The sequence below is a fragment of the Phyllobates terribilis genome, unplaced genomic scaffold, assembly GCF_046119375.1.
Source record: "Phyllobates terribilis strain yellow unplaced genomic scaffold, ASM4611937v1 Scaffold_8__6_contigs__length_399053987, whole genome shotgun sequence".
Lineage (NCBI taxonomy): Eukaryota > Metazoa > Chordata > Amphibia > Anura > Dendrobatidae > Phyllobates > Phyllobates terribilis.
In genome coordinates this window covers 232652967-232725055 of record NW_027362768.1, presented here as the reverse complement: position 1 = coordinate 232725055, position 72089 = coordinate 232652967, and positions in this window count along the sequence as shown.

Genomic DNA, 72089 nt, shown 5'->3' with positions numbered 1-72089 from the left:
AACATAAATACAATTTAATAAAGCATAGTTTAAAACAACATAAATACAATTTAATAAAGCATAGGATAAAACCACAGAAATACAATTTAATAAAGCATAGGATAAAACAACATAAATACAATTTAATAAAGCATAGGACAAAACAACATAAATACAATTTAATAAAGCATAGGATAAAACAACATAAATACAATTTAATGAAACATAGGATAAACAACATAAATACAATTTAATAAAGCATAGGACAAAACAACATAAATACAATTTAATAAAGCATAGGATAAAACAACATAAATACAATTTAATGAAACATAGGTTAAACAAAATAAATACAATTTAATAAAGCATAGGACAAAACAACATAAATGCAATTTAATAAAGCATATGTTAAAACAACATGAATACAATTTAATAAAGCATAAGATAAAACAACATGAATATAATTTAGTAAAGCATAAGATAAAACAACATGAATACAATTTAATAAAGCATAGGTTAAAACAACATAAATACAATTTAAGAAAGCATAGGATAAAACTACATAAATACATTTTAATAAAGCATAGGATAAAACAACATAAATACAATTTAATAAAGCATAGGATAAAACAACATAAATACAATTTAATAAAGCATAGGACAAAACAACATAAATACAATTTAATAAAGCATAGGATAAAACAACATAAATACAATTTATAATCATAGGATAAAACAACATAAATACAATTTAATAAAGCATAGGATAAAACAACATAAATACAATTTAATAAAGCATAGGATAAAACAACATAAATACAATTTAATAAAGCATAGGCTAAAACAAAATAAATACACTTTAATAAAGCATAGGATAAAACAAATTAAATACAATTTAATAAAGCATAGGATAAAACAACATAAATTCAATTTAATAAAGCATAGGATAAAACAACATAAATAAAATTTAATAAAGAATAGGATAAAACAACATAAATACAATTTAATAAAGCATAGGATAAAACAACATAAATACAATTTATAAAGCATAGGATAAAACAACATAAATACAATTTAATAAAGCATAGGATAAAACAACATAAATACAATTTAATAAAGCATAGGATAAAACAACATAAATACAATTTAATAAAGCATAGGCTAAAACAACATAAATACACTTTAATAAAGCATAGGATAAAACAAATTAAATACAATTTAATAAAGCATAGGATAAAACAACATAAATTCAATTTAATAAAGCATAGGATAAAACAACATAAATAAAATTTAATAAAGAATAGGATAAAACAACATAAATACAATTTAATAAAACATAGGCAAAAACAACATAAATACACTTTAATAAAGCATAGGTTAAAACAACATAAATACAATTTAATAAAGCATAGGACAAAACAACATAAATACAATTTAATAAAGCATATGTTAAAACAACATAAATACAATTTAATAAAGCATAGTTTAATACAACATAAATACAATTTAATAAAGCATAGTTTAAAACAACATAAACACAATTTAATAAAGCATAGTTTAAAACAACATAAATACAATTGAATAAAGCATAGTTTAAAACAACATAAATACAATTTAATAAAGCATAGTTTAAAACAACATAAATACAATTTAATAAAGCATTAGATAAAACAACATGAATATAATTTAGTAAAGCATAAGATAAAACAACATGAATACAATTTAATAAAGCATAGGATAAAACAACATAAATAAAATTTAATAAAGCATAGGTTAAAACAACATAAATACAATTTAATAAAGCATAGTTTAAAACAACATAAATACAATTTAATAAAGCATAGGATAAAACCACAGAAATACAATTTAATAAAGCATAGGATAAAACAACATAAATACAATTTAATAAAGCATAGGACAAAACAACATAAATCCAATTTAATAAAGCATAGGATAAAACAACATAAATACAATTTAATGAAACATAGGATAAACAACATAAATACAATTTAATAAAGCATAGGACAAAACAACATAAATACAATTTAATAAAGCATAGGATAAAACAACATAAATACAATTTAATGAAACATAGGTTAAACAAAATAAATACAATTTAATAAAGCATAGGACAAAACAACATAAATGCAATTTAATAAAGCATAGGATAAAACAACATAAATACAATTTAATAAAGCATAGGATAAAACAACATAAATACAATTTAATAAAGCATAGTTTAAAACAACATAAATACAATTTAATAAAGCATAGTTTAAAACAACATAAATACAATTTAATAAAGCATAGTTTAAAACAACATAAATACAATTTAATAAAGCATAGTTTAAAACAGCATAAATACAATTTAATAAAGCATTAGATAAAACAACATGAATATAATTTAGTAAAGCATAAGATAAAACAACATAAATACAATTTAATAAAGCATAGGATAAAACCACATAAATACAATTTAATAAAGCATAGGATAAAACAACTAAAATACAATTTAATAAAATATAGGATAAAACAACATAAATACAATTTAATGAAACATAGGATATACAACATAAATACAATTTAATAAAGCATAGGGCAAAACAACATAAATACAGTTTAATAAAGCATATGTTAAAACAACATAAATACAATTTAATAAAGCATAAGATAAAACAACATGAATATAATTTAGTAAAGCATAAGATAAAACAACATGAATACAATTTAATAAAGCATAGGTTAAAACAACATAAATACAATTCAAGAAAGCATAGGATAAAACTACATAAATACATTTTAATAAAGCATAGGATAAAACAACATAAATACAATTTAATAAAGCATAGGTTAAAACAACATAAATACAATTTAATAAAGCATAGGACAAAACAACATAAATACAATTTAATAAAGCATAGGATAAAACAACATAAATACAATTTATAAAGCATAGGATAAAACAACATAAATACAATTTAATAAAGCATAGGATAAAACAACATAAATACAATTTAATAAAGCATAGGATAAAACAACATAAATACAATTTAATCAAGCATAGGCTAAAACAACATAAATACACTTTAATAAAGCATAGGATAAAACAAATTAAATACAATTTAATAAAGCATAGGATAAAACAACATAAATACAATTTAATAAAGCATAGGATAAAACAACATAAATACAATTTAATAAAGCATAAGATAAAACAACATGAATACAATTTAATAAAGCATAGGATAAAACAACGTAAATACAATTTAATAAAGCATAGGATAAAACAACGTAAATACAATTTAATAAATCATAGGAAAAACAACATAAATACAATTTAATAAAGCATAGGTTAAAACAACATGAATACAATTTAATAAAGCATAGGATAAAAAAATGTAAATACTTTTTAATAAAGCATAGGATAAAACCATATAAATACAATTTAATAAAGCATAGGATAAAACAACATAAATAAAATTTAATAAAGCATAGGTTAAAACAGCATAAATACAATTTAATAAAGCATAGTTTAATACAACATAAATACAATTTAATAAAGCATAGTTTAAAACAACATAAATACAATTTAATAAAGCATAGTTTAAAACAACATAAATACAATTGAATAAAGCATAGTTTAAAACAACATAAATACAATTTAATAACGCATAGGATAAAACAACATAAATACAATTTAATGAAACATAGGATAAACAACATAAATACAATTTAATAAAGCATAGGACAAAACAACATAAATACAATTTAATAAAGCATATGTTAAAACAACATAAATACAATTTAATAAAGCATAGTTTAATACAACATAAATACAATTTAATAAAGCATAGTTTAAAACAACATAAATACAATTTAATAAAGCATAGTTTAAAACAACATAAATACAATTGAATAAAGCATAGTTTAAAACAACATAAATACAATTTAATAAAGCATAGTTTAAAACAACATAAATACAATTTAATAAAGCATTAGATAAAACAACATGAATATAATTTAGTAAAGCATAAGATAAAACAACATGAATACAATTTAATAAAGCATAGGATAAAACAACATAAATAAAATTTAATAAAGCATAGGTTAAAACAACATAAATACAATTTAATAAAGCATAGTTTAAAACAACATAAATACAATTTAATAAAGCATAGTTTAAAACAACATAAATACAATTTAATAAAGCATTAGATAAAACAACATGAATATAATTTAGTAAAGCATAAGATAAAACAACATGAATACAATTTAATAAAGCATAGGACAAAACAACATAAATACAATTTAATAAAGCATAGGATAAAACAACATAAATACAATTTAATGAAACATAGGATAAACAACATAAATACAATTTAATAAAGCATAGGACAAAACAACATAAATACAATTTAATAAAGCATAGGATAAAACAACATAAATACAATTTAATGAAACATAGGTTAAACAAAATAAATACAATTTAATAAAGCATAGGACAAAACAACATAAATGCAATTTAATAAAGCATATGTTAAAACAACATGAATACAATTTAATAAAGCATAAGATAAAACAACATGAATATAATTTAGTAAAGCATAAGATAAAACAACATGAATACAATTTAATAAAGCATAGGTTAAAACAACATAAATACAATTTAAGAAAGCATAGGATAAAACTACATAAATACATTTTAATAAAGCATAGGATAAAACAACATAAATACAATTTAATAAAGCATAGGATAAAACAACATAAATACAATTTAATAAAGCATAGGACAAAACAACATAAATACAATTTAATAAAGCATAGGATAAAACAACATAAATACAATTTATAAAGCATAGGATAAAACAACATAAATACAATTTAATAAAGCATAGGATAAAACAACATAAATACAATTTAATAAAGCATAGGATAAAACAACATAAATACAATTTAATAAAGCATAGGCTAAAACAAAATAAATACACTTTAATAAAGCATAGGATAAAACAAATTAAATACAATTTAATAAAGCATAGGATAAAACAACATAAATTCAATTTAATAAAGCATAGGATAAAACAACATAAATAAAATTTAATAAAGAATAGGATAAAACAACATAAATACAATTTAATAAAGCATAGGATAAAACAACATAAATACAATTTATAAAGCATAGGATAAAACAACATAAATACAATTTAATAAAGCATAGGATAAAACAACATAAATACAATTTAATAAAGCATAGGATAAAACAACATAAATACAATTTAATAAAGCATAGGCTAAAACAACATAAATACACTTTAATAAAGCATAGGATAAAACAAATTAAATACAATTTAATAAAGCATAGGATAAAACAACATAAATTCAATTTAATAAAGCATAGGATAAAACAACATAAATACAATTTAATGAAACATAGGATAAACAACATAAATACAATTTAATAAAGCATAGGACAAAACAACATAAATACAATTTAATAAAGCATAGGATAAAACAACATAAATACAATTTAATGAAACATAGGTTAAACAAAATAAATACAATTTAATAAAGCATAGGACAAAACAACATAAATGCAATTTAATAAAGCATATGTTAAAACAACATGAATACAATTTAATAAAGCATAAGATAAAACAACATGAATATAATTTAGTAAAGCATAAGATAAAACAACATGAATACAATTTAATAAAGCATAGGTTAAAACAACATAAATACAATTTAAGAAAGCATAGGATAAAACTACATAAATACATTTTAATAAAGCATAGGATAAAACAACATAAATACAATTTAATAAAGCATAGGATAAAACAACATAAATACAATTTAATAAAGCATAGGACAAAACAACATAAATACAATTTAATAAAGCATAGGATAAAACAACATAAATACAATTTATAAAGCATAGGATAAAACAACATAAATACAATTTAATAAAGCATAGGATAAAACAACATAAATACAATTTAATAAAGCATAAGATAAAACAACATAAATACAATTTAATAAAGCATAGGCTAAAACAAAATAAATACACTTTAATAAAGCATAGGATAAAACAAATTAAATACAATTTAATAAAGCATAGGATAAAACAACATAAATTCAATTTAATAAAGCATAGGATAAAACAACATAAATAAAATTTAATAAAGAATAGGATAAAACAACATAAATACAATTTAATAAAGCATAGGATAAAACAACATAAATACAATTTATAAAGCATAGGATAAAACAACATAAATACAATTTAATAAAGCATAGGATAAAACAACATAAATACAATTTAATAAAGCATAGGATAAAACAACATAAATACAATTTAATAAAGCATAGGCTAAAACAACATAAATACACTTTAATAAAGCATAGGATAAAACAAATTAAATACAATTTAATAAAGCATAGGATAAAACAACATAAATTCAATTTAATAAAGCATAGGATAAAACAACATAAATAAAATTTAATAAAGAATAGGATAAAACAACATAAATACAATTTAATAAAGCACAGGATAAAACAACATAAATAAAATTTAATAAAGCATAGGATAAAACAACATAAATACAATTTAATAAAGCATAGGATAAAACACCATAAATACAATTTAATAAAGCATAGGTTAAAACAACATAAATGCAATTTAATAAAGCATAGGATAAAACAACATAAATACAATTTAATAAAGCATAGGATAAAACAACATAAATACAATTTAATAAAGCATAGGATAAAACAACATAAATACAATTTAATAAAGCATAGGATAAAACAACATAAATACAATTTAATAAAGCATAGGATAAAACAACATAAATAAAATTTAATAAATCATAGGTTAAAACAACATAAATACAATTTAATAAAGCATAGGATAAAACCACAGAAATACAATTTAATAAAGCATAGTTTAATACAACATAAATACAATTTAATAAAGCATAGTTTAAAACAACATAAATACAATTTAATAAAGCATAGTTTAAAACAACATAAATACAATTTAATAAAGCGTAGTTTAAAACAACATAAATACAATTTAATAAAGCATAGTTTAAAACAACATAAATACAATTTAATAAAGCATTAGATAAAACAACATGAATATAATTTAGTAAAGCATAAGATAAAACAACATGAATACAATTTAATAAAGCATAGGATAAAACAACATAAATACAATTTAATGAAACATAGGATAAACAACATAAATACAATTTAATAAAGCATAGGACAAAACAACATAAATACAATTTAATAAAGCATATGTTAAAACAACATAAATACAATTTAATAAAGCATAGTTTAAAACAACATAAATACAATTTAATAAAGCATAGTTTAAAACAACATAAATACAATTTAATAAAGCATAGTTTAAAACAACATAAATACAATTTAATAAAGCATAGTTTAAAACAACATAAATACAATTTAATAAAGCATAAGATAAAACAACATGAATATAATTTAGTAAAGCATAAGATAAAACAACATGAATACAATTTAATAAAGCATAGGTTAAAACAACATAAATACAATTTAAGAAAGCATAGGATAAAACTACATAAATACAATTTAATAAAGCATAGGTTAAAACAACAGAAATACAATTTAATAAAGCATAGGATAAAACAACATAAATACAATTTAATAAAGCATAGGACAAAACAACATAAATACAATTTAATAACGCATAGGATAAAACAACATAAATACAATTTAATGAAACATAGGATAAACAACATAAATACAATTTAATAAAGCATAGGACAAAACAACATAAATACAATTTAATAAAGCATATGTTAAAACAACATAAATACAATTTAATAAAGCATAGTTTAAAACAACATAAATACAATTTAATAAAGCATAGTTTAAAACAACATAAATACAATTTAATAAAGCATAGTTTAAAACAACATAAATACAATTTAATAAAGCATAGTTTAAAACAACATAAATACAATTTAATAAAGCATTAGATAAAACAACATGAATATAATTTAGTAAAGCATAAGATAAAACAACATGAATACAATTTAATAAAGCATAGGCTAAAACAACATAAATAAAATTTAATAAAGCATAGGTTAAAACAACATAAATACAATTTAATAAAGCATAGGATAAAACCACAGAAATACAATTTAATAAAGCATAGGATAAAACAACATAAATACAATTTAATAAAGCATAGGACAAAACAACATAAATGCAATTTAATAACGCATAGGATAAAACAACATAAATACAATTTAATGAAACATAGGATAAACAACATAAATACAATTTAATAAAGCATAGGACAAAACAACATAAATACAATTTAATAAAGCATATGTTAAAACAACATAAATACAATTTAATAAAGCATAGTTTAATACAACATAAATACAATTTAATAAAGCATAGTTTAAAACAACATAAATACAATTTAATAAAGCATAGTTTAAAACAACATAAATACAATTGAATAAAGCATAGTTTAAAACAACATAAATACAATTTAATAAAGCATAGTTTAAAACAACATAAATACAATTAATAAAGCATTAGATAAAACAACATGAATATAATTTAGTAAAGCATAAGATAAAACAACATGAATACAATTTAATAAAGCATAGGATAAAACAACATAAATAAAATTTAATAAAGCATAGGATAAAACAACGTAAATACAATTTAATAAAGCATAGGATAAAACAACATAAATACAATTTAATAAAGCATAGGATAAAACAACATAAATAAAATTTAATAAAGCATATAATAAAACAACATAAATAAAATTTAATAAAGCATAGGATAAAACAACGTAAATACAATTTAATAAAGCATAGGATAAAACAACATAAATAAAATATAATAAAGCATAGAATAAAACAACATAAATACAATTTAATAAAGCATAGGATAAAACAACATAAATACAATTTAATAAAGCATAGGTTAAAACAACATAAATGCAATTTAATAAAGCATAGGATAAAACAACATAAATACAATTTAATAAAGCATAGGATAAAACAACATAAATACAATTTAATAAAGCATAGGATAAAACAACATAAATACAATTTAATAAAGCATAGGATAAAACAACATAAATACAATTTAATAAAGCATAGGATAAAACAACATAAATACAATTTAATAAAGCATAGGTTAAAACAACATACATACAATTTAATAAAGCATAGGACAAAACAACATAAATACAATTTAATAGAGCATAGTTTAAAACAACATAAATACAATTTAATAAAGCATAGGATAAAACCACAGAAATACAATTTAATAAAGCATAGGATAAAACAACATAAAAACAATTTAATAAAGCATAGGACAAAACAACATAAATACAATTTAATAACGCATAGGATAAAACAACATAAATACAATTTAATGAAACATAGGATAAACAACATAAATACAATTTAATAAAGCATAGGACAAAACAACATAAATACAATTTAATAAAGCATATGTTAAAACAACATAAATACAATTTAATAAAGCATAGTTTAAAACAACATAAATACAATTTAATAAAGCATAGTTTAAAACAACATAAATACAATTTAATAAAGCATAGTTTAAAGCAACATAAATACAATTTAATAAAGCATAGTTAAAACAACATAAATACAATTTAATAAAGCATAGTTTAAAACAACAGAAATACAATTTAATAAAGCATTAGATAAAACAACATGAATATAATTTAGTAAAGCATAAGATAAAACAACATGAATACAATTTAATAAAGCATAGGATAAAACATCATAAATAAAATTTAATAAAGCATAGGTTAAAACAACATAAATACAATTTAATAAAGCATAGGAAAAAACCACAGAAATACAATTTAATAAAGCATAGGATAAAACAACATAAATACAATTTAATAAAGCATAGGATAAAACAACATAAATACAATTTAATAAAGCATAAGATAAAACAACATGAATACAATTTAATAAAGCATAGGATAAAACAACATAAATAAAATTTAATAAAGAATAGGATAAAACAACATAAATACAATTTAATAAAGCATAGGATAAAACAACATAAATACAATTTATAAAGCATAGGATAAAACAACATAAATACAATTTAATGAAACATAGGATAAACAACATAAATACAATTTAATAAAGCATAGGACAAAACAACATAAATACAATTTAATAAAGCATATGTTAAAACAACATAAATACAATTTAATAAAGCATAGTTTAAAACAACATAAATACAATTTAATAAAGCATAGTTTAAAACAACATAAATACAATTTAATAAAGCATAGTTTAAAGCAACATAAATACAATTTAATAAAGCATAGTTTAAAACAACATAAATACAATTTAATAAAGCATAGTTTAAAACAACAGAAATACAATTTAATAAAGCATTAGATAAAACAACATGAATATAATTTAGTAAAGCATAAGATAAAACAACATGAATACAATTTAATAAAGCATAGGATAAAACATCATAAATAAAATTTAATAAAGCATAGGTTAAAACAACATAAATACAATTTAATAATGCATAGGAAAAAACCACAGAAATACAATTTAATAAAGCATAGGATAAAACAACATAAATACAATTTAATAAAGCATAGGATAAAACAACATAAATACAATTTAATAAAGCATAAGATAAAACAACATGAATACAATTTAATAAAGCATAGGATAAAACAACGTAAATACTTTTTAATAAAGCATAGGATAAAACCACATAAATACAATTTAATAAAGCATAGGATAAAACAACATAAATACAATTTAATAAAGCATAGGACAAAACAACATAAATACAATTTAATAAAGCATAGGATAAAACAACATAAATACAATTTAATGAAACATAGGATAAACAACATAAATACAATTTAATAAAGCATAGGACAAAACAACATAAATACAATTTAATAAAGCATAGGATAAAACAACATAAATACAATTTAATGAAACATAGGTTAAACAAAATAAATACAATTTAATAAAGCATAGGACAAAACAACATAAATGCAATTTAATAAAGCATATGTTAAAACAACATGAATACAATTTAATAAAGCATAAGATAAAACAACATGAATATAATTTAGTAAAGCATAAGATAAAACAACATGAATACAATTTAATAAAGCATAGGTTAAAACAACATAAATACAATTTAAGAAAGCATAGGATAAAACTACATAAATACATTTTAATAAAGCATAGGATAAAACAACATAAATACAATTTAATAAAGCATAGGATAAAACAACATAAATACAATTTAATAAAGCATAGGACAAAACAACATAAATACAATTTAATAAAGCATAGGATAAAACAACATAAATACAATTTATAAAGCATAGGATAAAACAACATAAATACAATTTAATAAAGCATAGGATAAAACAACATAAATACAATTTAATAAAGCATAGGATAAAACAACATAAATACAATTTAATAAAGCATAGGCTAAAACAAAATAAATACACTTTAATAAAGCATAGGATAAAACAAATTAAATACAATTTAATAAAGCATAGGATAAAACAACATAAATTCAATTTAATAAAGCATAGGATAAAACAACATAAATAAAATTTAATAAAGAATAGGATAAAACAACATAAATACAATTTAATAAAGCATAGGATAAAACAACATAAATACAATTTATAAAGCATAGGATAAAACAACATAAATACAATTTAATAAAGCATAGGATAAAACAACATAAATACAATTTAATAAAGCATAGGATAAAACAACATAAATACAATTTAATAAAGCATAGGCTAAAACAACATAAATACACTTTAATAAAGCATAGGATAAAACAAATTAAATACAATTTAATAAAACATAGGATAAAACAACATAAATTCAATTTAATAAAGCATAGGATAAAACAACATAAATAAAATTTAATAAAGAATAGGATAAAACAACATAAATACAATTTAATAAAACATAGGCAAAAACAACATAAATACACTTTAATAAAGCATAGGTTAAAACAACATAAATACAATTTATTAAAGCATAGGATAAAACAACGTAAATACAATTTAATAAAGCACAGGATAAAACAACATAAATAAAATTTAATAAAGCATAGGATAAAACAACATAAATACAATTTAATAAAGCATAGGATAAAACACCATAAATACAATTTAATAAAGCATAGGTTAAAACAACATAAATGCAATTTAATAAAGCATAGGATAAAACAACATAAATACAATTTAATAAAGCATAGGATAAAACAACATAAATACAATTTAATAAAGCATAGGATAAAACAACATAAATACAATTTAATAAAGCATAGGATAAAACAACATAAATACAATTTAATAAAGCATAGGATAAAACAACATAAATAAAATTTAATAAATCATAGGTTAAAACAACATAAATACAATTTAATAAAGCATAGGATAAAACCACAGAAATACAATTTAATAAAGCATAGTTTAATACAACATAAATACAATTTAATAAAGCATAGTTTAAAACAACATAAATACAATTTAATAAAGCATAGTTTAAAACAACATAAATACAATTTAATAAAGCATAGTTTAAAACAACATAAATACAATTTAATAAAGCATAGTTTAAAACAACATAAATACAATTTAATAAAGCATTAGATAAAACAACATGAATATAATTTAGTAAAGCATAAGATAAAACAACATGAATACAATTTAATAAAGCATAGGATAAAACAACATAAATACAATTTAATGAAACATAGGATAAACAACATAAATACAATTTAATAAAGCATAGGACAAAACAACATAAATACAATTTAATAAAGCATATGTTAAAACAACATAAATACAATTTAATAAAGCATAGTTTAAAACAACATAAATACAATTTAATAAAGCATAGTTTAAAACAACATAAATACAATTTAATAAAGCATAGTTTAAAACAACATAAATACAATTTAATAAAGCATAAGATAAAACAACATGAATATAATTTAGTAAAGCATAAGATAAAACAACATGAATACAATTTAATAAAGCATAGGTTAAAACAACATAAATACAATTTAAGAAAGCATAGGATAAAACTACATAAATACATTTTAATAAAGCATAGGATAAAACAACATAAATACAATTTAATAAAGCATAGGTTAAAACAACAGAAATACAATTTAATAAAGCATAGGATAAAACAACATAAATACAATTTAATAAAGCATAGGACAAAACAACATAAATACAATTTAATAACGCATAGGATAAAACAACATAAATACAATTTAATGAAACATAGGATAAACAACATAAATACAATTTAATAAAGCATAGGACAAAACAACATAAATACAATTTAATAAAGCATATGTTAAAACAACATAAATACAATTTAATAAAGCATAGTTTAAAACAACATAAATACAATTTAATAAAGCATAGTTTAAAACAACATAAATACAATTTAATAAAGCATAGTTTAAAACAACATAAATACAATTTAATAAAGCATAGTTTAAAACAACATAAATACAATTTAATAAAGCATTAGATAAAACAACATGAATATAATTTAGTAAAGCATAAGATAAAACAACATGAATACAATTTAATAAAGCATAGGATAAAACAACATAAATAAAATTTAATAAAGAATAGGATAAAACAACATAAATACAATTTAATAAAGCATAGGCTAAAACAACATAAATACACTTTAATAAAGCATAGGTTAAAACAACATAAATACAATTTAATAAAGCATAGGATAAAACAACGTAAATATAATTTAATAAAGCATAGGATAAAACAACATAAATAAAATTTAATAAAGCATAGGATAAAACAACATAAATACAATTTAATAAAGCATAGGATAAAACACCATAAATACAATTTAATAAAGCATAGGTTAAAACAACATAAATGCAATTTAATAAAGCATAGGATAAATAATATAAATACAATTTAATAAAGCATAGGATAAAACAACATAAATAAAATTTAATAAAGCATAGGATAAAACAACATAAATACAATTTAATAAAGCATAGGCTAAAACAACATAAATACACTTTAATAAAGCATAGGTTAAAACAAAATAAATACAATTTAATAAAGCATAGGATAAAACAACGTAAATACAATTTAATAAAGCATAGGATAAAACAACATAAATACAATTTAATAAAGCATAGGATAAAACAACATAAATACAATTTAATAAAGCATAGGATAAAACACCATAAATACAATTTAATAAAGCATAGGTTAAAACAACATAAATGCAATTTAATAAAGCATAGGATAAAACAACATAAATACAATTTAATAAAGCATAGGATAAAACAACATAAATAAAATTTAATAAAGCATAGGATAAAACAACATAAATGCAATTTAATAAAGCATAGGATAAAACAACATAAATACAATTTAATAAAGCATAGGATAAAACAACATAAATACAATTTATTAAAGCATAGGATAAAACAACATAAATACAATTTAATAAAGCATAGGATAAAACAACATAAATAAAATTTAATAAAGCATAGGTTTAAACAACATAAATACAATTTAATAAAGCATAGGACAAAACAACATAAATACAATTTAATAAAGCATAGTTTAAAACAACATAAATACAATTTAATAAAGCATAGGATAAAACCACAGAAATACAATTTAATAAAGCATAGGATAAAACAACATAAATACAATTTAATAAAGCATAGGACAAAACAACATAAATACAATTTAATAACGCATAGGATAAAACAACATAAATACAATTTAATGAAACATAGGATAAACAACATAAATACAATTTAATAAAGCATAGGAAAAAACAACATAAATACAATTTAATAAAGCATATGTTAAATCAACATAAATACAATTTAATAAAGCATAGTTTAAAACAACATAAATACAATTTAATAAAGCATAATTTAAAACAACATAAATACAATTTAATAAAGCATAGTTTAAAACAACATAAATACAATTTAATAAAGCATAAGATAAAAAAACATGAATATAATTTAGTAAAGCATAAGATAAAACAACATGAATACAATTTTAATAAAGCATAGGTTAAAACAACATAAATACAATTTAAGAAATCATAGGATAAAACTACATAAATACATTTTAATAAAGCATAGGATAAAACAACATAAATACAATTTAATAAAGCATAGGTTAAAACAACAGAAATACAATTTAATAAAGCATAGGATAAAACAACATAAATACAATTTAATAAAGCATAGGACAAAACAACATAAATACAATTTAATAACGCATAGGATAAAACAACATAAATACAATTTAATGAAACATAGGATAAACAACATAAATACAATTTAATAAAGCATAGGACAAAACAACATAAATACAATTTAATAAAGCATAGGTTAAAACAACATAAATACAATTTAATAAAGCATAGTTTAAAACAACATAAATACAATTTAATAAAGCATAGTTTAAAACAACATAAATACAATTTAATAAAGCATAGTTTAAAACAACATAAATACAATTTAATAAAGCATTAGATAAAACAACATGAATATAATTTAGTAAAGCATAAGATAAAACAACATGAATACAATTTAATAAAGCATAGGATAAAACAACATAAATAAAATTTAATAAAGCATAGGTTAAAACAACATTAATCCAATTTAATAAAGCATAGTCTAAAACAACATAAAAACAATTTAATAAAGCATAGTTTAAAACAACATAAATACAATTTAATAAAGCATAGGATAAAACCACAGAAATACAATTTAATAAAGCATAGGACAAAACAACATAAATACAATTTAATAAAGCATAGGATAAAACAACATAAATACAATTTAATGAAACATAGGTTAAACAAAATAAATACAATTAATAAAGCATAGGACAAAACAACATAAATACAATTTAATAAAGCATATGTTAAAACAACATGAATACAATTTAATAAAGCTTAGGATAAAACCACAGAAATACAATTTAATAAAGCATAGGACAAAACAACATAAATACATTTTAATAAAGCATAGGATAAAACAACATAAATACAATTTATTAAAGCATAGGATAAAACAACATAAATAAAATTTAATAAAGAATAGGATAAAACAACATAAATACAATTTAATAAAGCATAGGCTAAAACAACATAAATACACTTTAATAAAGCATAGGTTAAAACAACATAAATACAATTTAATAAAGCATAGGATAAAACAACGTAAATACAATTTAATAAAGCATAGGATAAAACAACATAAATAAAATTTAATAAAGCATAGGATAAAACAACATAAATACAATTTAATAAAGCATAGGATAAAACACCATAAATACAATTTAATAAAGCATAGGTTAAAACAACATAAATGCAGTTTAATAAAGCATAGGATAAAACAACATAAATACAATTTAATAAAGCATAGTTTAAAACAACATAAATACAATTTAATAAAGCATAGGATAAAACCACAGAAATACAATTTAATAAAGCATAGGATAAAACAACATAAATACAATTTAATAAAGCATAGGACAAAACAACATAAATACAATTTAATAAAGCATAGGATAAAACAACATAAATAAAATTTAATGAAACATAGGATAAACAACATAAATACAATTTAATAAAGCATAGGACAAAACGACATAAATACAATTTAATAAAGGATAGGATAAAACAACATAAATACAATTTAATGAAACATAGGATAAACAAAATAAATACAATTTAATAAAGCATAGTTTAAAACAACATAAATACAATTTAATAAAGCACATGTTAAAACAACATGAATACAATTTAATAAAGCATAAGATAAAACAACATGAATATAATTTAGTAAATCATAAGATAAAACAACATGAATACAATTTAATAAAGCATAGGTTAAAACAACATAAATACAATTTAAGAAAGCATAGGATAAAACTACATGAATACATTTTAATAAAGCATAGGATAAAACAACATAAATACAATTTAATAAAGCATAGGTTAAAACAACATAAATACAATTTAATAAAGCATAGGACAAAACAACATAAATACAATTTAATAAAGCATAGGATAAAACAACATAAATACAATTTATAAAGCATAGGATAAAACAACATAAATGCAATTTAATAAAGCATAGGATAAAACAACATAAATACAATTTAATAAAGCATAAGATAAAACAACATGAATACAATTTAATAAAGCATAGTTTAAAACAACAGAAATACAATTTAATAAAGCATTAGATAAAACAACATGAATATAATTTAGTAAAGCATAAGATAAAACAACATGAATACAATTTAATAAAGCATAGGATAAAATAACATAAATACAATTTAATAAAGCATAGGATAAAACAACATAAATACAATTTAATAAAGCATAGGATAAAACAACATAAATACAATTTAATAAAGCATAGGATAAAACAACATAAATACAAATTAATAAAGCATAAGATAAAACAACATGAATACAATTTAATAAAGCATAGGATAAAACAACATAAATACAATTTAATAAAGCATAGGTTAAAACAACATAAATAGAATTTAATAAAGCATAGCATAAAACAACATAAATACAATTTAATAAAGCATAAGATAAAACAACATGAATACAATTTAATAAAGCATAGGATAAAACAACATAAATACTTTTTAATAAAGCATAGTATAAAACCACATAAATACAATTTAATAAAGCATAGGATAAAACAACATAAATAAAATTTAATAAAGCATAGGTTAAAACAACATAAATACAATTTAATAAAGCATAGGATAAAACAACATAAATACAATTTAATAAATCATAGGATAAAACAACATAAATACAATTTAATAAAGCACAGGATAAAACAACATAAATAAAATTTAATAAAGCATATAATAAAACAACATAAATAAAATTTAATAAAGCATAGGATAAAACAACGTAAATACAATTTAATAAAGCATAGGATAAAACAACATAAATAAAATTTAATAAAGCATAGGATAAAACAACATAAATACAATTTAATAAAGCATAGGATAAAACAACATAAATTCAATTTAATAAAGCATAGGTGAAAACAACATAAATGCAATTTAATAAAGCATAGCATAAAACAACGTAAATACAATTTATTAAAGCATAGGATAAAACAACATAAATAAAATTTAATAAAGCATAGGATAAAACAACATAAATAAAATTTAATAAAGCATAGGATAAAACAACGTAAATACAATTTAATAAAGCATAGGATAAAACAACATAAATACAATTTAATAAAGCATAGGATAAAACAACATAAATAAAATTTAATAAAGCATATAATAAAACAACATAAATAAAATTTAATAAAGCATAGGATAAAACAACGTAAATACAATTTAATAAAGCATAGGATAAAACAACATAAATAAAATATAATAAAGCATAGAATAAAACAACATAAATACAATTTAATAAAGCATAGGATAAAACAACATAAATACAATTTAATAAAGCATAGGTTAAAACAACATAAATGCAATTTAATAAAGCATAGGATAAAACAACATAAATACAATTTAATAAAGCATAGGATAAAACAACATAAATACAATTTAATAAAGCATAGGATAAAACAACATAAATACAATTTAATAAAGCATAGGATAAAACAACATAAATACAATTTAATAAAGCATAGGATAAAACAACATAAATACAATTTAATAAAGCATAGGTTAAAACAACATACATACAATTTAATAAAGCATAGGACAAAACAACATAAATACAATTTAATAGAGCATAGTTTAAAACAACATAAATACAATTTAATAAAGCATAGGATAAAACCACAGAAATACAATTTAATAAAGCATAGGATAAAACAACATAAAAACAATTTAATAAAGCATAGGACAAAACAACATAAATACAATTTAATAACGCATAGGATAAAACAACATAAATACAATTTAATGAAACATAGGATAAACAACATAAATACAATTTAATAAAGCATAGGACAAAACAACATAAATACAATTTAATAAAGCATATGTTAAAACAACATAAATACAATTTAATAAAGCATAGTTTAAAACAACATAAATACAATTTAATAAAGCATAGTTTAAAACAACATAAATACAATTTAATAAAGCATAGTTTAAAGCAACATAAATACAATTTAATAAATCATAGTTTAAAACAACATAAATACAATTTAATAAAGCATAGTTTAAAACAACAAAAATACAATTTAATAAAGCATTAGATAAAACAACATGAATATAATTTAGTAAAGCATAAGATAAAACAACATGAATACAATTTAATAAAGCATAGGATAAAACATCATAAATAAAATTTAATAAAGCATAGGTTAAAACAACATAAATACAATTTAATAAAGCATAGGAAAAAACCACAGAAATACAATTTAATAAAGCATAGGATAAAACAACATAAATACAATTTAATAAAGCATAGGATAAAACAACATAAATACAATTTAATAAAGCATAAGATAAAACAACATGAATACAATTTAATAAAGCATAGGATAAAACAACGTAAATACTTTTTAATAAAGCATAGGATAAAACCACATAAATACAATTTAATAAAGCATAGGATAAAACAACATAAATAAAATTTAATAAAGCATAGGTTAAAACAACATAAATACAATTTAATAAAGCATAGGATAAAACAACATAAATACAATTTAATAAATCATAGCATAAAACAACATAAATACAATTTAATAAAGCACAGGATAAAACAACATAAATAAAATTTAATAAAGCATATAATAAAACAACATAAATAAAATTTAATAAAGCATAGGATAAAACAACATAAATACAATTTAATAAAGCATAGGATAAAACAACATAAATAAAATTTAATAAAGCATAGGATAAAACAACATAAATACAATTTAATAAAGCATAGGATAAAACAACATTAATTCAATTTAATAAAGCATAGGTTAAAACAACATAAATACAATTTAATAAAGCATAGGATAAAACAACATAAATAAAATTTAATAAAGCATAGGATAAAACAACATAAATACAATTTAATGAAGCATAGGATAAAACAACATAAATACAATTTAATAAAGCATAGGATAAAACAACATAAATACAATTTAATAAAGCATAGGATAAAACAACATAAATACTATTTAATAAAGCATAGGATAAAACAACATAAATACAATTTAATAAAGCATAGGATAAAACAACATAAATACAATTTAATAAAGCATAGGATAAAACAACATAAATACAATTTAATGAAGCATAGGATAAAACAACATAAATAAAATTTAATAAAGCATAGGTTAAAACAACATAAATACAATTTAATAAAGCATAGGACAAAACAACATAAATACAATTTAATAAAGCATAGTTTAAAACAACATAAATACAATTTAATAAAGCATAGGATAAAACCACAGAAATACAATTTAATAAAGCATAGGATAAAACAACATAAAAACAATTTAATAAAGCATAGGACAAAACAACATAAATACAATTTAATAACGCATAGGATAAAACAACATAAATACAATTTAATGAAACATAGGATAAACAACATAAATTCAATTTAATAAAGCATAGGACAAAACAACATAAATACAATTTAATAAAGCATAGGTTAAAACAACATAAATACAATTTATTAAAGCATAGGATAAAACAACATAAATACAATTTAATAAATCATAGGATAAAACAACATAAATACAATTTAATAAAGCACAGGATAAAACAACATAAATAAAATTTAATAAAGCATATAATAAAACAACATAAATAAAATTTAATAAAGCATAGGATAAAACAACATAAATAAAATTTAATAAAGCATAAGATAAAACAACATAAATATAATTTAATAAAGCATAGGATAAAACAACATAAATAAAATTTAATAAAGCATAGGATAAAACAACATAAATACAATTTAATAAAGCACAGGATAAAACAACATAAATAAAATTCAATAAAGCATAGGTTAAAACAACATAAATAAAATTTAATAAAGCATAGGATAAAACAACGTAAATACAATTTAATAAAGCATAGGATAAAACAACATAAATACAATTTAATAAAGCATAGGATAAAACAACATAAATAAAATTTAATAAAGCATATAATAAAACAACATCAATAAAATTTAATAAAGCATAGGATAAAACAACGTAAATACAATTTAATAAAGCATAGGATAAAACAACATAAATAAAATATAATAAAGCATAGGATAAAACAACATAAATACAATTTAATAAAGCATAGGATAAAACAACATAAATACAATTTAATAAAGCATAGGTTAAAACAACATAAATGCAATTTAATAAAGCATAGGATAAAACAACATAAATACAATTTAATAAAGCATAGGATAAAACAACATAAATAAAATTTAATAAAGCATAGGATAAAACAACATAAATACAATTTAATAAAGCATAGGATAAAACAACATAAATAAAATATAATAAAGCATAGGATAAAACAACATAAATACAATTTAATAAAGCATAGGATAAAACAACATAAATACAATTTAATAAAGCATAGGTTAAAACAACATAAATGCAATTTAATAAAGCATAGGATAAAACAACATAAATACAATTTATTAAAGCATAGGATAAAACAACATAAATAAAATTTAATAAAGCATAGGATAAAACAACATAAATACAATTTAATAAAGCATAGGATAAAACAACATAAATACAATTTAATAAAGCATAGGATAAAACAACATAAATACAATTTAATAAAGCATAGGATAAAACAACATAAATACAATTTAATAAAGCATAGGATAAAACAACATAAATACAATTTAATAAAGCATAGGATAAAACAACATAAATAAAATTTAATAAAGCATAGGTTAAAACAACATAAATACAATTTAATAAAGCATAGGATAAAACCACAGAAATACAATTTAATAAAGCATAGGATAAAACAACATAAAAACAATTTAATAAAGCATAGGACAAAAACACATAAATACAATTTAATAACGCATAGGATAAAACAACATAAATACAATTTAATGAAACATAGGATAAACAACATAAATACAATTTAATAAAGCATAGGACAAAACAACATAAATGCAATTTAATAAAGCATATGTTAAAACAACATAAATACAATTTAATAAAGCATAGTTTAAAACAACATAAATACAATTTAATAAAGCATAGTTTAAAACAACATAAATACAATTTAATAAAGCATAGTTTAAAACAACATAAATACAATTTAATAAAGCATAGTTCAAAACAACATAAATACAATTTAATAAAGCATAGTTTAAAACAACAGAAATACAATTTAATAAAGCATTAGATAAAACAACATGAATATAATTTAGTAAAGCATAAGATAAAACAACATGAATACAATTTAATAAAGCATAGGATAAAACAACATAAATAAAATTTAATAAAGCATAGGTTAAAACAACATAAATACAATTTAATAAAGCATAGGATAAAACCACAGAAATACAATTTAATAAAGCATAGGATAAAACAACATAAAAACAATTTAATAAAGCATAGGACAAAACAACATAAATACAATTTAATAACGCATAGGATAAAACAACATAAATACAATTTAATGAAACATAGGATAAACAACATAAATACAATTTAATAAAGCATAGGACAAAACAACATAAATACAATTTAATAAAGCATATGTTAAAACAACATAAATACAATTTAATAAAGCATAGTTTAAAACAACATAAATACAATTTAATAAAGCATAGTTTAAAACAACATAAATACAATTTAATAAAGCATAGTTTAAAGCAACATAAATACAATTTAATAAATCATAGTTTAAAACAACATAAATACAATTTAATAAAGCATAGTTTAAAACAACAAAAATACAATTTAATAAAGCATTAGATAAAACAACATGAATATAATTTAGTAAAGCATAAGATAAAACAACATGAATACAATTTAATAAAGCATAGGATAAAACATCATAAATAAAATTTAATAAAGCATAGGTTAAAACAACATAAATACAATTTAATAAAGCATAGGAAAAAACCACAGAAATACAATTTAATAAAGCATAGGATAAAACAACATAAATACAATTTAATAAAGCATAGGATAAAACAACATAAATACAATTTAATAAAGCATAAGATAAAACAACATGAATACAATTTAATAAAGCATAGGATAAAACAACGTAAATACTTTTTAATAAAGCATAGGATAAAACCACATAAATACAATTTAATAAAGCATAGGATAAAACAACATAAATAAAATTTAATAAAGCATAGGTTAAAACAACATAAATACAATTTAATAAAGCATAGGATAAAACAACATAAATACAATTTAATAAATCATAGCATAAAACAACATAAATACAATTTAATAAAGCACAGGATAAAACAACATAAATAAAATTTAATAAAGCATATAATAAAACAACATAAATAAAATTTAATAAAGCATAGGATAAAACAACATAAATACAATTTAATAAAGCATAGGATAAAACAACATAAATAAAATTTAATAAAGCATAGGATAAAACAACATAAATACAATTTAATAAAGCATAGGATAAAACAACATTAATTCAATTTAATAAAGCATAGGTTAAAACAACATAAATACAATTTAATAAAGCATAGGATAAAACAACATAAATAAAATTTAATAAAGCATAGGATAAAACAACATAAATACAATTTAATGAAGCATAGGATAAAACAACATAAATACAATTTAATAAAGCATAGGATAAAACAACATAAATACAATTTAATAAAGCATAGGATAAAACAACATAAATACTATTTAATAAAGCATAGGATAAAACAACATAAATACAATTTAATAAAGCATAGGATAAAACAACATAAATACAATTTAATAAAGCATAGGATAAAACAACATAAATACAATTTAATGAAGCATAGGATAAAACAACATAAATAAAATTTAATAAAGCATAGGTTAAAACAACATAAATACAATTTAATAAAGCATAGGACAAAACAACATAAATACAATTTAATAAAGCATAGTTTAAAACAACATAAATACAATTTAATAAAGCATAGGATAAAACCACAGAAATACAATTTAATAAAGCATAGGATAAAACAACATAAAAACAATTTAATAAAGCATAGGACAAAACAACATAAATACAATTTAATAACGCATAGGATAAAACAACATAAATACAATTTAATGAAACATAGGATAAACAACATAAATTCAATTTAATAAAGCATAGGACAAAACAACATAAATACAATTTAATAAAGCATAGGTTAAAACAACATAAATACAATTTATTAAAGCATAGGATAAAACAACATAAATACAATTTAATAAATCATAGGATAAAACAACATAAATACAATTTAATAAAGCACAGGATAAAACAACATAAATAAAATTTAATAAAGCATATAATAAAACAACATAAATAAAATTTAATAAAGCATAGGATAAAACAACATAAATAAAATTTAATAAAGCATAAGATAAAACAACATAAATATAATTTAATAAAGCATAGGATAAAACAACATAAATAAAATTTAATAAAGCATAGGATAAAACAACATAAATACAATTTAATAAAGCACAGGATAAAACAACATAAATAAAATTCAATAAAGCATAGGTTAAAACAACATAAATAAAATTTAATAAAGCATAGGATAAAACAACGTAAATACAATTTAATAAAGCATAGGATAAAACAACATAAATACAATTTAATAAAGCATAGGATAAAACAACATAAATAAAATTTAATAAAGCATATAATAAAACAACATCAATAAAATTTAATAAAGCATAGGATAAAACAACGTAAATACAATTTAATAAAGCATAGGATAAAACAACATAAATAAAATATAATAAAGCATAGGATAAAACAACATAAATACAATTTAATAAAGCATAGGATAAAACAACATAAATACAATTTAATAAAGCATAGGTTAAAACAACATAAATGCAATTTAATAAAGCATAGGATAAAACAACATAAATACAATTTAATAAAGCATAGGATAAAACAACATAAATAAAATTTAATAAAGCATAGGATAAAACAACATAAATACAATTTAATAAAGCATAGGATAAAACAACATAAATAAAATATAATAAAGCATAGGATAAAACAACATAAATACAATTTAATAAAGCATAGGATAAAACAACATAAATACAATTTAATAAAGCATAGGTTAAAACAACATAAATGCAATTTAATAAAGCATAGGATAAAACAACATAAATACAATTTATTAAAGCATAGGATAAAACAACATAAATAAAATTTAATAAAGCATAGGATAAAACAACATAAATACAATTTAATAAAGCATAGGATAAAACAACATAAATACAATTTAATAAAGCATAGGATAAAACAACATAAATACAATTTAATAAAGCATAGGATAAAACAACATAAATACAATTTAATAAAGCATAGGATAAAACAACATAAATACAATTTAATAAAGCATAGGATAAAACAACATAAATAAAATTTAATAAAGCATAGGTTAAAACAACATAAATACAATTTAATAAAGCATAGGATAAAACCACAGAAATACAATTTAATAAAGCATAGGATAAAACAACATAAAAACAATTTAATAAAGCATAGGACAAAAACACATAAATACAATTTAATAACGCATAGGATAAAACAACATAAATACAATTTAATGAAACATAGGATAAACAACATAAATACAATTTAATAAAGCATAGGACAAAACAACATAAATGCAATTTAATAAAGCATATGTTAAAACAACATAAATACAATTTAATAAAGCATAGTTTAAAACAACATAAATACAATTTAATAAAGCATAGTTTAAAACAACATAAATACAATTTAATAAAGCATAGTTTAAAACAACATAAATACAATTTAATAAAGCATAGTTCAAAACAACATAAATACAATTTAATAAAGCATAGTTTAAAACAACAGAAATACAATTTAATAAAGCATTAGATAAAACAACATGAATATAATTTAGTAAAGCATAAGATAAAACAACATGAATACAATTTAATAAAGCATAGGATAAAACAACATAAATAAAATTTAATAAAGCATAGGTTAAAACAACATAAATACAATTTAATAAAGCATAGGATAAAACCACAGAAATACAATTGAATAAAGCATAGGATAAAACAACATAAATACAATTTAATAAAGCATAGGACAAAACAACATAAATACAATTTAATAAAGCATAGGATAAAACAACATAAATACAATTTAATGAAACATAGGATAAACAACATAAATACAATTTAATAAAGCATAGGACAAAACGACATAAATACAATTTAATAAAGGATAGGATAAAACAACATAAATACAATTTAATGAAACATAGGATAAACAAAATAAATACAATTTAATAAATCATAGTTTAAAACAACATAAATACAATTTAATAAAGCACATGTTAAAACAACATGAATACAATTTAATAAAGCATAAGATAACACAACATGAATATAATTTAGTAAAGCATAAGATAAAACAACATGAATACAATTTAATAAAGCATAGGTTAAAACAACATAAATACAATTTAAGAAAGCATAGGATAAAACCACATAAATACAATTTAATAAAGCATAGGATAAAACAACATAAATAAAATTTAAAAAAGCATAGGTTAAAACAACATAAATACAATTTAATAAAGCATAGGATAAAACAACATAAATACAATTTAATAAATCATAGGATAAAACAACATAAATACAATTTAATAAAGCACAGGATAAAACAACATAAATAAAATTTAATAAAGCATATAAAAAAACAACATAAATAAAATTTAATAAAGCATAGGATAAAACAACGTAAAAACAATTTAATAAAGCATAGGATAAAACAACATAAATAAAATTTAATAAAGCATAGGATAAAACAACGTAAAAACAATTTAATAAAGCATAGGATAAAACAACATAAATAAAATTTAATAAAGCATAGGATAAAACAACGTAAAAACAATTTAATAAAGCATAGGATAAAACAACATAAATAAAATTTAATAAAGCATAGGATAAAACAACGTAAAAACAATTTAATAAAGCATAGGTTAAAACAACATAAATGCAATTTAATAAAGCATAGGATAAAACAACGTAAATACAATTTAATAAAGCATAGGATAAAACAACATAAATAAAATTTAATAAAGCATAGGATAAAACAACATAAATACAATTTAATAAAGCATAAGATAAAACAACATAAATACAATTTAATAAAGCACAGGATAAAACAACATGAATAAAATTTAATAAAGCATAGGATAAAACAACATAAATAAAATTTAATAAAGCATAGGATAAAACAACGTAAATACAATTTAATAAAGCATAGGATAAAACAACATAAATACAATTTAATAAAGCATAGGATAAAACAACATAAATAAAATTTAATAAAGCATATAATAAAACAACATAAATAAAATTTAATAAAGCATAGGATAAAACAACGTAAATACAATTTAATAAAGCATAGGATAAAACAACATGAATAAAATATAATAAAGCATAGGATAAAACAACATAAATACAATTTAATAAAGCATAGGATAAAACAACATAAATACAATTTAATAAAGCATAGGTTAAAACAACATAAATGCAATTTAATAAAGCATAGGATAAAACAACATAAATACAATTTAATAAAGCATAGGATAAAACAACATAAATAAAATTTAATGAAGCATAGGATAAAACAACATAAATACAATTTAATAAAGCATAGGATAAAACAACATAAATACAATTTAATAAAGCATAGGATAAAACAACATAAATACTATTTAATAAAGCATAGGATAAAACAACATAAATACAATTTAATAAAGCATAGGATAAAACAACATAAATACAATTTAATAAAGCATAGGATAAAACAACATAAATACAATTTAATAAAGCATAGGATAAAACAAAATAAATAAAATTTAATAAAGCATAGGTTAAAACAACATAAATACAATTTAATAAAGCATAGGACAAAACAACATAAATACAATTTAATAAAGCATAGTTTAAAACAACATAAATACAATTTAATAAAGCATAGGATAAAACCACAGAAATACAATTTAATAAAGCATAGGATAAAACAACATAAAAACAATTTAATAAAGCATAGGACAAAACAACATAAATACAATTTAATAACGCATAGGATAAAACAACATAAATACAATTTAATGAAACATAGGATAAACAACATAAATACAATTTAATAAAGCATAGGACAAAACAACATAAATACAATTTAATAAAGCATATGTTAAAACAACATAAATACAATTTAATAAAGCATAGTTTAAAACAACATAAATACAATTTAATAAAGCATAGTTTAAAACAACATAAATACAATTTAATAAAGCATAGTTTAAAGCAACATAAATACAATTTAATAAAGCATAGTTTAAAACAACATAAATACAATTTAATAAAGCATAGTTTAAAACAACAGAAATACAATTTAATAAAGCATTAGATAAAACAACATGAATATAATTTAGTAAAGCATAAGATAAAACAACATGAATACAATTTAATAAAGCATAGGATAAAACATCATAAATAAAATTTAATAAAGCATAGGTTAAAACAACATAAATACAATTTAATAAAGCATAGGAAAAAACCACAGAAATACAATTTAATAAAGCATAGGATAAAACAACATAAATACAATTTAATAAAGCATAGGATAAAACAACATAAATACAATTTAATAAAGCATAAGATAAAACAACATGAATACAATTTAATAAAGCATAGGATAAAACAACGTAAATACTTTTTAATAAAGCATAGGATAAAACCACATAAATACAATTTAATAAAGCATAGGATAAAACAACATAAATAAAATTTAATAAAGCATAGGTTAAAACAACATAAATACAATTTAATAAAGCATAGGATAAAACAACATAAATACAATTTAATAAATCATAGCATAAAACAACATAAATACAATTTAATAAAGCACAGGATAAAACAACATAAATAAAATTTAATAAAGCATATAATAAAACAACATAAATAAAATTTAATAAAGCATAGGATAAAACAACATAAATACAATTTAATAAAGCATAGGATAAAACAACATAAATAAAATTTAATAAAGCATAGGATAAAACAACATAAATACAATTTAATAAAGCATAGGATAAAACAACATTAATTCAATTTAATAAAGCATAGGTTAAAACAACATAAATACAATTTAATAAAGCATAGGATAAAACAACATAAATAAAATTTAATAAAGCATAGGATAAAACAACATAAATACAATTTAATGAAGCATAGGATAAAACAACATAAATACAATTTAATAAAGCATAGGATAAAACAACATAAATACAATTTAATAAAGCATAGGATAAAACAACATAAATACTATTTAATAAAGCATAGGATAAAACAACATAAATACAATTTAATAAAGCATAGGATAAAACAACATAAATACAATTTAATAAAGCATAGGATAAAACAACATAAATACAATTTAATAAAGCATAGGATAAAACAACATAAATAAAATTTAATAAAGCATAGGTTAAAACAACATAAATACAATTTAATAAAGCATAGGACAAAACAACATAAATACAATTTAATAAAGCATAGTTTAAAACAACATAAATACAATTTAATAAAGCATAGGATAAAACCACAGAAATACAATTTAATAAAGCATAGGATAAAACAACATAAAAACAATTTAATAAAGCATAGGACAAAACAACATAAATACAATTTAATAACGCATAGGATAAAACAACATAAATACAATTTAATGAAACATAGGATAAACAACATAAATTCAATTTAATAAAGCATAGGACAAAACAACATAAATACAATTTAATAAAGCATAGGTTAAAACAACATAAATACAATTTAATAAAGCATAGGATAAAACAACATAAATACAATTTAATAAATCATAGGATAAAACAACATAAATACAATTTAATAAAGCACAGGATAAAACAACATAAATAAAATTTAATAAAGCATATAATAAAACAACATAAATAAAATTTAATAAAGCATAGGATAAAACAACGTAAATACAATTTAATAAAGCATAGGATAAAACAACATAAATAAAATTTAATAAAGCATAGGATAAAACAACATAAATACAATTTAATAAAGCATAGGATAAAACAACATAAATTCAATTTAATAAAGCATAGGTTAAAACAACATAAATGCAATTTAATAAAGCATAGGATAAAACAACATAAATACAATTTAATAAAGCATAGGATAAAACAACATAAATAAAATTTAATAAAGCATAGGATAAAACAACATAAATACAATTTAATAAAGCATAAGATAAAACAACATAAATACAATTTAATAAAGCACAGGATAAAACAACATAAATAAAATTCAATAAAGCATAGGTTAAAACAACATAAATAAAATTTAATAAAGCATAGGATAAACAACGTAAATACAATTTAATAAAGCATAGGATAAAACAACATAAATACAATTTAATAAAGCATAGGATAAAACAACATAAATAAAATTTAATAAAGCATAAGATAAAACAACATAAATACAATTTAATAAAGCATAGGATAAAACAACATAAATAAAATTTAATAAAGCATAGGATAAAACAACATAAATACAATTTAATAAAGCACAGGATAAAACAACATAAATAAAATTCAATAAAGCATAGGTTAAAACAACATAAATAAAATTTAATAAAGCATAGGATAAAACAACGTAAATACAATTTAATAAAGCATAGGATAAAACAACATAAATACAATTTAATAAAGCATAGGATAAAACAACATAAATAAAATTTAATAAAGCATATAATAAAACAACATAAATAAAATTTAATAAAGCATAGGATAAAACAACGTAAATACAATTTAATAAAGCATAGGATAAAACAACATAAATAAAATATAATAAAGCATAGGATAAAACAACATAAATACAATTTAATAAAGCATAGGATAAAACAACATAAATACAATTTAATAAAGCATAGGTTAAAACAACATAAATGCAATTTAATAAAGCATAGGATAAAACAACATAAATACAATTTAATAAAGCATAGGATAAAACAACATAAATAAAATTTAATAAAGCATAGGATAAAACAACATAAATACAATTTAATAAAGCATAGGATAAAACAACATAAATAAAATATAATAAAGCATAGGATAAAACAACATAAATACAATTTAATAAAGCATAGGATAAAACAACATAAATACAATTTAATAAAGCATAGGTTAAAACAACATAAATGCAATTTAATAAAGCATAGGATAAAACAACATAAATACAATTTATTAAAGCATAGGATAAAACAACATAAATAAAATTTAATAAAGCATAGGATAAAACAACATAAATACAATTTAATAAAGCATAGGATAAAACAACATAAATACAATTTAATAAAGCATAGGATAAAACAACATAAATACAATTTAATAAAGCATAGGATAAAACAACATAAATACAATTTAATAAAGCATAGGATAAAACAACATAAATACAATTTAATAAAGCATAGGATAAAACAACATAAATAAAATTTAATAAAGCATAGGTTAAAACAACATAAATACAATTTAATAAAGCATAGGATAAAACCACAGAAATACAATTTAATAAAGCATAGGATAAAACAACATAAAAACAATTTAATAAAGCATAGGACAAAAACACATAAATACAATTTAATAACGCATAGGATAAAACAACATAAATACAATTTAATGAAACATAGGATAAACAACATAAATACAATTTAATAAAGCATAGGACAAAACAACATAAATGCAATTTAATAAAGCATATGTTAAAACAACATAAATACAATTTAATAAAGCATAGTTTAAAACAACATAAATACAATTTAATAAAGCATAGTTTAAAACAACATAAATACAATTTAATAAAGCATAGTTTAAAACAACATAAATACAATTTAATAAAGCATAGTTCAAAACAACATAAATACAATTTAATAAAGCATAGTTTAAAACAACAGAAATACAATTTAATAAAGCATTAGATAAAACAACATGAATATAATTTAGTAAAGCATAAGATAAAACAACATGAATACAATTTAATAAAGCATAGGATAAAACAACATAAATAAAATTTAATAAAGCATAGGTTAAAACAACATAAATACAATTTAATAAAGCATAGGATAAAACCACAGAAATACAATTGAATAAAGCATAGGATAAAACAACATAAATACAATTTAATAAAGCATAGGACAAAACAACATAAATACAATTTAATAAAGCATAGGATAAAACAACATAAATACAATTTAATGAAACATAGGATAAACAACATAAATACAATTTAATAAAGCATAGGACAAAACGACATAAATACAATTTAATAAAGGATAGGATAAAACAACATAAATACAATTTAATGAAACATAGGATAAACAAAATAAATACAATTTAATAAATCATAGTTTAAAACAACATAAATACAATTTAATAAAGCACATGTTAAAACAACATGAATACAATTTAATAAAGCATAAGATAACACAACATGAATATAATTTAGTAAAGCATAAGATAAAACAACATGAATACAATTTAATAAAGCATAGGTTAAAACAACATAAATACAATTTAAGAAAGCATAGGATAAAACCACATAAATACAATTTAATAAAGCATAGGATAAAACAACATAAATAAAATTTAAAAAAGCATAGGTTAAAACAACATAAATACAATTTAATAAAGCATAGGATAAAACAACATAAATACAATTTAATAAATCATAGGATAAAACAACATAAATACAATTTAATAAAGCACAGGATAAAACAACATAAATAAAATTTAATAAAGCATATAAAAAAACAACATAAATAAAATTTAATAAAGCATAGGATAAAACAACGTAAAAACAATTTAATAAAGCATAGGATAAAACAACATAAATAAAATGTAATAAAGCATAGGATAAAACAACGTAAAAACAATTTAATAAAGCATAGGATAAAACAACATAAATAAAATTTAATAAAGCATAGGATAAAACAACGTAAAAACAATTTAATAAAGCATAGGATAAAACAACATAAATAAAATTTAATAAAGCATAGGATAAAACAACGTAAAAACAATTTAATAAAGCATAGGTTAAAACAACATAAATGCAATTTAATAAAGCATAGGATAAAACAACGTAAATACAATTTAATAAAGCATAGGATAAAACAACATAAATAAAATTTAATAAAGCATAGGATAAAACAACATAAATACAATTTAATAAAGCATAAGATAAAACAACATAAATACAATTTAATAAAGCACAGGATAAAACAACATGAATAAAATTTAATAAAGCATAGGATAAAACAACATAAATAAAATTTAATAAAGCATAGGATAAAACAACGTAAATACAATTTAATAAAGCATAGGATAAAACAACATAAATACAATTTAATAAAGCATAGGATAAAACAACATAAATAAAATTTAATAAAGCATATAATAAAACAACATAAATAAAATTTAATAAAGCATAGGATAAAACAACGTAAATACAATTTAATAAAGCATAGGATAAAACAACATGAATAAAATATAATAAAGCATAGGATAAAACAACATAAATACAATTTAATAAAGCATAGGATAAAACAACATAAATACAATTTAATAAAGCATAGGTTAAAACAACATAAATGCAATTTAATAAAGCATAGGATAAAACAACATAAATACAATTTAATAAAGCATAGGATAAAACAACAGAAATAAAATTTAATGAAGCATAGGATAAAACAACATAAATACAATTTAATAAAGCATAGGATAAAACAACATAAATACAATTTAATAAAGCATAGGATAAAACAACATAAATACTATTTAATAAAGCATAGGATAAAACAACATAAATACAATTTAATAAAGCATAGGATAAAACAACATAAATACAATTTAATAAAGCATAGGATAAAACAACATAAATACAATTTAATAAAGCATAGGATAAAACAACATAAATAAAATTTAATAAAGCATATAATAAAACAACATAAATAAAATTTAATAAAGCATAGGATAAAACAACGTAAATACAATTTAATAAAGCATAGGATAAAACAACATAAATAAAATATAATAAAGCATAGGATAAAACAACATAAATACAATTTAATAAAGCATAGGATAAAACAACATAAATACAATTTAATAAAGCATAGGTTAAAACAACATAAATGCAATTTAATAAAGCATAGGATAAAACAACATAAATACAATTTAATAAAGCATAGGATAAAACAACATAAATAAAATTTAATAAAGCATAGGATAAAACAACATAAATACAATTTAATAAAGCATAGGATAAAACAACATAAATAAAATATAATAAAGCATAGGATAAAACAACATAAATACAATTTAATAAAGCATAGGATAAAACAACATAAATACAATTTAATAAAGCATAGGTTAAAACAACATAAATGCAATTTAATAAAGCATAGGATAAAACAACATAAATACAATTTATTAAAGCATAGGATAAAACAACATAAATAAAATTTAATAAAGCATAGGATAAAACAACATAAATACAATTTAATAAAGCATAGGATAAAACAACATAAATACAATTTAATAAAGCATAGGATAAAACAACATAAATACAATTTAATAAAGCATAGGATAAAACAACATAAATACAATTTAATAAAGCATAGGATAAAACAACATAAATACAATTTAATAAAGCATAGGATAAAACAACATAAATAAAATTTAATAAAGCATAGGTTAAAACAACATAAATACAATTTAATAAAGCATAGGATAAAACCACAGAAATACAATTTAATAAAGCATAGGATAAAACAACATAAAAACAATTTAATAAAGCATAGGACAAAAACACATAAATACAATTTAATAACGCATAGGATAAAACAACATAAATACAATTTAATGAAACATAGGATAAACAACATAAATACAATTTAATAAAGCATAGGACAAAACAACATAAATGCAATTTAATAAAGCATATGTTAAAACAACATAAATACAATTTAATAAAGCATAGTTTAAAACAACATAAATACAATTTAATAAAGCATAGTTTAAAACAACATAAATACAATTTAATAAAGCATAGTTTAAAACAACATAAATACAATTTAATAAAGCATAGTTCAAAACAACATAAATACAATTTAATAAAGCATAGTTTAAAACAACAGAAATACAATTTAATAAAGCATTAGATAAAACAACATGAATATAATTTAGTAAAGCATAAGATAAAACAACATGAATACAATTTAATAAAGCATAGGATAAAACAACATAAATAAAATTTAATAAAGCATAGGTTAAAACAACATAAATACAATTTAATAAAGCATAGGATAAAACCACAGAAATACAATTGAATAAAGCATAGGATAAAACAACATAAATACAATTTAATAAAGCATAGGACAAAACAACATAAATACAATTTAATAAAGCATAGGATAAAACAACATAAATACAATTTAATGAAACATAGGATAAACAACATAAATACAATTTAATAAAGCATAGGACAAAACGACATAAATACAATTTAATAAAGGATAGGATAAAACAACATAAATACAATTTAATGAAACATAGGATAAACAAAATAAATACAATTTAATAAATCATAGTTTAAAACAACATAAATACAATTTAATAAAGCACATGTTAAAACAACATGAATACAATTTAATAAAGCATAAGATAACACAACATGAATATAATTTAGTAAAGCATAAGATAAAACAACATGAATACAATTTAATAAAGCATAGGTTAAAACAACATAAATACAATTTAAGAAAGCATAGGATAAAACCACATAAATACAATTTAATAAAGCATAGGATAAAACAACATAAATAAAATTTAAAAAAGCATAGGTTAAAACAACATAAATACAATTTAATAAAGCATAGGATAAAACAACATAAATACAATTTAATAAATCATAGGATAAAACAACATAAATACAATTTAATAAAGCACAGGATAAAACAACATAAATAAAATTTAATAAAGCATATAAAAAAACAACATAAATAAAATTTAATAAAGCATAGGATAAAACAACGTAAAAACAATTTAATAAAGCATAGGATAAAACAACATAAATAAAATGTAATAAAGCATAGGATAAAACAACGTAAAAACAATTTAATAAAGCATAGGATAAAACAACATAAATAAAATTTAATAAAGCATAGGATAAAACAACGTAAAAACAATTTAATAAAGCATAGGATAAAACAACATAAATAAAATTTAATAAAGCATAGGATAAAACAACGTAAAAACAATTTAATAAAGCATAGGTTAAAACAACATAAATGCAATTTAATAAAGCATAGGATAAAACAACGTAAATACAATTTAATAAAGCATAGGATAAAACAACATAAATAAAATTTAATAAAGCATAGGATAAAACAACATAAATACAATTTAATAAAGCATAAGATAAAACAACATAAATACAATTTAATAAAGCACAGGATAAAACAACATGAATAAAATTTAATAAAGCATAGGATAAAACAACATAAATAAAATTTAATAAAGCATAGGATAAAACAACGTAAATACAATTTAATAAAGCATAGGATAAAACAACATAAATACAATTTAATAAAGCATAGGATAAAACAACATAAATAAAATTTAATAAAGCATATAATAAAACAACATAAATAAAATTTAATAAAGCATAGGATAAAACAACGTAAATACAATTTAATAAAGCATAGGATAAAACAACATGAATAAAATATAATAAAGCATAGGATAAAACAACATAAATACAATTTAATAAAGCATAGGATAAAACAACATAAATACAATTTAATAAAGCATAGGTTAAAACAACATAAATGCAATTTAATAAAGCATAGGATAAAACAACATAAATACAATTTAATAAAGCATAGGATAAAACAACAGAAATAAAATTTAATGAAGCATAGGATAAAACAACATAAATACAATTTAATAAAGCATAGGATAAAACAACATAAATACAATTTAATAAAGCATAGGATAAAACAACATAAATACTATTTAATAAAGCATAGGATAAAACAACATAAATACAATTTAATAAAGCATAGGATAAAACAACATAAATACAATTTAATAAAGCATAGGATAAAACAACATAAATACAATTTAATAAAGCATAGGATAAAACAAAATAAATAAAATTTAATAAAGCACAGGTTAAAACAACATAAATACAATTTAATAAAGCATAGGACAAAACAACATAAATACAATTTAATAAAGCATAGTTTAAAACAACATAAATACAATTTAATAAAGCATAGGATAAAACCACAGAAATACAATTTAATAAAGCATAGGATAAAACAACATAAAAACAATTTAATAAAGCATAGGACAAAACAACATAAATACAATTTAATAACGCATAGGATAAAACAACATAAATACAATTTAATGAAACATAGGATAAACAACATAAATTCAATTTAATAAAGCATAGGACAAAACAACATAAATACAATTTAATAAAGCATAGGATAAAACAACATAAATACAATTTAATAAAGCATAGGATAAAACAACATAAATACAATTTAATAAAGCATAGGATAAAACAACATAAATACAATTTAATAAAGCATAGGATAAAACAACATAAATACAATTTAATAAAGCATAGGATAAAACAACATAAATAACATTTAATAAAGCATAGGTTAAAACAACATAAATACAATTTAATAAAGCATAGGACAAAACAACATAAATACAATTTAATAAAGCATAGTTTAAAACAACATAAATACAATTTAATAAAGCATAGGATAAAACCACAGAAATACAATTTAATAAAGCATAGGATAAAACAACATAAAAACAATTTAATAAAGCATAGGACAAAACAACATAAATACAATTTAATAACGCATAGGATAAAACAACATAAATACAATTTAATGAAACATAGGATAAACAACATAAATACAATTTAATAAAGCATAGGACAAAACAACATAAATACAATTTAATAAAGCATATGTTAAAACAACATAAATACAATTTAATAAAGCATAGTTTAAAACAACATAAATACAATTTAATAAAGCATAGTTTAAAACAACATAAATACAATTTAATAAAGCATAGTTTAAAACAACATAAATACAATTTAATAAAGCATAGTTTAAAACAACAGAAATACAATTTAATAAAGCATATGTTAAATCAACATAAATACAATTTAATAAAGCATAGTTTAAAACAACATAAATACAATTTAATAAAGCATAGTTTAAAACAACATAAATACAATTTAATAAAGCATAGTTTAAAACAACATAAATACAATTTAATAAAGCATAAGATAAAAAAACATGAATATAATTTAGTAAAGCATAAGATAAAACAACATGAATACAATTTAATAAAGCATAGGTTAAAACAACATAAATACAATTTAAGAAATCATAGGATAAAACTACATAAATACATTTTAATAAAGCATAGGATAAAACAACATAAATACAATTTAATAAAGCATAGGTTAAAACAACAGAAATACAATTTAATAAAGCATAGGATAAAACAACATAAATACAATTTAATAAAGCATAGGACAAAACAACATAAATACAATTTAATAACGCATAGGATAAAACAACATAAATACAATTTAATGAAACATAGGATAAACAACATAAATACAATTTAATAAAGCATAGGACAAAACAACATAAATACAATTTAATAAAGCATAGGTTAAAACAACATAAATACAATTTAATAAAGCATAGTTTAAAACAACATAAATACAATTTAATAAAGCATAGTTTAAAACAACATAAATACAATTTAATAAAGCATAGTTTAAAACAACATAAATACAATTTAATAAAGCATTAGATAAAACAACATGAATATAATTTAGTAAAGCATAAGATAAAACAACATGAATACAATTTAATAAAGCATAGGATAAAACAACATAAATAAAATTTAATAAAGCATAGGTTAAAAAAACATAAATCCAATTTAATAAAGCATAGTTTAAAACAACATAAATACAATTTAATAAAGGATAGTTTAAAACAACATAAATACAATTTAATAAAGCATAGGATAAAATCACAGAAATACAATTTAATAAAGCATAGGATAAAACAACATAAATACAATTTAATAAAGCATAGGACAAAACAACATAAATACAATTTAATAAAGCATAGGATAAAACAACATAAATACAATTTAATGAAACATATGATAAACAACATAAATACAATTTAATAAAGCATAGGAAAAAACAACATAAATACAATTTAATAAAGCATAGGATAAAACAACATAAATACAATTTAATGAAACATAGGATATACAACATAAATACAATTTAATAAAGCATAGGGCAAAACAACATAAATACAATTTAATAAAGCATATGTTAAAACAACATAAATACAATTTAATAAAGCATAGGATAAAACAACATAAATAAAATTTAATAAAGCATAGGTTAAAACAACATAAATACAATTTAATAAAGCAAAGGACAAAACAACATAAATACAATTTAATAAAGCATAGTTTAAAACAACATAAATACAATTTAATAAAGCATAGGATAAAACCACAGAAATACAATTTAATAAAGCATAGGATAAAACAACATAAATACAATTTAATAAAGCATAGGACAAAACAACATAAATGCAATTTAATAAAGCATATGTTAAAACAACATAAATACAATTTAATAAAGCATAGTTTAAAACAACATAAATACAATTTAATAAAGCATAGTTTAAAACAACATAAATACAATTTAATAAAGCATAGTTTAAAACAACATAAATACAATTTAATAAAGCATTAGATAAAACAACATGAATATAATTTAGTAAAGCATAAGATAAAACAACATGAATACAATTTAATAAAGCATAGGATAAAACAACATAAATAAAATTTAATAAAGCATAGGTTAAAACAACATTAATCCAATTTAATAAAGCATAGTCTAAAACAACATAAAAACAATTTAATAAAGCATAGTTTAAAACAACATAAATACAATTTAATAAAGCATAGGATAAAACCACAGAAATACAATTTAATAAAGCATAGGACAAAACAACATAAATACAATTTAATAAAGCATAGGATAAAACAACATAAATACAATTTAATGAAACATAGGTTAAACAAAATAAATACAATTTAATAAAGCATAGGACAAAACAACATAAATACAATTTAATAAAGCATATGTTAAAACAACATGAATACAATTTAATAAAGCATAGGATAAAACCACAGAAATACAATTTAATAAAGCATAGGACAAAACAACATAAATACATTTTAATAAAGCATAGGATAAAACAACATAAATACAATTTATTAAAGCATAGGATAAAACAACATAAATAAAATTTAATAAAGAATAGGATAAAACAACATAAATACAATTTAATAAAGCATAGGCTAAAACAACATAAATACACTTTAATAAAGCATAGGTTAAAACAACATAAATACAATTTAATAAAGCATAGGATAAAACAACGTAAATACAATTTAATAAAGCATAGGATAAAACAACATAAATAAAATTTAATAAAGCATAGGATAAAACAACATAAATACAATTTAATAAAGCATAGGATAAAACACCATAAATACAATTTAATAAAGCATAGGTTAAAACAACATAAATGCAGTTTAATAAAGCATAGGATAAAACAACATAAATACAATTTAATAAAGCATAGTTTAAAACAACATAAATACAATTTAATAAAGCATAGGATAAAACCACAGAAATACAATTTAATAAAGCATAGGATAAAACAACATAAATACAATTTAATAAAGCATAGGACAAAACAACATAAATACAATTTAATAAAGCATAGGATAAAACAACATAAATAAAATTTAATGAAACATAGGATAAACAACATAAATACAATTTAATAAAGCATAGGACAAAACGACATAAATACAATTTAATAAAGGATAGGATAAAACAACATAAATACAATTTAATGAAACATAGGATAAACAAAATAAATACAATTTAATAAAGCATAGTTTAAAACAACATAAATACAATTTAATAAAGCACATGTTAAAACAACATGAATACAATTTAATAAAGCATAAGATAAAACAACATGAATATAATTTAGTAAATCATAAGATAAAACAACATGAATACAATTTAATAAAGCATAGGTTAAAACAACATAAATACAATTTAAGAAAGCATAGGATAAAACTACATGAATACATTTTAATAAAGCATAGGATAAAACAACATAAATACAATTTAATAAAGCATAGGTTAAAACAACATAAATACAATTTAATAAAGCATAGGACAAAACAACATAAATACAATTTAATAAAGCATAGGATAAAACCACAGAAATACAATTTAATAAAGCATAGGACAAAACAACATAAATACAATTTAATAAAGCATAGGATAAAACAACATAAATACAATTTAATGAAACATAGGTTAAACAAAATAAATACAATTTAATAAAGCATAGGACAAAACAACATAAATACAATTTAATAAAGCATATGTTAAAACAACATGAATACAATTTAATAAAGCATAGGATAAAACCACAGAAATACAATTTAATAAAGCATAGGACAAAACAACATAAATACATTTTAATAAAGCATAGGATAAAACAACATAAATACAATTTATTAAAGCATAGGATAAAACAACATAAATAAAATTTAATAAAGAATAGGATAAAACAACATAAATACAATTTAATAAAGCATAGGCTAAAACAACATAAATACACTTTAATAAAGCATAGGTTAAAACAACATAAATACAATTTAATAAAGCATAGGATAAAACAACGTAAATACAATTTAATAAAGCATAGGATAAAACAACATAAATAAAATTTAATAAAGCATAGGATAAAACAACATAAATACAATTTAATAAAGCATAGGATAAAACACCATAAATACAATTTAATAAAGCATAGGTTAAAACAACATAAATGCAGTTTAATAAAGCATAGGATAAAACAACATAAATACAATTTAATAAAGCATAGTTTAAAACAACATAAATACAATTTAATAAAGCATAGGATAAAACCACAGAAATACAATTTAATAAAGCATAGGATAAAACAACATAAATACAATTTAATAAAGCATAGGACAAAACAACATAAATACAATTTAATAAAGCATAGGATAAAACAACATAAATAAAATTTAATGAAACATAGGATAAACAACATAAATACAATTTAATAAAGCATAGGACAAAACGACATAAATACAATTTAATAAAGGATAGGATAAAACAACATAAATACAATTTAATGAAACATAGGATAAACAAAATAAATACAATTTAATAAAGCATAGTTTAAAACAACATAAATACAATTTAATAAAGCACATGTTAAAACAACATGAATACAATTTAATAAAGCATAAGATAAAACAACATGAATATAATTTAGTAAATCATAAGATAAAACAACATGAATACAATTTAATAAAGCATAGGTTAAAACAACATAAATACAATTTAAGAAAGCATAGGATAAAACTACATGAATACATTTTAATAAAGCATAGGATAAAACAACATAAATACAATTTAATAAAGCATAGGTTAAAACAACATAAATACAATTTAATAAAGCATAGGACAAAACAACATAAATACAATTTAATAAAGCATAGGATAAAACAACATAAATACAATTTATAAAGCATAGGATAAAACAACATAAATGCAATTTAATAAAGCATAGGATAAAACAACATAAATACAATTTAATAAAGCATAAGATAAAACAACATGAATACAATTTAATAAAGCATAGTTTAAAACAACAGAAATACAATTTAATAAAGCATTAGATAAAACAACATGAATATAATTTAGTAAAGCATAAGATAAAACAACATGAATACAATTTAATAAAGCATAGGATAAAACAACATAAATAAAATTTAATAAAGCATAGGCTAAAACAACATAAATACAATTTAATAAAGCATAGGATAAAACAACATAAATACAATTTAATAAAGCATAGGATAAAACAACATAAATACAATTTAATAAAGCATAGGCTAAAACAACATAAATACACTTTAATAAAGCATAGGATAAAACAAATTAAATACAATTTAATAAAGCATAGGATAAAACAACATAAATACAATTTAATAAAGCATAGGATAAAACAACATAAATACAAATTAATAAAGCATAAGATAAAACAACATGAATACAATTTAATAAAGCATAGGATAAAACAACATAAATACAATTTAATAAAGCATAGGTTAAAACAACATAAATAGAATTTAATAAAGCATAGCATAAAACAACATAAATACAATTTAATAAAGCATAAGATAAAACAACATGAATACAATTTAATAAAGCATAGGATAAAACAACATAAATACTTTTTAATAAAGCATAGGATAAAACCACATAAATACAATTTAATAAAGCATAGGATAAAACAACATAAATAAAATTTAATAAAGCATAGGTTAAAACAACATAAATACAATTTAATAAAGCATAGGATAAAACAACATAAATACAATTTAATAAATCATAGGATAAAACAACATAAATACAATTTAATAAAGCACAGGATAAAACAACATAAATAAAATTTAATAAAGCATATAATAAAACAACATAAATAAAATTTAATAAAGCATAGGATAAAACAACGTAAATACAATTTAATAAAGCATAGGATAAAACAACATAAATAAAATTTAATAAAGCATAGGATAAAACAACATAAATACAATTTAATAAAGCATAGGATAAAACAACATAAATTCAATTTAATAAAGCATAGGTGAAAACAACATAAATGCAATTTAATAAAGCATAGCATAAAACAACGTAAATACAATTTATTAAAGCATAGGATAAAACAACATAAATAAAATTTAATAAAGCATAGGATAAAACAACATAAATAAAATTTAATAAAGCATAGGATAAAACAACGTAAATACAATTTAATAAAGCATAGGATAAAACAACATAAATGCAATTTAATAAAGCATAGGATAAAACAACATAAATAAAATTTAATAAAGCATATAATAAAACAACATAAATAAAATTTAATAAAGCATAGGATAAAACAACGTAAATACAATTTAATAAAGCATAGGATAAAACAACATAAATAAAATATAATAAAGCATAGAATAAAACAACATAAATACAATTTAATAAAGCATAGGATAAAACAACATAAATACAATTTAATAAAGCATAGGTTAAAACAACATAAATGCAATTTAATAAAGCATAGGATAAAACAACATAAATACAATTTAATAAAGCATAGGATAAAACAACATAAATACAATTTAATAAAGCATAGGATAAAACAACATAAATACAATTTAATAAAGCATAGGATAAAACAACATAAATACAATTTAATAAAGCATAGGATAAAACAACATAAATACAATTTAACAAAGCATAGGTTAAAACAACATAAATACAATTTAATAAAGCATAGGACAAAACAACATAAATACAATTTAATAGAGCATAGTTTAAAACAACATAAATACAATTTAATAAAGCATAGGATAAAACCACAGAAATACAATTTAATAAAGCATAGGATAAAACAACATAAAAACAATTTAATAAAGCATAGGACAAAACAACATAAATACAATTTAATAACGCATAGGATAAAACAACATAAATACAATTTAATGAAACATAGGATAAACAACATAAATACAATTTAATAAAGCATAGGACAAAACAACATAAATACAATTTAATAAAGCATATGTTAAAACAACATAAATACAATTTAATAAAGCATAGTTTAAAACAACATAAATACAATTTAATAAAGCATAGTTTAAAACAACATAAATACAATTTAATAAAGCATAGTTTAAAGCAACATAAATACAATTTAATAAAGCATAGTTTAAAACAACATAAATACAATTTAATAAAGCATAGTTTAAAACAACAGAAATACAATTTAATAAAGCATTAGATAAAACAAAATGAATATAATTAAGAAAAGCATAAGATAAAACAACATGAATACAATTTAATAAAGCATAGGATAAAACATCATAAATAAAATTTAATAAAGCATAGGTTAAAACAACATAAATACAATTTAATAAAGCATAGGAAAAAACCACAGAAATACAATTTAATAAAGCATAGGATAAAACAACATAAATACAATTTAATAAAGCATAGGATAAAACAACATAAATACAATTTAATAAAGCATAAGATAAAACAACATGAATACAATTTAATAAAGCATAGGATAAAACAACGTAAATACTTTTTAATAAAGCATAGGATAAAACCACATAAATACAATTTAATAAAGCATAGGATAAAACAACATAAATAAAATTTAATAAAGCATAGGTTAAAACAACATAAATACAATTTAATAAAGCATAGGATAAAACAACATAAATACAATTTAATAAATCATAGCATAAAACAACATAAATACAATTTAATAAAGCACAGGATAAAACAACATAAATAAAATTTAATAAAGCATATAATAAAACAACATAAATAAAATTTAATAAAGCATAGGATAAAACAACATAAATACAATTTAATAAAGCATAGGATAAAACAACATAAATAAAATTTAATAAAGCATAGGATAAAACAACATAAATACAATTTAATAAAGCATAGGATAAAACAACATTAATTCAATTTAATAAAGCATAGGTTAAAACAACATAAATACAATTTAATAAAGCATAGGATAAAACAACATAAATAAAATTTAATAAAGCATAGGATAAAACAACATAAATACAATTTAATGAAGCATAGGATAAAACAACATAAATACAATTTAATAAAGCATAGGATAAAACAACATAAATACAATTTAATAAAGCATAGGATAAAACAACATAAATACTATTTAATAAAGCATAGGATAAAACAACATAAATACAATTTAATAAAGCATAGGATAAAACAACATAAATACAATTTAATAAAGCATAGGATAAAGCAACATAAATACAATTTAATAAAGCATAGGATAAAACAACATAAATAAAATTTAATAAAGCATAGGTTAAAACAACATAAATACAATTTAATAAAGCATAGGACAAAACAACATAAATACAATTTAATAAAGCATAGTTTAAAACAACATAAATACAATTTAATAAAGCATAGGATAAAACCACAGAAATACAATTTAATAAAGCATAGGATAAAACAACATAAAAACAATTTAATAAAGCATAGGACAAAACAACATAAATACAATTTAATAACGCATAGGATAAAACAACATAAATACAATTTAATGAAACATAGGATAAACAACATAAATTCAATTTAATAAAGCATAGGACAAAACAACATAAATACAATTTAATAAAGCATAGGTTAAAACAACATAAATACAATTTAATAAAGCATAGGATAAAACAAAATAAATACAATTTAATAAATCATAGGATAAAACAACATAAATACAATTTAATAAAGCACAGGATAAAACAACATAAATAAAATTTAATAAAGCATATAATAAAACAACATAAATAAAATTTAATAAAGCATAGGATAAAACAACGTAAATACAATTTAATAAAGCATAGGATAAAACAACATAAATAAAATTTAATAAAGCATAGGATAAAACAACATAAATACAATTTAATAAAGCATAGGATAAAACAACATAAATTCAATTTAATAAAGCATAGGTTAAAACAACATAAATGCAATTTAATAAAGCATAGGATAAAACAACATAAATACAATTTAATAAAGCATAGGATAAAACAACATAAATAAAATTTAATAAAGCATAGGATAAAACAACATAAATACAATTTAATAAAGCATAGGATAAAGCAACATAAATACAATTTAATAAAGCATAGGATAAAACAACATAAATAAAATTTAATAAAGCATAGGTTAAAACAACATAAATACAATTTAATAAAGCATAGGACAAAACAACATAAATACAATTTAATAAAGCATAGTTTAAAACAACATAAATACAATTTAATAAAGCATAGGATAAAACCACAGAAATACAATTTAATAAAGCATAGGATAAAACAACATAAAAACAATTTAATAAAGCATAGGACAAAACAACATAAATACAATTTAATAACGCATAGGATAAAACAACATAAATACAATTTAATGAAACATAGGATAAACAACATGAATTCAATTTAATAAAGCATAGGACAAAACAACATAAATACAATTTAATAAAGCATAGGTTAAAACAACATAAATACAATTTAATAAAGCATAGGATAAAACAAAATAAATACAATTTAATAAAGCATTAGATAAAACAACATGAATATAATTTAGTAAAGCATAAGATAAAACAACATGAATACAATTTAATAAAGCATAGGATAAAACAACATAAATACAATTTAATAAAGCACAGGATAAAACAACATAAATAAAATTCAATAAAGCATAGGTTAAAACAACATAAATAAAATTTAATAAAGCATAGGATAAAACAACGTAAATACAATTTAATAAAGCATAGGATAAAACAACATAAATACAATTTAATAAAGCATAAGATAAAACAACATAAATACAATTTAATAAAGCACAGGATAAACAACATGAATAAAATTTAATAAAGCATAGGATAAAACAACATAAATAAAATTTAATAAAGCATAGGATAAAACAACGTAAATACAATTTAATAAAGCATAGGATAAAACAACATAAATACAATTTAATAAAGCATAGGATAAAACAACATAAATAAAATTTAATAAAGCATATAATAAAACAACATAAATAAAATTTAATAAAGCATAGGATAAAACAACGTAAATACAATTTAATAAAGCATAGGATAAAACAACATGAATAAAATATAATAAAGCATAGGATAAAACAACATAAATACAATTTAATAAAGCATAGGATAAAACAACATAAATACAATTTAATAAAGCATAGGTTAAAACAACATAAATGCAATTTAATAAAGCATAGGATAAAACAACATAAATACAATTTAATAAAGCATAGGATAAAACAACATAAATAAAATTTAATGAAGCATAGGATAAAACAACATAAATACAATTTAATAAAGCATAGGATAAAACAACATAAATACAATTTAATAAAGCATAGGATAAAACAACATAAATACTATTTAATAAAGCATAGGATAAAACAACATAAATACAATTTAATAAAGCATAGGATAAAACAACATAAATACAATTTAATAAAGCATAGGATAAAACAACATAAATACAATTTAATAAAGCATAGGATAAAACAAAATAAATAAAATTTAATAAAGCATAGGTTAAAACAACATAAATACAATTTAATAAAGCATAGGACAAAACAACATAAATACAATTTAATAAAGCATAGTTTAAAACAACATAAATACAATTTAATAAAGCATAGGATAAAACCACAGAAATACAATTTAATAAAGCATAGGATAAAACAACATAAAAACAATTTAATAAAGCATAGGACAAAACAACATAAATACAATTTAATAACGCATAGGATAAAACAACATAAATACAATTTAATGAAACATAGGATAAACAACATAAATTCAATTTAATAAAGCATAGGACAAAACAACATAAATACAATTTAATAAAGCATAGGATAAAACAACATAAATACAATTTAATAAAGCATAGGATAAAACAACATAAATACAATTTAATAAAGCATAGGATAAAACAACATAAATACAATTTAATAAAGCATAGGATAAAACAACATAAATACAATTTAATAAAGCATAGGATAAAACAACATAAATAAAATTTAATAAAGCATAGGTTAAAACAACATAAATACAATTTAATAAAGCATAGGACAAAACAACATAAATACAATTTAATAAAGCATAGTTTAAAACAACATAAATACAATTTAATAAAGCATAGGATAAAACCACAGAAATACAATTTAATAAAGCATAGGATAAAACAACATAAAAACAATTTAATAAAGCATAGGACAAAACAACATAAATACAATTTAATAACGCATAGGATAAAACAACATAAATACAATTTAATGAAACATAGGATAAACAACATAAATACAATTTAATAAAGCATAGGACAAAACAACATAAATACAATTTAATAAAGCATATGTTAAAACAACATAAATACAATTTAATAAAGCATAGTTTAAAACAACATAAATACAATTTAATAAAGCATAGTTTAAAACAACATAAATACAATTTAATAAAGCATAGTTTAAAACAACATAAATACAATTTAATAAAGCATAGTTTAAAACAACAGAAATACAATTTAATAAAGCATAGTTTAAAACAACAGAAATACAATTTAATAAAGCATTAGATAAAACAACATGAATATAATTTAGTAAAGCATAAGATAAAACAACATGAATACAATTTAATAAAGCATAGGATAAAACATCATAAATAAAATTTAATAAAGCATAGGTTAAAACAACATAAATACAATTTAATAAAGCATAGGATAAAACCACAGAAATACAATTTAATAAAGCATAGGATAAAACAACATAAATACAATTTAATAAAGCATAGGATAAAACAACATAAATACAATTTAATAAAGCATAAGATAAAACAACATGAATACAATTTAATAAAGCATAGGATAAAACAACGTAAATACTTTTTAATAAAGCATAGGATAAAACCACATAAATACAATTTAATAAAACATAGGATAAAACAACATAAATAAAATTTAATAAAGCATAGGTTAAAACAACATAAATACAATTTAATAAAGCATAGGATAAAACAACATAAATACAATTTAATAAATCAAAGGATAAAACAACATAAATACAATTTAATAAAGCACAGGATAAAACAACATAAATAAAATTTAATAAAGCATATAATAAAACAACATAAATAAAATTTAATAAAGCATAGGATAAAACAACGTAAATACAATTTAATAAAGCATAGGATAAAACAACATAAATAAAATTTAATAAAGCATAGGATAAAACAACATAAATACAATTTAATAAAGCATAGGATAAAACAACATAAATTCAATTTAATAAAGCATAGGTTAAAACAACATAAATGCAATTTAATAAAGCATAGGATAAAACAACGTAAATACAATTTAATAAAGCATAGGATAAAACAACATAAATAAAATTTAATAAAGCATAGGATAAAACAACATAAATACAATTTAATAAAGCATAAGATAAAACAACATAAATACAATTTAATAAAGCACAGGATAAAACAACATAAATAAAATTTAATAAAGCATAGGTTAAAACAACATAAATACAATTTAATAAAGCATAGGATAAAACAACATAAATAAAATTTAATAAAGCATAGGTTAAAACAACATAAATGCAATTTAATAAAGCATAGGATAAAACAACATAAATAAAATATAATAAAGCATAGGATAAAACAACATAAATAAAATTCAATAAAGCATAGGTTAAAACAACATAAATAAAATTTAATAAAGCATAGGATAAAACAACGTAAATACAATTTAATAAAGCATAGGATAAAACAACATAAATACAATTTAATAAAGCATAAGATAAAACAACATAAATACAATTTAATAAAGCACAGGATAAACAACATGAATAAAATTTAATAAAGCATAGGATAAAACAACATAAATAAAATTTAATAAAGCATAGGATAAAACAACGTAAATACAATTTAATAAAGCATAGGATAAAACAACATAAATACAATTTAATAAAGCATAGGATAAAACAACATAAATAAAATTTAATAAAGCATATAATAAAACAACATAAATAAAATTTAATAAAGCATAGGATAAAACAACGTAAATACAATTTAATAAAGCATAGGATAAAACAACATGAATAAAATATAATAAAGCATAGGATAAAACAACATAAATACAATTTAATAAAGCATAGGATAAAACAACATAAATACAATTTAATAAAGCATAGGTTAAAACAACATAAATGCAATTTAATAAAGCATAGGATAAAACAACATAAATACAATTTAATAAAGCATAGGATAAAACAACATAAATAAAATTTAATGAAGCATAGGATAAAACAACATAAATACAATTTAATAAAGCATAGGATAAAACAACATAAATACAATTTAATAAAGCATAGGATAAAACAACATAAATACTATTTAATAAAGCATAGGATAAAACAACATAAATACAATTTAATAAAGCATAGGATAAAACAACATAAATACAATTTAATAAAGCATAGGATAAAACAACATAAATACAATTTAATAAAGCATAGGATAAAACAAAATAAATAAAATTTAATAAAGCATAGGTTAAAACAACATAAATACAATTTAATAAAGCATAGGACAAAACAACATAAATACAATTTAATAAAGCATAGTTTAAAACAACATAAATACAATTTAATAAAGCATAGGATAAAACCACAGAAATACAATTTAATAAAACATAGGATAAAACAACATAAAAACAATTTAATAAAGCATAGGACAAAACAACATAAATACAATTTAATAACGCATAGGATAAAACAACATAAATACAATTTAATGAAACATAGGATAAACAACATAAATTCAATTTAATAAAGCATAGGACAAAACAACATAAATACAATTTAATAAAGCATAGGATAAAACAACATAAATACAATTTAATAAAGCATAGGATAAAACAACATAAATACAATTTAATAAAGCATAGGATAAAACAACATAAATACAATTTAATAAAGCATAGGATAAAACAACATAAATACAATTTAATAAAGCATAGGATAAAACAACATAAATAAAATTTAATAAAGCATAGGTTAAAACAACATAAATACAATTTAATAAAGCATAGGACAAAACAACATAAATACAATTTAATAAAGCATAGTTTAAAACAACATAAATACAATTTAATAAAGCATAGGATAAAACCACAGAAATACAATTTAATAAAGCATAGGATAAAACAACATAAAAACAATTTAATAAAGCATAGGACAAAACAACATAAATACAATTTAATAACGCATAGGATAAAACAACATAAATACAATTTAATGAAACATAGGATAAACAACATAAATACAATTTAATAAAGCATAGGACAAAACAACATAAATACAATTTAATAAAGCATATGTTAAAACAACATAAATACAATTTAATAAAGCATAGTTTAAAACAACATAAATACAATTTAATAAAGCATAGTTTAAAACAACATAAATACAATTTAATAAAGCATAGTTTAAAACAACATAAATACAATTTAATAAAGCATAGTTTAAAACAACAGAAATACAATTTAATAAAGCATAGTTTAAAACAACAGAAATACAATTTAATAAAGCATTAGATAAAACAACATGAATATAATTTAGTAAAGCATAAGATAAAACAACATGAATACAATTTAATAAAGCATAGGATAAAACATCATAAATAAAATTTAATAAAGCATAGGTTAAAACAACATAAATACAATTTAATAAAGCATAGGATAAAACCACAGAAATACAATTTAATAAAGCATAGGATAAAACAACATAAATACAATTTAATAAAGCATAGGATAAAACAACATAAATACAATTTAATAAAGCATAAGATAAAACAACATGAATACAATTTAATAAAGCATAGGATAAAACAACGTAAATACTTTTTAATAAAGCATAGGATAAAACCACATAAATACAATTTAATAAAACATAGGATAAAACAACATAAATAAAATTTAATAAAGCATAGGTTAAAACAACATAAATACAATTTAATAAAGCATAGGATAAAACAACATAAATACAATTTAATAAATCAAAGGATAAAACAACATAAATACAATTTAATAAAGCACAGGATAAAACAACATAAATAAAATTTAATAAAGCATATAATAAAACAACATAAATAAAATTTAATAAAGCATAGGATAAAACAACGTAAATACAATTTAATAAAGCATAGGATAAAACAACATAAATAAAATTTAATAAAGCATAGGATAAAACAACATAAATACAATTTAATAAAGCATAGGATAAAACAACATAAATTCAATTTAATAAAGCATAGGTTAAAACAACATAAATGCAATTTAATAAAGCATAGGATAAAACAACGTAAATACAATTTAATAAAGCATAGGATAAAACAACATAAATAAAATTTAATAAAGCATAGGATAAAACAACATAAATACAATTTAATAAAGCATAAGATAAAACAACATAAATACAATTTAATAAAGCACAGGATAAAACAACATAAATAAAATTTAATAAAGCATAGGTTAAAACAACATAAATACAATTTAATAAAGCATAGGATAAAACAACATAAATAAAATTTAATAAAGCATAGGTTAAAACAACATAAATGCAATTTAATAAAGCATAGGATAAAACAACATAAATACAATTTAATAAAGCATAGGATAAAACAACATAAATAAAATTTAATAAAGCATAGGATAAAACAACATAAATACAATTTAATAAAGCATAGGATAAAACAACATAAATAAAATATAATAAAGCATAGGATAAAACAACATAAATACAATTTAATAAAGCATAGGATAAAACAACATAAATACAATTTAATAAAGCATAGGTTAAAACAACATAAATGCAATTTAATAAAGCATAGGATAAAACAACATAAATACAATTTAATAAAGCATAGGATAAAACAACATAAATAAAATTTAATAAAGCATAGGATAAAACAACATAAATACAATTTAATAAAGCATAGGATAAAACAACATAAATACAATTTAATAAAGCATAGGATAAAACAACATAAATACAATTTAATAAAGCATAGGATAAAACAACATAAATACAATTTAATAAAGCATAGGATAAAACAACATAAATACAATTTAATAAAGCATAGGATAAAACAACATAAATAAAATTTAATAAAGCATAGGTTAAAACAACATAAATACAATTTAATAAAGCATAGGATAAAACCACAGAAATACAATTTAATAAAGCATAGGATAAAACAACATAAAAACAATTTAATAAAGCATAGGACAAAACAACATAAATACAATTTAATAACGCATAGGATAAAACAACATAAATACAATTTAATGAAACATAGGATAAACAACATAAATACAATTTAATAAAGCATAGGACAAAACAACATAAATGCAATTTAATAAAGCATATGTTAAAACAACATAAATACAATTTAATAAAGCATAGTTTAAAACAACATAAGTACAATTTAATAAAGCATAGTTTAAAACAAAATAAATACAATTTAATAAAGCATAGTTTAAAACAACATAAATACAATTTAATAAAGCATAGTTTAAAACCACATAAATACAATTTAATAAAGCATAGTTTAAAACAACAGAAATACAATTTAATAAAGCATTAGATAAAACAACATGAATATAATTTAGTAAAGCATAAGATAAAACAACATGAATACAATTTAATAAAGCATAGGATAAAACAACATAAATAAAATTTAATAAAGCATAGGTTAAAACAACATAAATACAATTTAATAAAGCATAGGATAAAACCACAGAAATACAATTGAATAAAGCATAGGATAAAACAACATAAATACAATTTAATAAAGCATAGGACAAAACAACATAAATACAATTTAATAAAGCATAGGATAAAACAACATAAATACAATTTAATGAAACATAGGATAAACAACATAAATACAATTTAATAAAGCATAGGACAAAACGACATAAATACAATTTAATAAAGGATAGGATAAAACAACATAAATACAATTTAATGAAACATAGGATAAACAAAATAAATACAATTTAATAAATCATAGTTTAAAACAACATAAATACAATTTAATAAAGCACATGTTAAAACAACATGAATACAATTTAATAAAGCATAAGATAACACAACATGAATATAATTTAGTAAAGCATAAGATAAAACAACATGAATACAATTTAATAAAGCATAGGTTAAAACAACATAAATACAATTTAAGAAAGCATAGGATAAAACCACATAAATACAATTTAATAAAGCATAGGATAAAACAACATAAATAAAATTTAAAAAAGCATAGGTTAATACAACATAAATACAATTTAATAAAGCATAGGATAAAACAACATAAATACAATTTAATAAATCATAGGATAAAACAACATAAATACAATTTAATAAAGCACAGGATAAAACAACATAAATAAAACTTAATAAAGCATATAATAAAACAACATAAATAAAATTTAATAAAACATAGGATAAAACAACGTAAATACAATTTAATAAAGCATAGGATAAAACAACATAAATAAAATTTAATAAAGCATAGGATAAAACAACATAAATACAATTTAATAAAGCATAGGATAAAACAACATAAATTCAATTTAATAAAGCATATGTTAAAACAACATAAATGCAATTTAATAAAGCATAGGATAAAACAACGTAAATACAATTTAATAAAGCATAGGATAAAACAACATAAATAAAATTTAATAAAGCATAGGATAAAACAACATAAATACAATTTAATAAAGCATAAGATAAAACAACATAAATACAATTTAATAAAGCACAGGATAAAACAACATAAATAAAATTTAATAAAGCATAGGATAAAACAACATAAATAAAATTTAATAAAGCATAGGATAAAACAACGTAAATACAATTTAATAAAGCATAGGATAAAACAACATAAATACAATTTAATAAAGCATAGGATAAAACAACATAAATAAAATTTAATAAAGCATATAATAAAACAACATAAATAAAATTTAATAAAGCATAGGATAAAACAACGTAAATACAAGTTAATAAAGCATAGGATAAAACAACATAAATAAAATATAATAAAGCATAGGATAAAACAACATAAATACAATTTAATAAAGCATAGGATAAAACAACATAAATACAATTGAATAAAGCATAGGTTAAAACAACATAAATGCAATTTAATAAAGCATAGGATAAAACAACATAAATACAATTTAATAAAGCATAGGATAAAACAACATAAATACAATTTAATAAAGCATAGGATAAAACAAAATAAATAAAATTTAATAAAGCATAGGTTAAAACAACATAAATACAATTTAATAAAGCATAGGACAAAACAACATAAATACAATTTAATAAAGCATAGTTTAAAACAACATAAATACAATTTAATAAAGCATAGGATAAAACCACAGAAATACAATTTAATAAAGCATAGGATAAAACAACATAAAAACAATTTAATAAAGCATAGGACAAAACAACATAAATACAATTTAATAACGCATAGGATAAAACAACATAAATACAATTTAATGAAACATAGGATAAACAACATAAATACAATTTAATAAAGCATAGGACAAAACAACATAAATACAATTTAATAAAGCATATGTTAAAACAACATAAATACAATTTAATAAAGCATAGTTTAAAACAACATAAATACAATTTAATAAAGCATAGTTTAAAACAACATAAATACAATTTAATAAAACATAGTTTAAAACAACATAAATACAATTTAATAAAGCATAGTTTAAAACAACAGAAATACAATTTAATAAAGCATAGTTTAAAACAACAGAAATACAATTTAATAAAGCATTAGATAAAACAACATGAATATAATTTAGTAAAGCATAAGATAAAACAACATGAATACAATTTAATAAAGCATAGGATAAAACATGATAAATAAAATTTAATAAAGCATAGGTTAAAACAACATAAATACAATTTAATAAAGCATAGGATAAAACCACAGAAATACAATTTAATAAAGCATAAGATAAAACAACATGAATACAATTTAATAAAGCATAGGATAAAACAACGTAAATACTTTTTAATAAAGCATAGGATAAAACCACATAAATACAATTTAATAAAACATAGGATAAAACAACATAAATAAAATTTAATAAAGCATAGGTTAAAACAACATAAATACAATTTAATAAAGCATAGGATAAAACAACATAAATACAATTTAATAAATCAAAGGATAAAACAACATAAATACAATTTAATAAAGCACAGGATAAAACAACATAAATAAAATTTAATAAAGCATATAATAAAACAACATAAATAAAATTTAATAAAGCATAGGATAAAACAACGTAAATACAATTTAATAAAGCACAGGATAAAACAACATAAATAAAATTTAATAAAGCATAGGTTAAAACAACATAAATACAATTTAATAAAGCATAGGATAAAACAACATAAATAAAATTTAATAAAGCATAGGTTAAAACAACATAAATGCAATTTAATAAAGCATAGGATAAAACAACATAAATACAATTTAATAAAGCATAGGATAAAACAACATAAATAAAATTTAATAAAGCATAGGATAAAACAACATAAATACAATTTAATAAAGCATAGGATAAAACAACATAAATAAAATATAATAAAGCATAGGATAAAACAACATAAATACAATTTAATAAAGCATAGGATAAAACAACATAAATACAATTTAATAAAGCATAGGTTAAAACAACATAAATGCAATTTAATAAAGCATAGGATAAAACAACATAAATACAATTTAATAAAGCATAGGATAAAACAACATAAATAAAATTTAATAAAGCATAGGATAAAACAACATAAATACAATTTAATAAAGCATAGGATAAAACAGCATAAATACAATTTAATAAAGCATAGGATAAAACAACATAAATACAATTTAATAAAGCATAGGATAAAACAACATAAATACAATTTAATAAAGCATAGGATAAAACAACATAAATACAATTTAATAAAGCATAGGATAAAACAACATAAATAAAATTTAATAAAGCATAGGTTAAAACAACATAAATACAATTTAATAAAGCATAGGATAAAACCACAGAAATACAATTTAATAAAGCATAGGATAAAACAACATAAAAACAATTTAATAAAGCATAGGACAAAACAACATAAATACAATTTAATAACGCATAGGATAAAACAACATAAATACAATTTAATGAAACATAGGATAAACAACATAAATACAATTTAATAAAGCATAGGACAAAACAACATAAATGCAATTTAATAAAGCATATGTTAAAACAACATAAATACAATTTAATAAAGCATAGTTTAAAACAACATAAGTACAATTTAATAAAGCATAGTTTAAAACAAAATAAATACAATTTAATAAAGCATAGTTTAAAACAACATAAATACAATTTAATAAAGCATAGTTTAAAACCACATAAATACAATTTAATAAAGCATAGTTTAAAACAACAGAAATACAATTTAATAAAGCATTAGATAAAACAACATGAATATAATTTAGTAAAGCATAAGATAAAACAACATGAATACAATTTAATAAAGCATAGGATAAAACAACATAAATAAAATTTAATAAAGCATAGGTTAAAACAACATAAATACAATTTAATAAAGCATAGGATAAAACCACAGAAATACAATTGAATAAAGCATAGGATAAAACAACATAAATACAATTTAATAAAGCATAGGACAAAACAACATAAATACAATTTAATAAAGCATAGGATAAAACAACATAAATACAATTTAATGAAACATAGGATAAACAACATAAATACAATTTAATAAAGCATAGGACAAAACGACATAAATACAATTTAATAAAGGATAGGATAAAACAACATAAATACAATTTAATGAAACATAGGATAAACAAAATAAATACAATTTAATAAATCATAGTTTAAAACAACATAAATACAATTTAATAAAGCACATGTTAAAACAACATGAATACAATTTAATAAAGCATAAGATAACACAACATGAATATAATTTAGTAAAGCATAAGATAAAACAACATGAATACAATTTAATAAAGCATAGGTTAAAACAACATAAATACAATTTAAGAAAGCATAGGATAAAACCACATAAATACAATTTAATAAAGCATAGGATAAAACAACATAAATAAAATTTAAAAAAAGCATAGGTTAATACAACATAAATACAATTTAATAAAGCATAGGATAAAACAACATAAATACAATTTAATAAATCATAGGATAAAACAACATAAATACAATTTAATAAAGCACAGGATAAAACAACATAAATAAAACTTAATAAAGCATATAATAAAACAACATAAATAAAATTTAATAAAACATAGGATAAAACAACGTAAATACAATTTAATAAAGCATAGGATAAAACAACATAAATAAAATTTAATAAAGCATAGGATAAAACAACATAAATACAATTTAATAAAGCATAGGATAAAACAACATAAATTCAATTTAATAAAGCATATGTTAAAACAACATAAATGCAATTTAATAAAGCATAGGATAAAACAACGTAAATACAATTTAATAAAGCATAGGATAAAACAACATAAATAAAATTTAATAAAGCATAGGATAAAACAACATAAATACAATTTAATAAAGCATACGATAAAACAACATAAATACAATTTAATAAAGCACAGGATAAAACAACATAAATACAATTTAATAAAGCATAGGATAAAACAACATAAATACAATTTAATAAAGCATAGGATAAAACAACATAAATACAATTTAATAAAGCATAGGATAAAACAACATAAATAAAATTTAATAAAGCATAGGTTAAAACAACATAAATACAATTTAATAAAGCATAGGACAAAACAACATAAATACAATTTAATAAAGCATAGTTTAAAACAACATAAATACAATTTAATAAAGCATAGGATAAAACCACAGAAATACAATTTAATAAAGCATAGGATAAAACAACATAAAAACAATTTAATAAAGCATAGGACAAAACAACATAAATACAATTTAATAACGCATAGGATAAAACAACATAAATACAATTTAATGAAACATAGGATAAACAACATAAATACAATTTAATAAAGCATAGGACAAAACAACATAAATACAATTTAATAAAGCATATGTTAAAACAACATAAATACAATTTAATAAAGCATAGTTTAAAACAACATAAATACAATTTAATAAAGCATAGTTTAAAACAACATAAATACAATTTAATAAAACATAGTTTAAAACAACATAAATACAATTTAATAAAGCATAGTTTAAAACAACAGAAATACAATTTAATAAAGCATAGTTTAAAACAACAGAAATACAATTTAATAAAGCATTAGATAAAACAACATGAATATAATTTAGTAAAGCATAAGATAAAACAACATGAATACAATTTAATAAAGCATAGGATAAAACATGATAAATAAAATTTAATAAAGCATAGGTTAAAACAACATAAATACAATTTAATAAAGCATAGGATAAAACCACAGAAATACAATTTAATAAAGCATAGGATAAAACAACATAAATACAATTTAATAAAGCATAGGATAAAACAACATAAATACAATTTAATAAAGCATAAGATAAAACAACATGAATACAATTTAATAAAGCATAGGATAAAACAACGTAAATACTTTTTAATAAAGCATAGGATAAAACCACATAAATACAATTTAATAAAACATAGGATAAAACAACATAAATAAAATTTAATAAAGCATAGGTTAAAACAACATAAATACAATTTAATAAAGCATAGGATAAAACAACATAAATACAATTTAATAAATCAAAGGATAAAACAACATAAATACAATTTAATAAAGCACAGGATAAAACAACATAAATAAAATTTAATAAAGCATATAATAAAACAACATAAATAAAATTTAATAAAGCATAGGATAAAACAACGTAAATACAATTTAATAAAGCATAGGATAAAACAACTTAAATAAAATTTAATAAAGCCTAGGATAAAACAACATAAATACAATTTAATAAAGCATAGGATAAAACAACATAAATTCAATTTAATAAAGCATAGGTTAAAACAACATAAATGCAATTTAATAAAGCATAGGATAAAACAACGTAAATACAATTTAATAAAGCATAGGATAAAACAACATAAATAAAATTTAATAAAGCATAGGATAAAACAACATAAATACAATTTAATAAAGCATAAGATAAAACAACATAAATACAATTTAATAAAGCACAGGATAAAACAACATAAATAAAATTTAATAAAGCATAGGTTAAAACAACATAAATACAATTTAATAAAGCATAGGATAAAACAACATAAATACAATTTAATAAAGCATAGGTTAAAACAACATAAATGCAATTTAATAAAGCATAGGGTAAAACAACATAAATACAATTTAATAAAGCATAGGATAAAACAACATAAATAAAATTTAATAAAGCATAGGATAAAACAACATAAATACAATTTAATAAAGCATAGGATAAAACAACATAAATAAAATATAATAAAGCATAGGATAAAACAACATAAATACATTTTAATAAAGCATAGGATAAAACAACATAAATACAATTTAATAAAGAATAGGTTAAAACAACATAAATGCAATTTAATAAAGCATAGGATAAAACAACATAAATACAATTTAATAAAGCATAGGATAAAACAACATAAATAAAATTTAATAAAGCATAGGATAAAACAACATAAATACAATTTAATAAAGCATAGGATAAAACAACATAAATACAATTTAATAAAGCATAGGATAAAACAACATAAATACAATTTAATAAAGCATAGGATAAAACAACATAAATACAATTTAATAAAGCATAGGATAAAACAACATAAATACAATTTAATAAAGCATAGGATAAAACAACATAAATAAAATTTAATAAAGCATAGGTTAAAACAACATAAATACAATTTAATAAAGCATAGGATAAAACCACAGAAATACGATTTAATAAAGCATAGGATAAAACAACATAAAAACAATTTAATAAAGCATAGGACAAAACAACATAAATACAATTTAATAACGCATAGGATAAAACAACATAAATACAATTTAATGAAACATAGGATAAACAACATAAATACAATTTAATAAAGCATAGGACAAAACAACATAAATGCAATTTAATAAAGCATATGTTAAAACAACATAAATACAATTTAATAACGCATAGTTTAAAACAACATAAATACAATTTAATAAAGCATAGTTTAAAACAAAATAAATACAATTTAATAAAGCATAGTTTAAAACAACATAAATACAATTTAATAAAGCATTGTTTAAAACCACATAAATACAATTTAATAAAACATAGTTTAAAACAACAGAAATACAATTTAATAAAGCATTAGATAAAACAACATGAATATAATTTAGTAAAGCATAAGATAAAACAACATGAATACAATTTAATAAAGCATAGGACAAAACAACATAAATACAATTTAATAAAGCATAGGATAAAACAACATAAATACAATTTAATGAAACATAGGATAAACAACATAAATACAATTTAATAAAGCATAGGACAAAACGACATAAATACAATTTAATAAAGGATAGGATAAAACAACATAAATACAATTTAATGAAACATAGGATAAACAAAATAAATACAATTTAATAAATCATAGTTTAAAACAACATAAATACAATTTAATAAAGCACATGTTAAAACAACATGAATACAATTTAATAAAGCATAAGATAACACAACATGAATATAATTTAGTAAAGCATAAGATAAAACAACATGAATACAATTTAATAAAGCATAGGTTAAAACAACATAAATACAATTTAAGAAAGCATAGGATAAAACCACATAAATACAATTTAATAAAGCATAGGATAAAACAACATAAATAAAATTTAAAAAAAGCATAGGATAAAACAACATAAATACAATTTAATAAATCATAGGATAAAACAACATAATTACAATTTAATAAAGCACAGGATAAAACAACATAAATAAAATTTAATAAAGCATATAATAAAACAACATAAATAAAATTTAATAAAACATAGGATAAAACAACGTAAATACAATTTAATAAAGCATAGGATAAAACAACATAAATAAAATTTAATAAAGCATAGGATAAAACAACATAAATACAATTTAATAAAGCATAAGATAAAACAACATAAATACAATTTAATAAAGCACAGGATAAAACAACATAAATAAAATTTGATAAAGCATCGGATAAAACAACATAAATAAAATTTAATAAAGCATAGGATAAAACAACGTAAATACAATTTAATAAAGCATAGGATAAAACAACATAAATACAATTTAATAAAGCATAGGATAAAACAACATAAATAAAATTTAATAAAGCATATAATAAAACAACATAAATAAAATTTAATAAAGCATAGGATAAAACAACGTAAATACAATTTAATAAAGCATAGGATAAAACAACATAAATAAAATATAATAAAGCATAGGATAAAACAACATAAATACAATTTAATAAAGCATAGGATAAAACAACATAAATGCAATTGAATAAAGCATAGGTTAAAACAACATAAATGCAATTTAATAAAGCATAGGATAAAACAACATAAATACAATTTAATAAAGCATAGGATAAAACAACATAAATAAAATTTAATAAAGCATAGGATAAAACAACATAAATACAATTTAATAAAGCATAGGATAAAACAACATAAATACAATTTAATAAAGCATAGGATAAAACAACATAAATACTATTTAATAAAGCATAGGATAAAACAACATAAATACAATTTAAGAAAGCATAGGATAAAACAACATAAATACAATTTAATAAAGCATAGGATAAAACAACATAAATACAATTTAATAAAGCATAGGATAAAACAACATAAATAAAATTTAATAAAGCATAGGTTAAAACAACATAAATACAATTTAATAAAGCATAGGACAAAACAACATAAATACAATTTAATAAAGCATAGTTTAAAACAACATAAATACAATTTAATAAAGCATAGGATAAAACCACAGAAATACAATTTAATAAAGCATAGGATAAAACAACATAAAAACAATTTAATAAAGCATAGGACAAAACAACATAAATACAATTTAATAACGCATAGGATAAAACAACATAAATACAATTTAATGAAACATAGGATAAACAATTAAAATTCAATTTAATAAAGCATAGGACAAAACAACATAAATACAATTTAATAAAGCATATGTTAAAACAACATAAATACAATTTAATAAAGCATAGTTTAAAACAACATAAATACAATTTAATAAAGCATAGTTTAAAACAACATAAATACAATTTAATAAAGCATAGTTTAAAACAACATAAATACAATTTAATAAAGCATAGTTTAAAACAACATAAATACAATTTAATAAAGCATAGTTTAAAACAACAGAAATACAATTTAATAAAGCATTAGATAAAACAACATGAATATAATTTAGTAAAGCATAAGATAAAACAACATGAATACAATTTAATAAAGCATAGGATAAAACAACATAAATAAAATTTAATAAAGCATAGGTTAAAACAACATAAATACAATTTAATAAAGCATAGTTTAAAACAACATAAATACAATTTAATAAAGCATAGGATAAAACCACAGAAATACAATTTAATAAAGCATAGGATAAAACAACATAAATACAATTTAATAAAGCATAGGACAAAACAACATAAATACAATTTAATAAAGCATAGGATAAAACAACATAAATACAATTTAATGAAACATAGGATAAACAACATAAATACAATTTAATAAAGCATAGAACAAAACGACATAAATACAATTTAATAAAGGAAAGGATAAAACAACATAAATACAATTTAATGAAACATAGGATAAACAAAATAAATACAATTTAATAAATCATAGTTTAAAACAACATAAATACAATTTAATAAAGCACATGTTAAAACAACATGAATACAATTTAATAAAGCATAAGATAAAACAACATGAATATAATTTAGTAAAGCATAAGATAAAACAACATGAATACAATTTAATAAAGCATAGGTTAAAACAACATAAATACAATTTAAGAAAGCATAGGATAAAACTACATAAATACATTTTAATAAAGCATAGGATAAAACAACATAAATACAATTTAATAAAGCATAGGATAAAACAACATAAAAACAATTTAATAAAGCATAGGACAAAACAACATAAATACAATTTAATAACGCATAGGATAAAACAACATAAATACAATTTAATGAAACATATAATAAACAACATAAATACAATTTAATAAAGCATAGGACAAAACAACATAAATACAATTTAATAAAGCATATGTTAAAACAACATAAATACAATTTAATAAAGCATAGTTTAAAACAACATAAATACAATTTAATAAAGCATAGTTTAAAACAACATAAATACAATTTAATAAAACATAGTTTAAAACAACATAAATACAATTTAATAAAGCATAGTTTAAAACAACAGAAATACAATTTAATAAAGCATAGTTTAAAACAACAGAAATACAATTTAATAAAGCATTAGATAAAACAACATGAATATAATTTAGTAAAGCATAAGATAAAACAACATGAATACAATTTAATAAAGCATAGGATAAAACATCATAAATAAAATTTAATAAAGCATAGGTTAAAACAACATAAATACAATTTAATAAAGCATAGGATAAAACCACAGAAATACAATTTAATAAAGCATAGGATAAAACAACATAAATACAATTTAATAAAGCATAGGATAAAACAACATAAATACAATTTAATAAAGCATAAGATAAAACAACATGAATACAATTTAATAAAGCATAGGATAAAACAACGTAAATACTTTTTAATAAAGCATAGGATAAAACCACATAAATACAATTTAATAAAACATAGGATAAAACAACATAAATAAAATTTAATAAAGCATAGGTTAAAACAACATAAATACAATTTAATAAAGCATAGGATAAAACAACATAAATACAATTTAATAAATCAAAGGATAAAACAACATAAATACAATTTAATAAAGCACAGGATAAAACAACATAAATAAAATTTAATAAAGCATATAATAAAACAACATAAATAAAATTTAATAAAGCATAGGATAAAACAACGTAAATACAATTTAATAAAGCATAGGATAAAACAACATAAATACAATTTAATAAAGCATAGGATAAAACAACATAAATACAATTTAATAAAGCATAGGATAAAACAACATAAATTCAATTTAATAAAGCATAGGTTAAAACAACATAAATGCAATTTAATAAAGCACAGGATAAAACAACGTAAATACAATTTAATAAAGCATAGGATAAAACAACATAAATAAAATTTAATAAAGCATAGGATAAAACAACATAAATACAATTTAATAAAGCATAAGATAAAACAACATAAATACAATTTAATAAAGCACAGGATAAAACAACATAAATAAAATTTAATAAAGCATAGGTTAAAACAACATAAATACAATTTAATAAAGCATAGGATAAAACAACATAAATACAATTTAATAAAGCATAGGTTAAAACAACATAAATGCAATTTAATAAAGCATAGGATAAAACAACATAAATACAATTTAATAAAGCATAGGATAAAACAACATAAATAAAATTTAATAAAGCATAGGATAAAACAACATAAATACAATTTAATAAAGCATAGGATAAAACAACATAAATAAAATATAATAAAGCATAGGATAAAACAACATAAATACAATTTAATAAAGCATAGGATAAAACAACATAAATACAATTTAATAAAGAATAGGTTAAAACAACATAAATGCAATTTAATAAAGCATAGGATAAAACAACATAAATACAATTTAATAAAGCATAGGATAAAACAACATAAATAAAATTTAATAAAGCATAGGATAAAACAACATAAATACAATTTAATAAAGCATAGGATAAAACAACATAAATACAATTTAATAAAGCATAGGATAAAACAACATAAATACAATTTAATAAAGCATAGGATAAAACAACATAAATACAATTTAATAAAGCATAGGATAAAACAACATAAATACAATTTAATAAAGCATAGGATAAAACAACATAAATAAAATTTAATAAAGCATAGGTTAAAACAACATAAATACAATTTAATAAAGCATAGGATAAAACCACAGAAATACGATTTAATAAAGCATAGGATAAAACAACATAAAAACAATTTAATAAAGCATAGGACAAAACAACATAAATACAATTTAATAACGCATAGGATAAAACAACATAAATACAATTTAATGAAACATAGGATAAACAACATAAATACAATTTAATAAAGCATAGGACAAAACAACATAAATGCAATTTAATAAAGCATATGTTAAAACAACATAAAAACAATTTAATAAAGCATAGTTTAAAACAACATAAATACAATTTAATAAAGCATAGTTTAAAACAAAATAAATACAATTTAATAAAGCATAGTTTAAAACAACATAAATACAATTTAATAAAGCATTGTTTAAAACCACATAAATACAATTTAATAAAGCATAGTTTAAAACAACAGAAATACAATTTAATAAAGCATTAGATAAAACAACATGAATATAATTTAGTAAAGCATAAGATAAAACAACATGAATACAATTTAATAAAGCATAGGATAAAACAACATAAATAAAATTTAATAAAGCATAGGTTAAAACAACATAAATACAATTTAATAAAGCATAGGATAAAACCACAGAAATACAATTGAATAAAGCATAGGATAAAACAACATAAATACAATTTAATAAAGCATAGGACAAAACAACATAAATACAATTTAATAAAGCATAGGATAAAACAACATAAATACAATTTAATGAAACATAGGATAAACAACATAAATACAATTTAATAAAGCATAGGACAAAACGACATAAATACAATTTAATAAAGGATAGGATAAAACAACATAAATACAATTTAATGAAACATAGGATAAACAAAATAAATACAATTTAATAAATCATAGTTTAAAACAACATAAATACAATTTAATAAAGCACATGTTAAAACAACATGAATACAATTTAATAAAGCATAAGATAAAACAACATGAATATAATTTAGTAAAGCATAAGATAAAACAACATGAATACAATTTAATAAAGCATAGGTTAAAACAACATAAATACAATTTAAGAAAGCATAGGATAAAACTACATAAATACATTTTAATAAAGCATAGGATAAAACAACATAAATACAATTTAATAAAGCATAGGATAAAACAACATAAAAACAATTTAATAAAGCATAGGACAAAACAACATAAATACAATTTAATAACGCATAGGATAAAACAACATAAATACAATTTAATGAAACATATAATAAACAACATAAATACAATTTAATAAAGCATAGGACAAAACAACATAAATACAATTTAATAAAGCATATGTTAAAACAACATAAATACAATTTAATAAAGCATAGTTTAAAACAACATAAATACAATTTAATAAAGCATAGTTTAAAACAACATAAATACAATTTAATAAAACATAGTTTAAAACAACATAAATACAATTTAATAAAGCATAGTTTAAAACAACAGAAATACAATTTAATAAAGCATAGTTTAAAACAACAGAAATACAATTTAATAAAGCATTAGATAAAACAACATGAATATAATTTAGTAAAGCATAAGATAAAACAACATGAATACAATTTAATAAAGCATAGGATAAAACATCATAAATAAAATTTAATAAAGCATAGGTTAAAACAACATAAATACAATTTAATAAAGCATAGGATAAAACCACAGAAATACAATTTAATAAAGCATAGGATAAAACAACATAAATACAATTTAATAAAGCATAGGATAAAACAACATAAATACAATTTAATAAAGCATAAGATAAAACAACATGAATACAATTTAATAAAGCATAGGATAAAACAACGTAAATACTTTTTAATAAAGCATAGGATAAAACCACATAAATACAATTTAATAAAACATAGGATAAAACAACATAAATAAAATTTAATAAAGCATAGGTTAAAACAACATAAATACAATTTAATAAAGCATAGGATAAAACAACATAAATACAATTTAATAAATCAAAGGATAAAACAACATAAATACAATTTAATAAAGCACAGGATAAAACAACATAAATAAAATTTAATAAAGCATATAATAAAACAACATAAATAAAATTTAATAAAGCATAGGATAAAACAACGTAAATACAATTTAATAAAGCATAGGATAAAACAACATAAATACAATTTAATAAAGCATAGGATAAAACAACATAAATACAATTTAATAAAGCATAGGATAAAACAACATAAATTCAATTTAATAAAGCATAGGTTAAAACAACATAAATGCAATTTAATAAAGCACAGGATAAAACAACGTAAATACAATTTAATAAAGCATAGGATAAAACAACATAAATAAAATTTAATAAAGCATAGGATAAAACAACATAAATACAATTTAATAAAGCATAAGATAAAACAACATAAATACAATTTAATAAAGCACAGGATAAAACAACATAAATAAAATTTAATAAAGCATAGGTTAAAACAACATAAATACAATTTAATAAAGCATAGGATAAAACAACATAAATACAATTTAATAAAGCATAGGTTAAAACAACATAAATGCAATTTAATAAAGCATAGGATAAAACAACATAAATACAATTTAATAAAGCATAGGATAAAACAACATAAATAAAATTTAATAAAGCATAGGATAAAACAACATAAATACAATTTAATAAAGCATAGGATAAAACAACATAAATAAAATATAATAAAGCATAGGATAAAACAACATAAATACAATTTAATAAAGCATAGGATAAAACAACATAAATACAATTTAATAAAGAATAGGTTAAAACAACATAAATGCAATTTAATAAAGCATAGGATAAAACAACATAAATACAATTTAATAAAGCATAGGATAAAACAACATAAATAAAATTTAATAAAGCATAGGATAAAACAACATAAATACAATTTAATAAAGCATAGGATAAAACAACATAAATACAATTTAATAAAGCATAGGATAAAACAACATAAATACAATTTAATAAAGCATAGGATAAAACAACATAAATACAATTTAATAAAGCATAGGATAAAACAACATAAATACAATTTAATAAAGCATAGGATAAAACAACATAAATAAAATTTAATAAAGCATAGGTTAAAACAACATAAATACAATTTAATAAAGCATAGGATAAAACCACAGAAATACGATTTAATAAAGCATAGGATAAAACAACATAAAAACAATTTAATAAAGCATAGGACAAAACAACATAAATACAATTTAATAACGCATAGGATAAAACAACATAAATACAATTTAATGAAACATAGGATAAACAACATAAATACAATTTAATAAAGCATAGGACAAAACAACATAAATGCAATTTAATAAAGCATATGTTAAAACAACATAAAAACAATTTAATAAAGCATAGTTTAAAACAACATAAATACAATTTAATAAAGCATAGTTTAAAACAAAATAAATACAATTTAATAAAGCATAGTTTAAAACAACATAAATACAATTTAATAAAGCATTGTTTAAAACCACATAAATACAATTTAATAAAGCATAGTTTAAAACAACAGAAATACAATTTAATAAAGCATTAGATAAAACAACATGAATATAATTTAGTAAAGCATAAGATAAAACAACATGAATACAATTTAATAAAGCATAGGATAAAACAACATAAATAAAATTTAATAAAGCATAGGTTAAAACAACATAAATACAATTTAATAAAGCATAGGATAAAACCACAGAAATACAATTGAATAAAGCATAGGATAAAACAACATAAATACAATTTAATAAAGCATAGGACAAAACAACATAAATACAATTTAATAAAGCATAGGATAAAACAACATAAATACAATTTAATGAAACATAGGATAAACAACATAAATACAATTTAATAAAGCATAGGACAAAACGACATAAATACAATTTAATAAAGGATAGGATAAAACAACATAAATACAATTTAATGAAACATAGGATAAACAAAATAAATACAATTTAATAAATCATAGTTTAAAACAACATAAATACAATTTAATAAAGCACATGTTAAAACAACATGAATACAATTTAATAAAGCATAAGATAAAACAACATGAATATAATTTAGTAAAGCATAAGATAAAACAACATGAATACAATTTAATAAAGCATAGGTTAAAACAACATAAATACAATTTAAGAAAGCATAGGATAAAACTACATAAATACATTTTAATAAAGCATAGGATAAAACAACATAAATACAATTTAATAAAGCATAGGATAAAACAACATAAAAACAATTTAATAAAGCATAGGACAAAACAACATAAATACAATTTAATAACGCATAGGATAAAACAACATAAATACAATTTAATGAAACATATAATACACAACATAAATACAATTTAATAAAGCATAGGACAAAACAACATAAATACAATTTAATAAAGCATATGTTAAAACAACATAAATACAATTTAATAAAGCATAGTTTAAAACAACATAAATACAATTTAATAAAGCATAGTTTAAAACAACATAAA